General features: G+C 44.1%; 1 protein-coding gene across 1 annotated transcript; it reads left to right on the forward strand.

Annotated features, from left to right (window-relative positions):
- The first annotated feature begins 16625 nt into the window (after positions 1-16625).
- On the forward strand, positions 16626-57872 carry SIAH3 (siah E3 ubiquitin protein ligase family member 3). The gene is made up of 2 exons (XM_062514765.1): positions 16626-16760; positions 57279-57872. The coding sequence occupies exons 1-2, from the start codon at positions 16626-16628 to the stop codon at positions 57870-57872; spliced, it is 729 nt and encodes a 242-aa protein (XP_062370749.1).
- The last annotated feature ends 8252 nt before the right edge of the window (positions 57873-66124 follow it).

Here is a 66124-nt window from a genome sequence, read left to right on the forward strand (position 1 = left end):
TTGCTCCCATTGCTTCTTCTGTGATCAATACCAGGTCCCTCTTTCTGCAGCAGAGGCCAGCTGAGCTGCTGCAATAAGTGCAGGCACCTTCTAGACACACTACCACAAAATTGTCGATGTGTTGTCCTCAGTAAAGTGTCCTTATCAGTGTTATTCTTGCAGAATCTTTTCTGTACAGGAGTTAGATCCCAAGTGAGTGTGAGCTTCAGTGTGGGGGTCTAAGTGACAAGGTCAAAGAGTGCAAAACCTCATCCCCTTCCAGCTTACCGCCACATCCTAACCTGTGATCCTAACCACTGTCAGCTGGGTCTGAACAGTGACAGTGCTTGGGAAGAGAGGAAAGGGAAAATGAAAAGGAAAAACAAGTGACAAGAGTACAAACAAATGTCTGAAAAAAAGAAGTGCAGGAGTTAGAAATTTATAGAGCAGATATTGTGAAATTTCTGTTCATCAGGTAGCAAAAATCTACACAGAAAAATAATTTGCTTTCCAGGACAGACCTAGCTCCCAACAAAGTCATGTTGGATTCAGGGACTTTTAGAAGATTCTTTTTAAGCAAAAAAATGCTGTGTGTTTTTACTGATAAAAATCTGAGCACTGTGATCAGGAGTCCATCTGAGGATAATCTTCAACTCCAGTCATCCTGTTTGTCCAGGACAGGTCTCCCCTTTCCCCCTTTGCTTTCAGACCCTGATATTTCATTTTCTCAGTTGCTCAGGACACTCTTGTTACTCTTGTTTCCAGCCACTGCAACAGTGGTCCTCTGCTCCCTTTTCCCTCTCCCACCACTGCTGTGACCTTCAGAACTGATGTATGAAGCATCCCTGTATAATCCCCTGACAGTAAGAGTGAGGCTGGGCAATAAAATGAGGAATTATCAGGCATTTACATTCTGAAGTTAATGATGAGGACTGTGAGCCTTCCAAACATCTATTTCCCCTGTTTTCAAGGGGGCCTTCAATTTACTCGTGGTTCTCACCCACGCTAATGGCTGTTGCCATTAACCATCAGTCAGCAGTGCCCTGCATCCCCTGGGAAGGGCCGTGGAATGAATTCCCTCTAAATTGTGGTACATCTCAGTTTTGGGGGGATGATTGTAACAGCCATGAGGTTAGGAAACAGCTGGAGACCCTTGTAAGGATGATGAGAGAAGCGTAGGGAGAGCTGTGCTGTCCTCAGGTCTGGAGCCAGACCCAGGGCTGCACAAATAGGAAATTGTTCTCCAAGTGGTTGTGGTCTCTTCTCCAGACTGTCCTGTCTCTTCTGCTGTGTCCCAGGCTGGCAGCTGTTGCCTAGGGAAGAACAAAGATCTGACCTGAATGCGAGAGGAGAACCTTCAGAAATGCCAATTTCCAGAGGAAAAAGGAATAAGCAGGAAAATACAGCAGGACAGAAGCCCCAGGATTGCATGTGTATGGAAAAAGAAGTGAGGAGAGATGGATGAAGGGAAACTTTGGGTAATGACCACTGTTTGGAAATGGGCTTGGTGGGCATAGGAGCAGAATGCTATTCCCCAGTAAAACCCCGGCATGGGTGAAGCTACCAAAGAGCAGCCATCTCCTGATCCCATGAGTGAAGAGGACAAATGGGGAACCCTGGCATATGGTCAGAGTGTCAGAGCAAAATGTAGAATGGACTCTCTATAGAATAAAATGCCTCAGTGGATTGCAAAGGCGAATATAACAACAAATCTTCCTGGTGCCCCTGCCTTTGACTTTCAATGCCTTATGAGGACACGTTGTTCAGCTGTTACACCCGTCCCTGCTTTAGTGGCATTGGAAGTAACCTTCCCCTCCCAGAGTTCCCCACATTATTGCCTTTAATAACCTCATGAAGGGTAATGAAGCATTTTAAGTTTTGTGTCAAGCTGACTGGTGTGGTGGGCGTGGTAAAGGGGGGCTTTGAGACCTTGGGTCAAGGCTTTGAGATGTCTTTGAGCAGGAGCCTGGAGTGGGAATGTGACATCCCAAGGCTCAGCCCTGGGGTCAGGGTGCTGCTGCAGCAGTTTCAGCCAAGAGCCCCCTGCCTCATTCAATGCCAGCTCCTCATCCTTTCCCAAATTGTCCTTAGTACCTCTGTGACTTTCACGTGGAAATTTTGGGCTGAGACAGCACAAGGGTGCAGGATGGAGAGAGGGATCACCTCAGCCTCACACCTGCTGCCCACCCACATGAAGAGCTAGAGGTGAATTTTAACATTCGCTTTTGGCAGAGGAGATCCCCCATGCCAAAATCTAAGAACAATAAGAGCTTTAAAAGTGAGTTTCATTATGCATTGCTCTGCTTGCAGTCATCCAAGTGCTGCAATGCCCGTGCACTCCCAAAATTGGATCTGTGACAGCTGGATTCAGGGTGGAGGTGTGGGAAGTCTCTGTGGTTTACCAAATAACAGGGAGAGACAGGAAAATCAACATGTCACACGGTGTCTGCTGGCAGTCCAATGGATTTAACCAGCTCCACATTTTTTAGCATTTGTGTTGAATTTGCTTGGCTTTAAAAAACATACAGACTTTCAGGCTTGCAGCCATTTTCAGACAAAATACCCCACACTACTCTGTCCTCCCCATCCTATGCTGAGATGCTTTTTTGACCTGCACAGATTGTCTGATGATGATTTGGTTCCAAAATCCTCAACCATTTGGTTCCAATCTGCCTCCAAGCTCCAACAGTGTTGTAGTAAAATGTTTTTCTTTTTGTTTTTTTCAGCTGTTTCCCTTTTAAACAAGGTAACCAAGAACCCCCAATTTGCACCCCAAAATGCTGATTGTATTAAGTAGTTCAGTCCATCAAGTTCCCAGTGACACTTTCTGTCTGCAAGTTTCAGATAAAGACGGCGAACTAAAGTAGCTTAGTGGATTAAAGGAATTGCCTTCCCTACCTAGACACCTTGGCTGGAATCCGATTTTGGTGCTCAAGTGTGATTGCTCATTTGCTTCAGGGAAGGGAGATGGGGTCAGGCCGCCTGAATTTGCGTGGTCATCTGGCAGCCAGGGGTGGGAGCCACTGGGACTGGGGCCATTGTCTCCCAGCGAATTGTCCCCCTGCCAGATACTCTCCCCATTTGGGATTTCCTCACCGCTAAAAAATTTAGTCCCCTTTGGCATGGAATAACTACCACATACAGCAACTGTGGAGAAGCTTTTCCCAGTACGGAATACACTGTGACAAATTCTGCCAAATTCGTGTTGGTAGAGAGTAGTGTTCAGACAGAGGAGGTGCTAAATGGTTAACCTTTCCATCAGACCAGGGAGAGGCTCTGGCTGTGAAAGCATCAGTAATTTACCTTCCTTTAAGATGCTGCAGCTTCTTGCCTATTTGAAGGCTGCAAAAAATTGTTTTCTAAATAATAAGACTTTCTCTGTAAAAAAATATCATAGGTAATGGAAAGATTAAAACAGGGATTGAGACACCACCAATCTATATATTCAATCAATGTCAAGTGCTTTATGCAATTTTTCTCTGCTTCCTGATACATATTACTAGGACCGTACCAGAAAGCTCAGGAGAATTTCCAGGAATTGCCGCTATTTTAACTTTCTTTTTTTATTATTTTTTTTAGTCCAGCTTTGAGGTCTAGAACAGAATAATTGAAAGTTGTCCAAATGACTGAGATCAGTGGAAAATCTTGCAGAGAACCCATAAGTTTTGGTTTACAGTCCTAGGGCCACTTCCAAAGGAGCAACACAGCTCTCAGGGCTGTTCCTTTCACTCTTCAGTGTGGCTGTAATAAAAGTGGACTTTCTTAAGGGATGTTTCTTTCTGTGTGCAGCTGAGGCCCATCCTTCCTTTTATACCAAGACATTCCAGAGCGCCTGAGAAAATATGTCCTGAAGAGCTATCTCTTAATTGTTGTGTTCTCCAAGGTAGAACATCACAATTCTGTCTGCAATCTTCATGAGCAGAATATTTCTCCAAGATAGTCAGATTTTGATTAGGAAGAGCAGAAGCAGCCAAGCTGAATCTGAATAGTCAATATCCCCATTTTACAGACTACTTTTTTTCCATATAGTATCAAGAAAAACAATCCATGAGAACAGTGGGAGGAGGAAACTGCTTTTTACCTCTGCAAACAGAAGCTAGTCCCACTCTGCTGGTTGAGGCACAAGTGAAACACAGTGTTTCATGGGAATGATGAGTCCACACAGCAGAGGAGAGAGACTGAAATACCACTTAATGTCGAATTAATCCAACATGCTTAATAATTAGGCACAAAGGAACATAGTTGTCATTTACCATCGGATTAAAATGCTTTGTGTGTAAGCTGCCCATTTAAACCCTCTTAACATGCTCTCTTGTTAGGATTTGTTACACATCCTAGTTTTATTGCCCCCTTTTTCTGGGCTTTTCCTGGCCCAACTGTCATCGAAATGCGATTCAAGCAGAAAAATGGGTTGAAAGCTGCTGCAAGGGGGGTCCACGTCTCTCCTCTCTCAATATTTTCTGTAAGAGTCTAGAAAAAGGCTGACCTTGACATAGGACATGGTGTCATTTCCTCGTCCCTTTGCTACGTGGTGTAACAGCTACTCCCTCTTGTGAGGATGCAGGAAGAAGCCTGCTCTGCAGCCCTAAACAAGGGAAGAGTTTTCCTTGACCCTGAATTGAGCAAATAGGATGGGAGATTGTTCCTGGGTACTGTCTGCAGCGTTGATTCTAGGCTGCAGCCTGAGTTGATGGGGGTCTTTTTCCCCCACAGAATTAGACACTTTAGTTGTCTGTGCTGATTTTCAAGTTTCTCCGTGAGAAACCCGTAGATTACAAAATGGAAACATTTGGGAGTTTCTTGGCAATCAAAACTTTTCAGACCATGAAAAATCATTAAAAATAATCATGTAGTTGAAAACAGGTATTGAGTGCAAAAGCCGTTTTTCACTGTAAAACACCATGGACAATTTTCTTCACCACTTTGGCAGATCTAGTCATACATAAACCTTAGCTCCCTGTTTCACTTCCATTCATTTTGCCTCTTTCCAAATGCCAATTCCAAAGGCCCTTCTCCCTCTCTGCCGGGCCAGGGGTAGTGCTGTGGTCGAAGGGTCAGCGCTCCCTGGCTCAGCCGCTGCAGAAGGCAATCAGCATCATTTAAATGACTCTAGGAAGGAGGAGAAGGCTGGAGCTGGAAATGCGCATAGAACACCGAAATGTGGGAAACTTCAAGGCCCTGCCCAAGCTTCTGCTGTAGGCAGCAGTGGGTCACTCTGCCCCCCGTGTCCATCCACAGAGGGATGCTCTCATACTCACTGTCACCCACCCCCCTGCCCTGTCCCCTGCACTGTCGCAAAAAGCTGCCCGGGGTCCTCAGCTGAAATATCAGTGTGCAATGGCAATGTCACCAGGATAGGTGCAGACCTGGTTAATTGGGATCCACTAGCTAAAGAAATTGCTATTTACCCCGGTCAGCCACCGAATACAGTTTATTTAACTTACAATCTGCAAACGTCCTGGTAGTCAGAGGGTTAAGAGGGAGCAGTGACTAAGTACTTGCAAATTGATGTAGTGCCCTGAGGGCACCTCTGCCAGTAACAAAGTGCATCTCGAACAGATCTGACTGTGCTACAGCCCAGCAAAGTGAAGTGGAGTGGGTCTGTCCCAGGTTAACAGCAAATGAGACTGACACTCTAACACAAATCAGCACCCATCAGGGCGCCGGTTACATTAATTACAAAGCCTTGGAAGACCATCTGTAAGGACTTTCTCTTCTTCAGGAGAAATTAGCTGATGTGATCTGCAAAAAGTGGAAAAATCGGATGTACAAGAAGCAAAAGCCATTGAAGTTCTTTTCTTTGCTCACCTTTCTCATGGTGGAAATCAGTAATACTAGCAACAGCTGCTAAGTGTGAATTAATCTGGGTGCTGTGTTCCTCCTCCCCCACTTCACTTGCCCTGGCCTTCGAGGTAGAGAAGCCCCTCTCATTCATGGATGTGGTCACAGCCACAGCAACAGGAAGCAAGAAATCACCACTCCACGACTGGCAGTAGGAGATGAACGGGACTGTGGCAGTGAAAAATGCACAGGCTGGGAAAGGTTGGATTTTCCAGGGGGCTTGAGTACTCCCATGTGTGGTCTGAGTGCCCCTGCAGGTGAGATCAGGGTGCATGGGGTGCCTCCCACCCTTGCCTCACCCTGGAGCACCCTGCCTCACTCTATGCCAAAACTTGCCACAGGGATGTGACCGTGCTGTCCCCAAGCCCACACCTCTGCCCTCCTGCTGAAGGGCTTCAGCCCAGGCAGGCTCAGTCAGGCACCAAAGGGCCAAGAGACACAGGGTGGCCAAACCTCCCCCAGTGGTGCTTTGGAGGAACAGAAGTGTGCTTATTTTCTTTGCTAAAAGGAAATGTGTTTGGGAGCCAAGATCACCAGAGGGGTGAAGGTCCTCTCTCATGACTTTGTCCCATTGGTGCTTGTGCATTGGAACATCTCACCCTCAGCAGGCACAGCAGAATGCAGACACGGTGGCAACCCCCGGGCTGCACAATGGATCGGGGACCGAATGATACTGGGATTAAAAAAAAAATTGCAAAACAAAAATTCGAGGGAAAAGAATTCCCAATGTGAAATGTGAGAATGCAATTTGTCCCAGCTCCTCTTTTCCTATGATGGGCCACGGGCCAGCATGGCTGGTAGGTGTTCTGTGAGGCAGGATTCCTCCTCTTGGACTTTGAATCAAAGCCACCATACCAAGAAGATGCTGCTTCATGCCTTATCTTCCAGTTCTGTTACTTTGCATTTCAGATGCAGGGGCATGGTTTATAACCTAATTCCAAAAAAACAAAGGCTTGGCATCTATTTTTTACACTTTGTTAAGTAGCTGTTTGGATTTTTATGGTTCAACTTATATTCATGGGGTTTTTGGTTGTGTGCAGCCATCCAACAGTAACATTAAATAAAAAGTGGAGTCCCTTTATTGATTTGCTTTTGCTTAAAAACAAACATGTCATATATAATTGAGATGTACACTGCTTGTAGATAGTAGAGAAGACATTTATAAAGCCACTGAAAGAAATTATTAAACAGACTATATCGTAGCCAGCTTTCTGAATCGTTCAAACAGGGAAGTTTACACACATAAAAGGCTGATACTTCTTCTGGAAAACTTTTAATACAATCATTTAGTTTGTACTTCAAATGCCTGGCATATTTTAACCTTGGAGATAAATGAATCTCAGTGGGATTGCTGAGTAATTAAGAAAAGTGTGTCTGATGGGCTTGCTTCATACGGAGAGGTGAAATAACACCGTGACAGTCAGCTGATCATTTGATATCTTTATATTAAAAAAAACCACCAAAACAACAAACAAGGCAAACCCTGAGGCATGCCATTGTTATGCTGTGTGACAGGGATTGCTTTCAAACAAGTCATGTTTTCAGTGTTAGCTGTATCATGGTTTTTAAATTGCCATTTAAAATGTAAAGCAATGCTCATTCTGGAAGGAAGCCTCCTGAGACTCCCTGAGCCAGAGGATGGTGGCCTCGAGGTCAAAGGTCAGGGCTCATCTGCTCGCTGGGGCTTTCTTTGATTGGGGGTGACAGCCCAGTGGGAAAGTGGCAGTGGTGGAAGGGCTTGAGGAGGAGAAGTTTGGTGTTTGCTGGCTAATTACTGGCAAGAGACCTGCAGGAGCTGTTTATTTTCTAGTAATAGGTCAAGACATAGTCAGGATAGTCTTGAGAACTTGCTTTAGGGTTTTGTGTTGAACCATCTGGATGCTCAGTTTTACTGAGGGCTTAGACTCCTGGTAGGAAATGTTGAAAAGCAGCTGAAACACTGAGCCCCCAAAGAAAGGAAATCAGGCTTTGAATTACTGCCCGAGGGTGGTGTGCCATGATGATCAACACACACAGTCTTTTCCCAGTGCTACTGCACACAAACCACACTGGGAAGGCTCCCTCAGCTATTACTGCCGGCAGAGGGAAGTTTTCACATCAAGAGGTTTCACTCGAAGGAGTCACTTTGCTGGAAAAACCTTGGAGAGCAGGCTCCAGGAATTCTCCCTCCAGCATAAAGCAGCAGAGTTATATCCCAGGCCAGAAGCTTTCAGCCTGGGTCTCTGCTGGCTGCCCAAGGTCAGGCTCTGCTTACCCCTCGGGAGTTGGCTGTATCACAGCCAGGAACGCGTGGTGTCAGCTGGGATTTGTGCTGACAATATTGCTTTTGGTTTCAATGAACGTCCTCCAGCATGAAAAGCATTCCAGGAAGGAGTTGGCTGTATCCCCAGGGGTGATAACTGAGCTCTTTGTGAAAAACATTAGTTATTCTCTGGAAAACAGAGCCACCATCAAGACATTATGCAATTAGAACCACTGTCCCTTAAAATTATTATTTTCCACTAAAAGATGTTGCTTTTATTGGTGGAGAAGTGGCTGCAGGAGCAGCCCACTTGACAATTGTCTGAGAGCATGGGGCAAAAGCACCTGTTTATTGACTATATAAATCAAATTAATTTAGTTAAATTTACAAACACAGGAAGAAAAGCAATAAGGTCTGTCATACGGCTGTGCCCCAAAACAGGCAACACTGTCAGTATTGAAACTGCTCTCCCCAGGGAAACCAAGAATGCGATGTGGCTGCAAGTATTAATTTGGTTGTTGTCATTTCCAGTGCTACATATTTTAAATTTACTTCAAGCACTCTTGAAATCCTATAATGTTGAGGAATTACCTGCCCAGAGGGATTCTGGGTGACATGCCCACCAGCACAAAGGGAAGTTGTGCTGTCTTGCTCCACAGAAATAGTGAATTAAGGGTTTATAACCAAGGTTAATAACTCCAGATGTATCTCCTGCTACCACACAAGGAAAGTGAATTACTTATATAGGCAGAACTCCTGCCCCCGTAACTCCCACCTTTTGCCCCTCTCCACTGCTTTACCAACATCCTTTGCCCTGTCCACGACTCCAGCCATGCCTAAAGCACAGCACAGCATTGCTCTTCCACCTGGGATGCAGAGAAGTAAAAAGAGGTCATATTTGGAAAACCCTCCCCAGCATTTCTCACTGTGGTATTTGCCACGTTATCCAAGGCCAGATGGGCTGTGTGATGTGGATCCTGGGCACCTCAGCCTGTGTCTGACTTGTGAAATGCTGATCCAGGGGCACAGAGACACACAGTCCCTGCAGAACACAGCCCAGAGGGATCTGGGTGGCTTTCACTGCCCTGGGCACCTGGTGATGTCAGTCATTGGTCTGCTTCATCTTCATTCAGCATAATAACAAGGGTATCTTGAGCTGAAGGACAGCCCCAGAATTTGTTTCAGGGAAGACTGAAACAGAGGGGACCCACCTTGGTTTTTTCCTCCTGAGATTATCCTGAGGGTGAAATAAATAATCTAAGAGTGAAATTTTGCCATCAGATACCTGTCTACAAATGCCACTGGTGTAATAGGAATATGACATGTGAGCACAGGAAGAGGATCTGGTCCTCCAGGTGAGGCCCTTCTTCTTTAGTATCTTTTTTTGTGTGCAGTTTCTGGACAGATGAGTCCCTGCAGCATCTCTGACCTCTGTGGGTTCAGCCTAAGCTATCTGTAGGCTGGAAAAATGCCACCAGCTGCCAGAATGCCTTTGGTACTTGTGCAGATGTAAAAGGACATCATTCCAAGCAAGCTGTTCCTAGGTGCAGCTCGTGCAGGATGGGCGCCTCTGGTGACATGCAGGGACATGGTAATCATCTTAACAGCACTTGGCACTGAATACTGCCTCTCATCCTCATTGCTCCCCAGTCTCTGTGCCATTAGCTAATTGAGCTTTGCAGCAAAGCCTCAGAAACACTGACTTTGGCAGGCACATTTTTCAAATTACTAAATACAGATTTGGAAAGGCTACAAGTGCCTCTTGGCCAGTGGTCATCTGTGGGATCTATGAACCTTTAGGCAGCAGGAGCTGGTGAGACCCTCTGATAGTGAAGGTGGCCCCTGGTCTCACTAGGACCACAAGGGAAGATGCTGTTGTAATCTGTCCCAGAGACTCTCATGAAAAGTGGTTTGAAATTTAGAAAAGGGGTCTGAAATTCAGACACTTGTCCAACCTTTCCCAGCCTGAATAATTTATCATTCTTGTGACCCAGAAGAGCAGGGAACTTAGCATTCTGTCTTGCTGAGCTGTTTGGATACAGGTCTCCACCTTTTTTTCTTTTTGGTGGGGGAGTCGAGAGCAGCAGTATCTGGTTCATCAAGGCTCCTCTTTTTGACATCCCCAAAAATCTTCTCACCCTTTGACACGAGCACAGTGAGTCTGTCTCCATCCTTTTACCCATCTATCCTTTGTGCGTGTGTCCGTGTGTGTGTGTTCTAAAGCAGTCGGACTGGAAGAAGCCCGCTTGGACTCCGGCATCTCCCAGGGAGGTTCCCAGCATCCTGGTTTCACACCAGCCCGGGGGCTCAGAGCACACTGCGGAGATGAAGGGCAGCAGCCTTGCCGACTGCCACTTCCCCGGCTCAGCACGGCTCTGGGAGCAAAGAGAGGGGCACAGACAACCTCTCAGGCCGGCCTCCCAGCCTTGGAAAAGCTCCTCGTCCCTTAAAACCTCCTCAGAGGTAGAGGCTGCCTCTGAACAAGCCACTGCTCGTGCTGTCGGCAGGAGAAGGAGCCCCCTCCATCCATCACTTCTGGCTCCAGGAGCTTTTCCTCTCCAACGCAAGGGGACTGAGGCAGACACGCTGCATCCACCCAGCCGGCACGGCCTGGGGCGGCAGAAGTCTCGGGTGGGCACTGTTAGGCTGGCAATTGAAAGCAATAGGTCTTTATGGTAATGTGGGCACCAGGCAACCACTATGAATAGGAAATGATGGCAGTTACTTTATCTAGGAACAGCGTGAAAATGTGAAGTGCCTTTATGGAGCTGCTGGCTTGCTGGTGAGAGTTAAAGGAGATGCTCTCTCGGGTATAACATTTGCAGAGAAGTGGCATGAGATATTGCCATAAACTCCTCCGTTAATAAGCGAGCAGAGGAAGGCAGAGAATACCTAATGCAGCTGTGTGAAAGGACAAAATTAAGACGGTAGAAGCAGCAACACTTTTCCCTCGGCAGCAGATATACCCCAAGGAGAAATGAAGAATTTCCCTCTTGACCCAACAACTAGAAAACTCATGTAGTGCTAATATTAATATAGGAAGGATGGCTTTGAAATAAATAAAAGAAAAACACATCCTGCTACATCAGTGCTCTCCAATACCAGTGAGAAATTTAAGTCTCTGCGGAAGGGAAGACTACCAGGGAAGAGACCAGCCCAGCAGCTGTGCAGTGATGATGCTCTGCAGGTGGCCAGGGGGTGCAGAAACGACTTTTGCTCTGTGAAAGATGGGGGAGACATGGCCCAAGTGTGTAAAAAACAGCAGCATGCATCCCCAGTTATTCCAGTGATGGTCTTGGATTGCAGTGCTGGAAAGCAGCTCTGAGGGCAATGACCATGCATGGTTGAAGGTAAGCTGCCCAGAGGGAGCAGAAAGGCTCAGGAAACACTGGGAAGAAGCTCAGAATTGAAAAACTGGTTACAGTTCAGCAAATTCTGTTTTCTCCCAAATTTCCTAAGATTGTCTGTGGCACTTATCACTGATATCTTAATTGGCGTGGTATTTAACTGCTTAAAAGGCTGCTTTTGATAGTTCTTGCCCAATGAAAGCTGTTCTTCTGAGAAAATAAAACCTATTGAGACATTTAGGATCCGTTTCTGCTTAAGGTATGTATACCGTTCCAGTGCAGCTATCGCTTATATAAATGAATGGAGTCCAAATATATTCCTGAAAACCTATTTGGCAAAATAATTCACCACAGATAAAGAACTTTGGTAAAGCAAACAATTTCTGACAACACTTTGCTTTTGAAAAAAGACAGATGTTTATTAAATAAAAGGAAAAAAATCTGCTTATATTCTCACCTCCCATCAAGAAGATGAGAGGGGGATTACCTCCCTGCATTTTTCTGGGAGTTCTGTGATTCTCCTCCATGCCCACAGGCAGCTCTGGCTTCCTTGTAGCTGCACTGGTGTCAAATCTGCCCTGCAAGAAAAGTGGACATGTGGAATAGAGACCCAAAGGAGTGGACAGGTCATGCTTGTAACCATGCTGTCTCTTTGCTTCTGTGCTCATTGATGGTGAGAACCAGATCAGGTTCAAGAAAAGAGGAGGAGGAGGAGGTAGAGAAAATGCACAGAGAAGCTGCAAGAGTGACCTGACCTTTGGCAAGAAAGGTGCTTTGCAAAGGAAACGCTTCCTGTCTATTGGGTTTGGTGGAGGAGGTTTTGGGCAAAAAATGAGTCTTCACATGGAGAAAGTCTGTGATGGCAGAGACTGTCCCAGCTCAGTGAGGGAAAGCACAATGACTTTCTGAATTCAGAAGCTCATACAGGAATATATTTCAGAGTGAAAATAGCATAAAGATGCTAGTGGTGAAGATAAATAATCTTTGGAAGAACTTAGCAGAAGATGCCACTGGTCTCCTTTATTGGAATTTTTAAAGCCAGGCTTTTTGGAAAGAATGGGCTCCAATTAGAGCACAAAGCAGTCAGTGTGAAGTGACACATGCTTTACAGGGGCCAGGCTGGAGGGCTGCAACTCTTGTTCCAGTTGTAAAAGTTCTGTAAAAAGCTCTTGTAAAAGCTCTGATTCCCTAGAGATGTGCCCTACAATGTCCCAAGATGACAGCTGTAGGTGCTTAGGGAATGCCAGGAGAATGGACAGCAGGTGGTGATCCTTGTCAACTCAAAATGCCATCTCATGTGGTCACTGCGGAGGACAAGGTGCTGGCCTGGAGGGGTCATTTCAGTGAGCTGTTGAGACTTTTCATATGTTCTTGCCTAAAAGACAGCACAGGAAAATGATAACAGTGCAAACACCTCTCCTCAAAACCTTCTGTGAGAGCCAGGAGAGCACATGAAGCTTTGTACATTGTTTGTATCCAAAGGACTCAGAAAACTGTCTGATGTCCCTGCCAGGTGGCAGGTTAGATTGGCCAGGTTCCTTTCTCAGGGAAATACAATGAGTGGAGCCTGAGGATGTGCTGCATCAGCCAACCTTGCCAGAAATCCTACCAGCACTCAGAAACATGAGCATGCTGGCAAGAGGCCTGAGTGGACACTCGTGATACCCTGAGCAGCATCTGCTCTCCTGTTCTTGGGATAAAGACTAGTGCTGATGTTGTCTATGGCAGGTTAGGTTTCCCCTATGGCTGTTGAAGAGAGAAAGCAGCATGTAGGAAGGTCACTCCCAAAAGTGCCCAGTCAGAAAGACAAACAAATCTACTTGAAACCCAAAATCTCATGTTGGGTTTGGACAGAGCAGTGCATGTCCCAGGCTATCATCCTGCCAAGTCACACGGTGCCAGGACACCTGAGGTTTCCCATGAGCATTCTCCTTTCACCTTGGCAGCTCAGACTGAAAAACTGGAAAGTTATTGCTGCTGCAGTTGGTTTTTGTGTCTGGCTGATCCTATTACTGTGCAAACCTGACACAGCCGCAGCAGCAGCTCAGCACTTAGAACATTATAATCCCATGTGTGTTACAGTGATTCCTCTTGAGCTGCTAATTTGGCAAAATCTGGATCCTAAGCTCATGGATTTCTGCCGCTTCCCACTTGTCTACTACAGAATTAACCATCTTGGAAATAATGGCTGCAGTCACCAGAAATCTGCAACCAGCAGTGAAATGGGATTCACCAAGTGCCCCTCGCAGGTGAACTTGTTTCTCCTCTCTCTGCACGGTTGCATCCATGCAGCTAAATAATGACATTAAGGACTCACTCCATAGTGTGAGGCCAGGTGGGGCAGCAGACCTTGGATTCCCAAGCCCGGAGGAGACCACCATGAACTCAGATTAATGGAGTTATGCTGGTGCAGAACCTCTGTGTGTGAAAGCAGAAGAACTGGATCCACACCCGCATGCCAGACAATGCTGCTGATCCTTTGTTTGCTAGAGAAGTTGTGTGCACAGCCAGCTGCTGTGTTTGGTGGGTCCCTCATCAGGCAGGTGCTAAAAGTCCTGTGTTGAAATGTAGTAATCAGGTGCTGTGTGGGGGTCTCTGAACAAAATATGGGTGGTAAAATATTTTCCAGATGTGCCACCATGAATGTGAGCTCATGCACTGAGTACAAGTTACCTTCAGATGCACTGAATGTTCATTTTCATTCTTCCCCACAGACATTGGTGGCAGACAGATGCTCCTCAGAAGGTCATATGTAGCAAGTATGATGGGCATAGATGCACACAGGGCACTGCAAAGGTCCCTGACCCATCCTCGAATGTGGTCTTTATTTTGGAAAATGACAGCCCTTTTTGTATACCAGCCCAGAGACATGAACACATTTTCAGGTTGAAGATGACCCTATGTGCCTGTGGGATCAGGGATACCTCTCATGCCAACTCTGGAAGGCAGCTGGGTCTCAAAAGGGGGGGTTGGGGGGGGGTGATGTTAGCAGGATTGCAGGGGTTGGGGGGGTTCCATCTCTGCTGCCCATGAATATGGTGGTGCTCCCCAAGTCTAGGTATTTAGCCAACAGACAAACAGAAATGATCTCCAGGGATTCAGGTAGCAATAACCAATGTAAATAGCAAGGACCTTTAGCTCGTTTATGGCTTTGATGGCAGAATACTTGCACAGGTAACTTGCAGACTGAAATTTCCTGGTATCAAGATTTGTGCTGCTACTAACTACAAATCAGGAAAAAAACAAATAATAAACTGCTGGAGGGTCACAGCTACTTTGGGAATGGAGAGAAAAAGAATATGTTTAAGCAAATTGATTCACTCACTTGTCCTCAAGTCTGTCTGAAAATATTCTCAAAGTGTCATTCAGCACTGCAAAAATTATCTGCTGCTGCTCTCACTTGCAACCAAATGTTAGGAACAGAGGGATACATATTCCTCCCATCCTTAATGTTTTTGGGGGGTTGTGTAATCAGCTGTTCCAGCATTCATAATTTTCGCTTATTTATCTACTCAGGCCTTTTTATTTTTTTTTTCCTTTTATGTTTCATGCACAGCCTCTCTGCAGTCTGGCAGAGCCAGGATTGCAGTATTGATTTAGGAAGAGGCAGTTGTGACAATACAGTCCCAGGCTAATTCCCGTGCTGTACAGGGGCTGCTCTGTCCACAGCAGCAGCTTCACCCCCAGCATGGGACTCACTTTTAAAAAGAAGAAAAAAATGAAAGAAAAGCTACTTTTCTCTGTTCTGCTTTGAAGGGAAAAAGGATTACCAAGGCTAAATAAGCCATCTGAGTACTTAGCTAGCAAGCCTAAATAGCACCCTGATAGGAAGTTCTGGCAGAGAGCTAATTAAATTAACTCTCTTTGATTTATTAACAAGCAGAGCAACATATCACACAGGATTGTCCCAAGAAATGAATGTGCTTTCAGATTCCCTCAGCTGTTTCAGCGCAGTCACCCCCCAGAAAACCCAGTTGTGGGGACTCAAGTTTAATGAGACTCAATGGCTCGAGAAGGATCCCTGCCCACCAGCAGAGATACGCACTGGTAACAATACCTAAAATTGTTTTTGTTTTTGTTGCACTTCCCTAATTCCTTTTTAATGCCTAGGACTATCTAATGGCTAATTTGTAATTTCCTGCTCACCGATATGCAGATGAATGACAAGGAAAAGCCTCCTGCATGTTTAATTATTCTGTTGGTTTAAAAGCCACTTTTCCCTCAGTGCAAGTTTCTCTGTCTGCGTGTGCTCTCATGCATCACGTATTTCATTATTTTTAGATGCATGCTCTGTGTCTTTTTATGCTCCCCTAGTTTCAGCATGCAGTAATTGCCATGTTTTGTGTCCAACAGACTCGATCCACCAGCAAGTATAAATCAGAAAAACATCGCTGTCTCCAAATGGAGTTATTCCAAGTTACTCCAGACCTGAGACCTGACCTCTCCTATTTTCAGTGAAGGGGAAAATGTTATTCGTGTGCTGGGACTCTTGTGAAGTAGCAGCATATAAAATTTAGAAAACTTGAGAGCAGTGAAAATCCAAATTGAAGCCTGTGAATGCACAGACGAGAATCTATTTATGTAGCAAGCTCTACTTCTGCTTAACCCCTGCAAGGAGCTGTAACTCTCCTTGCATATTTGATTTTACTCCCTCAGTAAAACATAGTCTGCTTAACCTATTTTTGCTACTTTCCAACAGTTTCACTGGAGGGGTTCTTCCTTACGCCTTACATGTAGCGTTGCTATCTGAGCGCTCCTTTGTTAAATTAAAGCAATTAATAAATGGAGATGTTAAGCAATCAATTTTGCCTGCATATCTCCACAGCCTTACGTATGACTGGCTGTAATCACAAGATAAATGCAATGTGCTGATGTATGGTAATGTTCAATAATACATTCTCCACCAGGCTCAATACATCAGGGAGTTTCTGGAGGGGAGGCATTTGTTATTGGCTGTCTCCGGACCTCAAGGATAACATTCCTGTCCTTTCCATTGGCCGCCCCGCTGCTGCAAGCCTCTTCCCGTCTTATTTTGATGATGAATATGAAGGCATGCTAAGCTGTGCCGGAGAGTAGCTCTCACCGACTACACTCCCTCCCAGGGCTCAAGGACTCCAGAGCTCCCCAGCTGCTTCCCCTGCCCACTGCCACCAGCAGCAGCAGAAGCAGCAGCAGCAGCAGCAGCAGCAGCAGCAGTAGCAACGCCAAAAGTTGTGATGCTTTTCTTCACCCAGTGCTTTGGGGCTGTGTTAGATCTTATTCACCTGCGGTTTCAGCACTACAAGGCAAAGAGGGTTTTCTCAGCTGCCGGGCAACTTGTCTGTGTCGTCAACCCAACACACAGCCTCAAGGTGAGTTAAAAATATATTTTCTCTTCTAACATCTCCTCATCTTCCCCACCACCTCCACCCGTGATTCTCCACAGGGAATGAGATTATGCTCTGGCAGCAAGGGGAGAGCGCTGTTAACATATTGCAGCCCTGGCGGAGAGGATGTTTGCATTGTTTGAATGCATGATTCCCTTTGGGCCGAAGGAGAAGCAACCCATTGCTCCGGGCGATCGTGGGAAGTCGCGGCTCCCCCTGCCCAAAGTTTCCTCACCCTTTTCACCCACATAATGAGCATGCATGTTGCGAGCGTTTAGTAAAAATTATTGGAAAAGTTAGTTGGGTGAATTAACATCCCTTTTTAGTAGAAGGATGCCGTATGGTCTCCCAGGCTGACAACCCAGCACAGAGGGATGCTGCCAGAGAATGGGGAACAGGAAGAGGGGGGTTAGCAGTGGAGGGATCTCCTCTGTTGTCGTTCGCTCTTTCAGGGAATAAAAGGCTGTTTGTGTCTCCTGAGGACATTCCTCTGGCGCTGAAACTGTCCTTAAGCTGTTTGCAAGGTGAATCTATTTTAGGAGGGAGAATACATTTGGTTTAATTCAAAACTATTTATAGTCCCCATAAAAACATTTCTTTTACTTGCACAGTTCTGAATTTTCACTGACAAAGTGTCAACAGCTCCATCTATACCAGAGCCTTCATGTTTGTAGCAGAGAAGGAGCAGCAGGGGGAAAAAGCAATCAGGAGGCTTTAATTACTTTATCACACTAGTGAATGACCAACTTTAATGAAGTGGCTTCTGTTTTGAGAGAAGTCCTTGCTGACCTGACTTGTGAGGTAGCTCCGCTATCCTGGTGCAAGCTTAGAAATTAATTTAATTCAGGACAAGTTATTTTTAGCTCTACAAGGGTCCCTGTGAGGTACTTGGAGGGTTTGCAGGAAGCATCTTTCCTGAGCTCCTGGTCCCCGGGACGTCCATTGATGCGGTAAATCCCTCTTCTGAGCAGCATCACCTCACAGAAAAAGGGCACGTTTCCCACAGTCATCCTTCCCGTCTCAGGCTGTGCTCAGGCAGGGAGAGATTGTTCCTAGCAGGGTGCCGGCTCCGGGAGGATTTTCCCGCAGGGCTGTGCTCTGAGCACTGCTGGCTGGGGCAGGTGCTCCCAGGGGATGAACTGCTTGGGTGCAGGCTCGCCTCTTCTGGCACCAGGCTCCCCACAAGACAAGTTAAAAACACACTGCCATTATCTGAAAGGGACCACTTGTCTGAATGGGTAAAAAAAAATTAGCTGCGTTCCTAAGTGCACGGGGAGATTTTGTAAATGAATTCTTCTGTGCTTAATCCTTTTATGTGACAGCTTCCTGCTACTTTCATCTATAATTTTAGTTATTTTTAAAAAATACCAGAAAAAGTCTGTCAGGGCACAACAGGTCCCAACACAATTTCAGTGCCAGTGGAACTGTTTGATAAGGTCCCATAAGCTCATACTGGGGTCACTATTGCTCCACTGTTACCTAAGACTAGACCCAAGTTTATCATTTCAGGTCCTGCTGAGTTGCAGGTTTGCTATTGCAGGAGTTGCAGCTGTGTTAAACACATAGGGCATTTCATGTTGCTAAAATCCCCCATGGCCAAGCTCTTCACTGCTCAGACCAAAAGCCCTGCTCAGGACAGAAAGACAAACAATCTCAGTACTACCTTGGCAGCATTTGAATGTAGGCATTGGAAGCAAATTCTCTTGGAAACAAACAGGACCGTCCAGGAAAAGATCTGGTGCATCAGTGAAGCCTCAGCAAGGATTGTTGTGACTTGGCTGGGAATTGCTCCCCTGATAGGGCTGCATTGGGAACCCAATGGCACAGGTGTCTCCACAGGAGCCTGTTGAGACACCATTCAGGTGAACAAGATGATGAGAAACCCTCTGCTCTGGAAAACCCCTCTGACTGTAGAGTGAAATGGGCTGTGCAAGAGCACCCAGGTTACCCAGCTCACAACCAGACACATAAATATGGTGGTTTTTAGCTGTGATGTGCTCCCCAGTTGTTCAGCTTCCCTCCAGTTGTGTAAGGAATGCTTCACCACTTCGTGGCAGCATCCAGAGGAGATGTGAGGACCAGGTCCCTTTGTGCCCAGCATGACACAAATAGCTGTTCACCCATAGCAGCCCGTGGGCCAACTGGACCCTGCTGGTTCCTGACAAGCAAGGCACTTTGTCCAAAACCTGGTGTCAGAGTCAAGACAGGTGAACCTGCTTCTCAGGGTGCCCATTTCTCCCCCAGGCATGCACAGGGAGGCTGCTGTTGCTCTCAAAAGATGCCTAAGGGACCATGAAATGTGAAAGGGCCAAACTTACTCCTCTGGTGGTTTACAGTATTATTACTACTTCAATGTTTCTTAGTCTATTATTTCTAGATGGGTCTTTTCACATGTAACATTTTGTTGACAGCCCCCAAATCTATCTTAACAATTGACAAATGTAGTGAAAACTGTATTAAGGTTTGCAGTCAATGATTACAAACCTGTTAAGAAAAAAGGGCTGGGAGCAATGTCATTTCTCTCCCTTTTTTTCCAGGCTTAAATGTTTGTGCTTACTCCAAAATTGTAAGCCCTTTGCAAAGGGATTACTTTATTCTTTATCTCCACAGTGATAGTGCAAAGGGACTCCTGGCTGATTGGTGCAAATGATAAATGACAGGCATCACACTCTGGTGTGATTACGCACGTTGACATCCTTCACACGGGTCAGGTCTTCAATCAGTGCCAACGCACATAACTTCATTAAAGTCAATTGCTGCAGGACCTTCATTTTCACTCCTTCCACCCAAGGGAGTGCTCAGGGATGGTAGTGGGATTCAGCCCACACAGGAGGATCCGTGGCTGGTGTGTGTGTGTCAGAGATGTGGCATCACGGAAAGCACTCAGTGAGCAGCAGAGGACAGGGGAGACCTGGTACCCTCCAGGGAAGGTTGCACCAGCTTCTGCTGTCACAGACCCACAGCCAGACCAAGGGGGCACTCCTGTAAAGTTGTGCCAGAACTCTGTCATCATCAAAGCCTGGACCTCTAACAATGACCAAAGCCTGTCACCTCTTCTTTTAAGAGAGGTACAGAGGTTGGTAGAGAAGCACACACTTAGAGAGAAACCCATGTATTTCTTCTCACTGAAAGACTCATTAATTGGGAAGGCTGATGAACATTTCTGCGTTTTTTAAAGGGCAAGATGGGAAAAGTGTCAGCACACACACCTCTATTAATCTGCTGCTATTTTCCCTGCACTCGACAGGCTGACATGGATGACTCTAAGAAGGAAAGACAATTTTGCAACTGTCCCACTCTGTTTTGTTGGTTTGGCAGGAGTATGAATGGGAGGGGGTGTTTGGTTTGGAGCCTTTGTCTTTCTTGCTGCTTTCTGCTCTTTGTACTCCTACAGAGCTTTCCCAGCCATAGCAGCATCTCACAGCACAGTGCTATACTGGGATCAAAATTCACTTGCCAAGCAGAGAAAACCACTTACTTACCACACTTCTATAGGTCACCTTTGTCCTCAACTATATTATACCCATTACTTTGTAACCTGTCTTCTTTCAAGCATGTGGTCAACCTGACATCTTTCCTTGGAGGGGCATAACCGAGCAACAGAGCTCTCTAGCCAAGTGGCTACTCTTCCAAAACTGTACCAATTAAAGGAGCAACACTTACGCTTCTGGCTGCAAGTCCCAGAGTGCAGGGAAACTTTAAAGGTCCTTCATTTGCACAGAAGAAATGGGCAGGGTTTTCTGATCCTGCAGAAGTGAGGCTCAACGAATTCCTGTAAAATTTTTCCCCCTGTCAATAACAATTCTCCCAAGAACTGCAAACTGGAAAGAAGGTGAAGTTAGAGGGGGTAGCCTCACTCCTTAGCATCAGTCCCTGTCATGACAGCCAGCCTCACATGGCAGGGGACAGCAGTGCAATCACATTGCAGACAGGTCCTGATGCTTTATGAGATGCTGCATATGGCTGGATAAAACAGATCTTCTTTCAAAGAGTTACTAGCTTGTAACATACAATTTTTAACTCTTTGGGGAATGTGAAAACTGTTCCTTTAAATAATAAAAATGTGTGCTTACAATAGTCTTGTAAAAAGCACCAATCTCCACCTCTGTAGGACTTCAAGGATCTTGTTGAATTAAAAAAAAAAAAAGAAGAATATTCAAACAAGGTCATAAAAAAGTTTAGTCTTATATTCTAAAAGAGTCATAATACGGTTTATGTGTCCAAGCTGTCTTTCAGCTAGATTTAAAGCAACAAGCAAATCTACTCTGACTTAGGGAAGGGATTTGAATCCTGTTTTAACAGTTTGGCTCTGCACTCAGTGGCCAGCCAAATAGCATTGTAATCTACTTTTCCTCAGGAGGATTAAAGTGCTAGGGTGCATTACACCCCCATGAGATCTATTTATTTGGTGCAAGGGAGGAGAGTGACTCTGAAACCTGCTGATAACAGCCCCTAGATGCCACTGTCTCAACCCAGATAACCTCAGATGTCCCATGCAGGGCTGTGATTTGGGGACAAAGTGGCATTTGGCCCCAATGTCCAGCAGGATTATGACAGCTGTGGTGAGAGAATCTGTAAAACGCTCTGCTGCCTGCAAATCTGGGCTCCTGGCAAGGTGCCTATTTCCCACGCCAGCTGTGGGCTAGGCCTGTGCGAGCATTGGGCACCTCAGATTTTAAATCCTTCTGTAGGGATGTGGATAGCAGCAGACAGAGTTTTGTCACCCTTCCTTCAGCCCTGCCCCTATTTGAAGGGATTCCAGCTGACCCTGACCTTAAACCTGCAGAACCATTCACCTGCATGACTCTGGACTACAGCAAAAGGCAGCACGAGCTTCACTCCAAATGTGCTGCAAAGCAGGACAGCTCTGAGCTTCTGCATGGTCTCACAGAACAACAACCATGGTGTCTCCTTGGAAGAGGGAGGGAAAGAGCCCCCACCTCCGAAATTTCTGCGTTAATAGGGTTGGGCTTCCTTCTCCTCACCTCCCAGCCCAAACCCACTGCGGAAAGTCAATTACCATTGTTAACTGGTCCTGTGTGTTATGCTACAGCTCTGGAGGTGGGATAGAGCAGACAAGCACTGAGTCCTTTCCTCCCCACATTTGATTTTTGAGAGTGAATTTGAGGCAGTAGCGCAAGGGGTAATGGTTTTAAACTGAAGGAGGATCGATTTAGATTAGATATAACAAAGAAGTATTTTTATGATAAGGGCGGTGAAACACTGGCAGTTTTCCCAGAGAGGTGGTTTATGCTCTGTACCTGGAAACTTTCAAGGTCATGTTGGACAGGGCTCTGAGCAGCCTGATCTCGTTGAAGATGTCCCTGCTCATTGTAGTGAGGCTGAAGCAGATGGCCTTTAAAAGGTGCTTTCCAACTCAAACTCTTCTAGGATTCTCTGGTTCTGTATTAAATCTGACCGGGTTGCAAGACATTTGAAGTCAGATGTTACCAATGGAAGACAGAACTGTTATTTTAATATTAGAGAAATGCCTCTCCCCTTGACAGGGTGTTTGACAGCAGGGTGAGGAGTAGCAGTCAGACATTGCCACGTATCACTTTGTAAACCACCCACTCTGATATGGCTCAGTATATCAGGAATTGCTCAGTGCAGCCCTTCAGGTTAGACATGATAGCCCAGGTAACTCTCTCGGGAGAAATACTGTCCCAAAGGAATTGCTGTGACTAACACAGAGGGTGCAGAGGAAAAAGGAGCATTTTAATACAAGGCTTGATTACATGAAATCAGTGGCAAGGTCTCAGTCTGCTTCCCAGCAGATAAAAGTCACACTGAATAGGGTTCTGAAAGTCCCAGGTGCTAAAATGTCCTCAGTCAGGTTCCCAGACACAATGAATTTTGCCTCAAAGTCAGAATTTACAGAGAGTGTAATTTTTTGTTTAACCATTAAGATTCTTACGTGGTCGCAAAGAAGTCCCAGTGTACATAGCTGGGTGACATTTAAGAGCTTCATTTTTTTCTGAGAAACAGTCTCAGGTTCTTAAGTAATGTAAGAAATTAAGTTTAAAGGTAGTGCATCAAATTCCCAAAAGCTCTGGTAAAATGAGGGAGAGCAGCTGCTGTGTCTGTGCCCTGCCTTCCTAGGACTTCAGTGTTTCCTATGCTGTTTAAAAGCCCATAATTCTTGCTCTGGCTGGCTCACAGTTGAGGCTTCATGTCTCTTTTGGCACTCCCAAAGTCTTTCCCTCACAACAGGAAATTGGCATCCCTCAACTGAGTGCACAAGAGAGAAAAACTGCAATAATTTCACAAGAGAGAATCCTGCAATAACTGCACAGGGTGGGAGTGGGGGAAAGGCAGTCTTTATGTATCTTTACTGGGAACTGAGTGAGGAAGTGAGGAGCAAGGGAGGACACAGCCATGCTCTCCAGGCTGCATGGGGCTGGGCTATTGAGGCATGCTGCTCCCCTGGCATGGTGACCGTGGGAGCCATTACCACGATGGGCTGCCCTTGGCACCTCTTGTGGCATTGGCACTGGCACACAAGGCATGGCACACAATGGCACAGAGCCATGGCTCTCCTGGGAGCCCCTGGAGCCCCGGCAGCACATGAACCACCAAACAGGAGAGAATTCCCTTGGAGAGCTGAACAAGGTTTAGGCAGTACACTGGGCCTTCCTTTGCTGTGATTTTTGCAGCAGAACTGGGCAGAGCTGAGCCAGTTCAACTTTTGATGGAGCTAGGGATAGATGCTTGGGTCTAGCTGAACGTGACAGCAACATCCCAGCCCACCTCTGTATGCACATGGTGTATTTGCAAATAAAAACCACTGATGTCCAGTCATTAGATGCCTTATCAGACTGCAATTTTTTCTTTTTTTCTTTCCATAGCTTGTCTCTTTTTGTTTAGTATCTTTTCTCCTCTGCTTTTGCTCTTTTTCATGCTTCCCATTCCCTGCTGTACCAGTCTTAAAGCAAAAGATTCTCCTCATCTGTCATTCAAAAACCTAATTTGGGGCTTTTCTTGCTCCTGCTGAAAGGAAAGCATCACTAACTTCACTGCAACTTTGGATGTCCTATTTTCCTCCAAGCTGTTTCAGAAGAAATCACAATCATTCAATCCTTGATGCCACCAATTTCTCTCTTGACAGACAAAGTTTCACTTTAACACCATCAGGGGCAAGACCAGAAGAGCTACAAAAAGCAGTGAAACCTTGTGTCACCAGCCCTGGGTACAGCTGGCAGGGGAGCCCAGGGCTTTAGGTGCCTGCAGAATTAATTGCTGCCCTTCCCTGGACTGGAGCTCAAGCAAGCAGGTCCAGCTGAAAGAGCCACAGCCCTTTTTTGTCCACTCAGCATAGTTACACATGGAAATGATCCCACCAGCTCCCAAAAGTGAATATCTGCCCTCTGCTTTGGTGTGGCAAAGCAAATCCACTTTCAGCAGGGATTTAAGCTGGTGGTTTCATGTGCACACCACCACAGCAGACACACGTCTCTTCTGCTTCCACGCTGCAAGGGCAAGCAGCTGGGCAGGGCAGGGGCTCAGCTGTTTTTCAGAACCTCACACAAAGCTCTTACCCCTTGGGATTATTGAGGGCTGTGCTGAATGGAAGAATTTCACTTGTGCTTGGAGACTTCCTGAAAATTGCTCTGGGTGACCTGCTGCTAATAACCACCTGCAATGCTCCTGCTCAGCTCTCCCACAGCATTCTCCAAAGAGAGAAGAGCATCTTGGCACTGCCAATACATTTCCTGACATGTGTGCAGTGTACAATTTGAAGTACTTTTATTTATTTAGAGGCATTTCTGAGCATTTTATGTAACATTAATGGATTTATCTTTAGCTCTCCCCTTTTGTCTCAGCAATACTGTGAAAGCATCACTGGACGACAACAGCAGAGACTTCTGAGTATTTTGTATGTTTATGTTCTTTTTTAAAAAGGCAGAAATGTTTGAAACAACTTTGGGAAGAAATTAACTATCTATTTCTATACCAGATGCAGTGCTTTTGATTCTAGTCTTTTCTTCCAGAGCAATTTCATTCTGAACTGATCCAACTGAAGCCCTTTCTCACTTCCAGATTGGCCTCTGTAAAAAATAAAACATTCAAACAGCTTTAGTATTTCACAATGGAAACATTAGGGTTCAGAGTAGCTGATGAAGTGCCTATCAGCTCCTAGTAAATGCATAGCTGAGAAGAGACACAGATCCTTGTGAATATTCTAAACACAAGATCACACACTCTTTCACATGAAATGTCAGCTGAAATGTAAAGAGAAACAGAGAAATGGAGCATAAATAAGAGAGAAAAATATTAAATTGGTAACATCTTGTGCAGAACACAAATGCTATAGATGAGCAAGGCGGTGGATGCTACAGAGCAGAAAACCACATCAGCAGAGGATGAAAAGGTTCTTCCACTGCTGGGAACCTCCATGTGGGAAATAAGCAAAGTAATAAGTGTAAAACTGGAATAAATGACCACCACACAGGGATTACATAGGACAGCTGGGGTAAGAGGATGGTAACAGTCACCTTCAGGCTTTGTGAAAATGAGAGGCTGAAATGGGAACAGCAGGATTGTGACAAGTGGGGTGATCGTGGCAGTACCCCAGCATCAGCAGGTGCATTCAGGGGCTCAGTGTCAAGCACATGCACAGATGGAAAAATACAGATGTTTTGCAGGATCAGACACTTACTTAGGCATTCTAAAACTTATCAAGCTCGATCCAGCAAAGGACTGTATGAAAAACCTGCTGGAATCCAGCAGACTTACCCACCTCTTTGGAAGGGTGCAGGGCAGACTGAAGACATCCTCCTCCTCAGCAGGGATGTCTGAGTGCTGCATTGCAAGCTCTGCTCAGCTGAGGGCACAGGGATATGCTATCTATGCTGGTTGGACTCCCCTGTATGAAAAGGCACACCACAGTCCAGGGGATTCCAAGCTCGGCTTGTAAAAGGAAGGCAATACTGTGAGTTCCCTGCTTTTTCTGCCTGAGTGCTGAGGTTCTCTCTGTGGTGCAACATCTCTAGGAGTCTAGCATCAGTGAGATTCTTTGTTCTCAAAGAAAGACTTTTTCTAGCCACCAGCAATCAAGGAAACCTGGAAGACTATCTTGGGATGGATATGTCATTTTTGTCTAGCTGAAGTTAAATTAAATAAACACCCTACAGTTCCTTCAACTCTTGCAAAAGAAAAACCAAAAAGGATAGTTGTCTCCTCAAGACAAATCCAGAAGTTTGGGCACAGTAACACCAAATATTATGTTCACTGTTTAACACAGGTTCAGGTAAGACAATTTTTGTCCCACTCAAGAATAGAAAGCTTTTAGGGAGATTTGAGATATAGAAAAAAAAAAAAAAAGGTCTGACAACATAACTGCATGCTGAGAGCTTTCAATTTATTTCTACTAGAAGGAACTCGTTACCAGGAAAAAATAGGGAATTACTTTTTGGACTAGTTGATGACAGAGAATTTCAGGCAAAGTGAGTGAAAAAAGCATTGATTTTATTACCTTTGCCAGGTAAGGCAGAGGGACAAAGGCCCCCTACCTGGTAGATAAGCTGTACATGAGCCAGCAACATATCCTTGGGGCAAAGACCAGCCTCATCCTGAGCTGTAAACCAGCTGCAGTGCAATTTCTGAGATCTCATCCCGAGCTGCCCAGAAGTCCTTTCCCACCTGAACTGTTCTGTCCCTGCAATACTGTAGAAAAACGGAACTTGGTGTGAACAGGGAGGTGCAGCAGTGTAATAGTGTTGAGAGCAATCTTCGAATGTTTGCCTCAACAATGACCAAACCGAAGTAATATCAGAAAAAATGTATCTAAAAAAAATGAAGAAAGCAGACAGAAAGCCATGTGGGATGCACTTGGGAATCCAAGGTTCAGCACGGGAGACTGACACCAGTGAAAAAGTATGGAGCTATGCCAGTTACACAAGTATCTGGTAATTTAAACTCATCAGAAATGCAAAGCCCAGAGACATCACCAGCTAATTAAATCAGTCTGGACTGGAAAGGAGGTCACTGTGGTAGATGAAGGATGGCAAAAGACAGTAAGACATAGTTCAAAATATGCTTTGGGACAAGCACTCTTATTTGTAATTACAAGCAATACTAAATAAACTCTGACACTGTGAAGACAGATAGTTCAACATCTACCAGAAAAGACTTTGCACCGTGGCACAAGTGTAAACATGTTCCTAAAGTGTGCTGAGTGGAGAAAATGATACAGAGCAAGTCACACTGAGAAAATAATCCACTTGCACAAATATTCCTCTCATTCTCCTTACGGGATGGCTTCCAGCAGAAAAAAATTTCCTGGGCTTACTCAATTAACTGCTTCATGATTATTTTCCCCCTATGGCAGAATCCCTGATGCTTCAGACCCACTTTTGGATGTGCAAGCTGTGTTAATTTGCTGTGCAAAGAAGCACAAAGCAGAGAGGTTACTTAGGTAGTGCTGTTTCTGTTCCCTGCCTGGATTCTGGGTCTGCTCACAGGCTCAATGGAGTTTCAGTTTCTGTTTGTCTTTGTCACTGAAAGCCACAGGTGTAGCACAGACTTAGGATGAGATAGCATTGCTAGAGGTGAGGAAATGCTGATTTTCCCAGCCTTTTTAGGCCATGCTTTGCAATATAGAAGTCTGTGGGTGACCTGTGTTTTGTTGGGGGGCTTTGTTGGAGTAAAATACTGCCATTCCCCATGACTTTGTCGGTTCCTTAAAAACTATCATAGCCCTGGTGCAGAGACAGCAGAGGGAGAAACAAAGCTTAGTCCTCAGGCCGCCCCCCACACATTTTACAGCTTTCTGTGGGTTTATTAAAATAGCACGCATTTTTATGTCAGACTAGAGAGATAGCTGAAATGAAGGTACATGTTCTCCTTTGCTGCCTTGTGGCTGTATTGGTCCTGGAATCAGGAATGTCCTAGGCCACCATAGCAAGCTTCATCAAAAGGTATCTGACAGGACCCAAAGACACAAGTCCTTCAAAAATGTTTTGTTTCAGGTTTTTTGGCTTGGGAGACACATTCACATCTTGTTTTCTCTCCTCAGATCCCTACAAAATAGTTGTGATGTGGTCAGGGTATTGTTTGGCTCGTTCAGTTTCCTCTCTGTCATTGTTCTGGCAAATGCTTTTTGGGGATGTCTTTACCCCTGTTGAGCCAAGCAGTGTCCTGTATAAATATTTCCCTCAAGACATCAATTCAGGCTTAGATTTCTCATTATTTGTGCTTCAGGGAGTGTCTGAAAAAGATAAGCTTTTCACAGCCACACACCAACCTCAGCAGAGTGCAAACTCAAGGAAGATAACGAGGCAGGAGCACATTCCTTACAGATAGGTACATGTCTACCTGCAGACAATTCATGGCTATGCCCAGGCCAAGATTTAAACTGTGCCAAGAAAACAGATGTAAATGCTTGCAGTAATTCACCATTGCTTCTTCTGTTTCCCCCCAAACAGCCAAACTTCGAGCTCCGCAGGAAGTCTTTGTTCAAATACTGTTCCTGCCTGGAATCTCAGGGGTCTAAATCACATGGTTAACAATACAGTTTTAAAAAGAAAATTAAACTTTTACTGAGTTTCTTCTGCCATAGGAAATATTTTGAAAAAGAGACTAAAATATATTAAGGTTATGAATGGTTGCACAAACATGACCACTGATTTGTAAATAACTGATTATAATGACTGAATTTTGTTTCAGGCTGTTGGTAAAAGATGAAGGCACTATCAGAAAACAGATCTGAAAGCAGCCTAATCTCCTGAAGCTTCACAAGGCAACTGGAGATAATTTATACTTGCAGCTAAACATGAGCTGGTGAGGTATCTCTTAATAATTTTTAAGCTTGTAATGGTTTTTTAATAATAAACCAGTGATTAGAAAAGAGCATCCCAGTTCACTGATAAATCCAGGCTGTGTCTGGATATTTTGCTTATTTGCTGCTTTAACTAAAGAAACTTCAATTTGCCAGTGGCCAATGAACAGCCAAAAGCAAGAGAACTCAGTCTGATGAAGCAGATGTTGGGAAAGGGAAAACCTTTTCATTACTCAGTCATAGGGAAAATCTGCCAAAAGCAGCCTTTCAGCATTTTTTGTAATGGTAACTTTTGCTTCTTGGCTTTTAGAAGAAACTTGCAGATCAAGTAGCTTCTGAGTTATTTTTTGTGGTAAAGGACCTTGAGGCTCTCTACAGGCAAGTCGCACAGTGGGTTGCAGTCTCCTTCACTCCTGGATGACCCCAGAATTACAGCTCAGGTTCTCCAGGAAGACCTGTGCCACCTAGTACTTGCAAATTTAAAAAGTTAAAAGTTGACCAAAAATCTACCCCTCTGCAGCCAGGAAGTCCTACAACTTAGGTTTGTTTTTTGTGTGTGATTTGTTTCCCTGGTGGGGAACAACCCTACATTTTGGTGGGCATCACCAAGATTTCCCCAAGACCCATCCATCTGTTCCTGAGTTCATGGGCAAAATCAGTCTGAGCTCCATGGAGAGCCCTCAGGGATGACTGACCCAGTCTGGGCTCTGAGCCCAGGTTACAGGGAACAGTGACAGAGAGTTTGCTGTGCTTTCCTCTGTACCCAAAATTTCCTTTCCCCTTCATGTACAAACAGAGCTTTTAGGCACACCAGCAGCCCTGGCAGGCTATCTGTCTCCTGCCCCTCTAGGTCCTGGAGCTGGGTTGTAAGAATAGATGGAGCAGAGATGCAGCAGAGGCTGGATACGAGCCAGGCTGAGCCTAGGGGATAAATAGATGCATCAGGCGGGTGCTGTGCCTGAACTAATAAACCCTGCAGGAGACAGGATCTGTTCAACACTCCAAACTTGACGGGCCTGTCCATGTCCTGCAGCACTCCATTGTGCTGGTGGAGCTGCAGGAGCCATCATCTAGCTGGGATACTCTGCAGGAATCTGGGTCTTTTTTTTGTCTCTCTGTACATTAGTTTTTAGGGACAATATTCCTGACATCAGTTAAGGGGTTTGAGGTGGAGGCCAAAATAGTTAAATCAGCTGGTGTAGCTGGTTAACCTTCTGTGTGTGTGCAAAGGGTCCATCTGCAAAACTGATGCTATTGCCATAAATACTGTGAAGTTGCTAATCTTTTTGGTGTCAGTAAGGCCAAAGGATATGCTCTACTGATGTCACTGCTGTAAATAGGTAACGAACAAAATGAGGATGCCAAAGTTTAATTGTAGCCATCTAAGTTTATAATTTTTTTACCTTAATCCCTTAATGATGATTACAATGTAAGTAGAAAATATAAAGCATTTTCGGAGCATTAAGTAATACTTAGAGAGCTCATTAATCCACAGTTAATATGCAGCCACCACTGAGAAGGAAAGAAGCAATCATGCCACCTCAGCATTGTGCAGTGTGCCATCGTTCAGGAGGGAGGCAGAGGATGCCCCCTCACCTGGCACTGCAGGAGGAGGCAGAGGTGACAGAAAATGAGGGTCTGAAGTAGATGTCACCAGGCACACACAGCTCCCTAACCTCCCCTGTCATTGTGCATTGAGGTCTGGGGGCAGATCTGTGCCAACAGCTTGAATTTTTCCCCAGACAAAAACAGCCAATTTGACACTTTTTTCTTTCAGCTTCCAACCTGAGTAAAATTCCGCCACCTAGACCACAGCTGAAGGTTGTGCTTTGGAAAAGTGTGTGTCAGTGCAGCCTCTGTCTCTGGCAAAAGCAGGACTCTGGGGAGCTCAATCATAAATCATCTAGGCTTCATCACACCAATGACTTGATAAAAAAATAAATATGTGGAAGTATTCACCAGCTTATCTTCACAAATAAATAAAAATTGTCTTCATCACATTGGGTTTTCTTGGTGATTCCCTGTGCACAACAGTGAATTGTCTCATTCAGTCCTAAGTATCATGAGTGCCAGACCTGAAGAAGTCTGTGTCTGCAGTGCAGCCACTCAGTCTCTGGGCTTTAACTATGGGGAATTTATTCTCATATAACATGTCCAAATATATTAAAAAAAAAAACAAAACCAAAAACAAAAACAAACCTTGTCAACTCAGTGATCTTCAGGAAGTTCTTAGCTGGCAAAAATTTCAAGGGTGTACTGTGCACTGCCTTAGGGCAGGGCCAAATGAGAATGGAAGGGGATATCAGGCAATAGTGGATGTAAATGTACTACACAGTCAAAGGCAAGATCTGCCTTTGTCTTGCCAGGGAACTTAATTTTCTTGATATCTATCACCATAGCAAATGAGTAGTGAGGCTGTAGCATTTCCATATGATATTTTTAAAATGTATTATCTTCACTTTCAGTGTGCAAGATAAGGCTAAGGCTGATTGGGATGCAGTACAATATCATGGCCAGATCTCCAAATGGGAGGTGGTTGCCCTAGCTGTGAAGCAAAGAGAGGTGCAAGAGCAGGAAGCCTTTTGTTTTGATGGGCTTACACCCTGTCCTCAAGGTGAAGAAGGAAATAAATTCACGTGCTCAAGGGGTAAATCCTTCTCTGGACAAAACCAGCAGGAGTGCAAGGCCCCCTGATATCTCAAGCCTGTATCTGTTCTCTGTGGCTCACACAGGGGTGCTACCCATGGTGTTAAGTTATCTGTGGTGTTCTGCAGTGTTGGCAACCACCCCAGACATCATGGCCAGGGAACAGAGAGTGTGGACAGGTCACCTACCAAATGAACAGCTTGCTGCAGATCAGACCCCTCCTTCCTGCTCTGTGCTGCTCTTATGGCTAATGTGGGTGTGTCTTCTGTGCCTACACCAATCCAGGAGCAATGCCCAGGAAACAATAAATGCCACACCTTTATTTGATGCTCCTGATTTTCCAGAATTTTTACATAAGCATAATCTACTAGTGTTATTTAATTACCATAAAGCAGCTGCTTTATAGCATCCCAAATACATCTATTTGCCTTCATTTTGCAGTATGGTAATTAACTACCAACAAATGATTTAAAACATATTTACAGAGGGAAATGTCAGAGATGCATTATTTTTTCATGCCCAGTAAATGCACTCACAAGAACCAATTTGGTATTTAATTAACTCGCTTATGAGCTCACCTATGAGAAATATTATTTGAGAGAACATGTTGGCTATGATGCTTAGGCAGGCTCTCAGAGGGAGAATGTACCAGCTGCAGGTCAGCAACAATTTTTTGCTTTATTATGTTGGGGCGTTTTGCTGTTTGTATGCACTTAATGTAGTTATGGCCTTCACATAATTCCAAAGCTAAACTATTAAACATGCAGAAAATCAATATGTAATAGAAGAATGTTCATTAAGAGAACCATAAATCATAAAACCATAAATCTGTAGACAGAGCAGGTACCAAAAGCTTTCATAAAGCTGCTGGCCCATCATGATCAGAGGAGAGAAGATGGTTACCATGAACAACACATTTCTGTGTTTCAGACCCAGGTTAGGTAACACATACACACTAACAAATACTAATCAGGAAGGAAATTCACACCCATCAGGACCTAGCAACAGTGTGGTCCTTCCAGTGTTCCTGCTGCAGTAACTCCCAGATGAGGTGGAAATTGCACAAGTTAAATGGCTCTTCCATTTCTGATCCTATCTGAAATTTCACTGACATAACACAGGGTAAAGCTTTGGTGAGGGTTCAGTGAAATTTTCTTGCCTTGCAGACATAAATTCACATCCTTTAAAGCTAGAAAAAGCTCTTATGGCTACCTAACCAGGCTAGCTGCACAAATCCAAAACCAGATCAGAAACATCCAAGATCCTTCCTCCGGAGCTCAAGGCCACAACTTCAGCTTCCAAATGTCTTTTAGAAAGTTTTCTGGTTTGGACACAATGACTTTAGTCAATAGAGACCACGTGTATATGGGCAAAATATGATATTTTTAGAAATGGTACTGTCAGCAGAATTAAAAAAGCTACGTTTGATTACCTCGGAAGGATTTGGCAAAGCTGGGAAAAGGCAATGTTCAGTGTTTTCTTCTTCCTGGGTGTTAACAATATAGCAGCAAAGTTTTTATCAATTTGGTACAGCTTTGCAGTAGGCTTACATTCCCTCTGTGTTTACTGCATCAGCCTGCTCCCTCCAGAGCCCCTTTTCCCTGCGCTCTTCTCCCTACCAGCTTTTGCAGGTGCAGTTACAGCTCATCTTGACTGCTGGATCAGCACTTTCAGCCCTCTGAGGCTTTGTGAAAGTCACCCCAGCTTGCAAACCTCCCGACTGATGCTTCAGCACTCCGTAAAAGCCAGCGATGTCTGCACACACCACTTACCCCACAGCAGTCCCAGCTCTCCCCACTGCTTTCCCACAGGTAGCTGCAGCTTTCTGCCCCTGCTCCATTTTGCGGGATTGCTCCTTCACTTTTCCCCCAGTCACCTCCTGACCCATCCAGCTGGCTTCCCTATCCAGGAGAGGGCAGAGAGCACTCTCCCTGCAGAACATCTGCTCCTGCAGGTTCCTGAAGCAGCTCTGGTCACCCTATATCATGGGGATACTCCGTGGGTTTTCTGCTCCCTTCTCCCTGGCCTTACCAGCCTGGCAGAACTAAAATGCCTTAATGCTACTTCTGTTCTAATTAAGTATTGAAGCTCCTGCTTCAGGGGACTGGTACTAGATATTCTGTTACTTTTTTTTTTTTTTTTTTTTGCCTGCAGCATGGAATCCGTGGCTCATTGATCTGGAAAATATCGTGCTTGTCTTTGGCAAATAGCTAGGCTTTCATAAAGTGTCCCTCAAGTAGAAACTACCAGTTGGCTTATAAATATTGTCACCTGCATTTTAAAGCTGGAAAAACCAAGGCCTTACTGAGGTTAATGCAGGATCTGCGACACCGATAAGAGAAAACTCCAGTCTCTTTTCATTAAGATGTTCTCAGTAATTTTGTGGAATGAGAGATGAAACCTCTTCTGAAGTCAGGGAAAGTCTCACGGGCTCAGCACTTAGAGGTTTACACCTCCCATTAGCTGAAGGAAGGGGTTTTCTTAGAGTCTGATCAAAATACATTTGATGTTGGAGTTACAGAAAGCCATTAATTATTCTGGTTTTGGAGATAATCAGTCCAGGCACCTGTTACATACAACAAACAGCCATAAAGTGCTAAAAAAAAAAAAAAAAAAAAGAAGAAAAGTAAATGTAAGCTGATAGCATTTATAGTAAGGAAAAAGTGTCCTTTGAAGGACAAACACTGTTCCTTATCTCACCCCGAAGTCCATGGGCTTTATGAGAACATCCCAGCTCTTGTCAGGGCTGTTTTGCTACAGCCCAAACAATCTAGAAAACAAATTAAGAAAGTTACTTTCAAGTCTGTGCTACATCATCTCAAGATTGTACTAAACTTGTTATACAAAATAGAAAAAAATGAAGACACTGTTGAGTGCCTGAGGGATAAAGTGCAAATTTCATGCAAGATGCCTCTGTTTGTCCCCAAGGGCAGTGCTTGGGCAGTGCCTATGGGATGCTGCCTTCCAACAGTGCCTCTGCTGCTCTTGGTTGTGCAGGAGAAATATACAGCAAATGCCTTCTGTTGATTATTTAAGAGGAAGAGAGAAGTTTTGATTGAATTAAATCTGCGGTAGAATTTATTTAGGATTAAATTGCAGCTAAGTTTAATGTTCCTTTTGAACGACTGGGAGAATGTTGTTCTCTTTTCCTAGAGGTTTTATCCGTCTTTGAATCAGAGCTGGAGAATGAACAGTCTGAGTGGAAGATGGTTTCAATGCCAAAATGTAGGGAGTGAGTTTTGTTCTCTCCCCTGTGTATGGGCAGGTAACAATCCCGAGGCATGAGAGGTGCATGGCAGCAGCTCTGGAGCTCAGCCTGGCTCTTTGGCCATTCTGCAAACTGAGCTCCCTGGAGAGTAACAGGGTAATTGTCCTGGAAGTAGACAAATCTGCATTTCTCTCATCACCCAAATTCACAGAAAAGTTGATGATAGTGCAAACCTTGTACTTTTCTCCTGTCTTTTTCTTGCTCTTACTATAGCCAAGTGATGTGCTGTTAATGGACATGCACCAAACTGCTTGAGACAGCATGTTCAGCACTGAGAGCAGGAAATAATCATTTCAGGGACACTGCTAAGAAAACCTGTCGAAGTGTCTTGGGGCAGAGTGAATATCTAGTACTTGGGGATTAATTATCTGGAATTTAATGAGGCCAAAAGCTAGGTAGCAATTAAATGTCTGTAGATAGAGAGAGTAGTTTCATAAATGACTTCAGTGTTGAGGCTGGCTTAAAAAGATTTTACTCTCCCATCTCAGGCTGTTGCCAGTATCACTGGCTTTAGGGATGTGCCGTGAACCAGATTGCTGAAGGGATCTGCATTGCAAACCCTTTTGGAGGATTATATGTGAGGTGTGACATTTCAAAATTAGACTTAGGTTTCTGCCAAATTGGAGGAAAGGAGGTGTGTGTGTGTGTGTGTGTGTGTGTGCAGCACATATGCTTTTACACACATGAACATAAATGTGTTGCAGAAATGATGTTTGCACAGTATCAACATCTAAGACTGTGGGTTGTGTATAAATGAAAGAGGGGCGGGAAGTAACCTCTTTCCTGAATTTAAATGCAAATTACTTCTTGAGCTGGTTAGGGTTAGCTCTTGGCACAGCAATTTTGCCTTGAGTAGATGTAGCTAGGGTGGTGCAAAGAGAACCAGGCAGTGAGCTTATTGTTCAGGTGTGCGATGATCAGGAGTTTTATTTTCATATGTACATATATGCATAAAAGGATGGTGGTTTTTAACAGTAAATTATACTTTGATAAGTCAACAGGTTAAGCCATGATGATACCCCTGCACTCAGCACTGGTGAGGCCACACCTTGAATCCTGTGTTCAGTTCTGGGCCCCTCACTATAAGAAGGACATTGAGGGGCTGGAGTGAGTCCAGAGAAGGGCAACAGAGCTGGGCAAGGGTCTGGAGCACAAGGCTTATGAACAGTGTCTGAGGGAGCTGGCACAGTTCAGCCTTGAGAAAAGGAGGCTCAGGAGGGACCTGATCACTCTACTGCACCCTGAAAGGAGGGGGCAGCTGGGGGGGAGTCAGTCTCTTCTCCCAGGTAACAAGAGAACAAGAAAAAGTGCCTTCAAGTTGTGTCAGGGTTTAGATTGAATAGCAGGAAGAATTTCTGCCCTAAAAAGGCAGTCAAGCATTGGAACAGGCTGCCCAGAGAAATGGTTGGGTCACCATCTCTGGAGGTGTTTAAAAGAGATGTAGATGTGGTGTTTATTGGCGTGTTTTCTTGGCAGTGCTGGGTCAATGGTTGGACTCGATCTTAAAAGTCTTTTCCAATTTAAACAATCCTGTGATTCTGAGGAATATGTGAACAGTTCCCATCTACTCTTTTTAAGCAAAAACATGTTAGATAGTAAGACTCCTGACCACTGTTTGACCTGCCATACAGGTGTCTATATGACATTAGCCAAAATCCAGTCCTCTTCTCTGTTTCTTCCAGTCCAGTTTTTCTGCAGAGTTCATGCTTCCCTCTGAGTACAATAACAATATCACTTCAGTTATTACTGTTGTAGCAAGCAGATCAGACATGCTCCCTGGCATCACCATACAACATATTAATCCTGATTATGTAAAATATTACAACAATTATTGCATCAAACAAGATGCAGACAACACGATTAAAGCACTGTGGCATGACACATAAAATATGAAATTGCAGGCACGTTATTTGACTAGGTATTATACTATTTTGCATATGGGACCTAAGAAAAGACTTGCAGCATCAAAGATAATTTTATTTTTTAAATCAAGAATCAGAATATAACCATTCTGGGCTTCAGCCAAACCCTTTCTTGCCACTTATAAAAAGACTGATGGTTTTCTTACAGCCATGAACCAGCCCTCCATCACATATTTTGTTTTTTAAAGCTGTAATGAGATCACACATAGCTCAGCTTTCCTTAACTCTCCGTGGGCTTGTATCAACGCAGATGTTCATTAAGAAGAGATAATGGTTTAAAAGCTCTAATTTTGTTACCCTCTCTGCCATCTAAACTGATCCTAATGTGATTAGGAAAGTCCTTTCTTACTTAGGCAGGGTCAATTTGTCTCCGAGGAGGTAAGGAAAGGAGACATTGAGGGTGCCAGTGCGGGCTCCGTGCTCAGAAATGTTATCGTGGCGGCGAGCAGACTTGTTAATGCCGTGTCCTTCATCACATCCTAAGGCAGGGGAGGGCAACCCACTTCAGTCTTTCCTTATTTATCTGCATTTATCTGGAAGCAGTGGGCTGCCATATTTCCACAAGTGCACTTTATACAAAAAGAGGCTCCAGAACCTGGTCACTGAGGCTGCACCCATCACATCTGATTTATCACAGCTTCACCTCAGTGCTATGGAGGACCACAAGAAATTCAGTGGACTGAGACCAGGCTGCAGAAGTGTTGGCACAACAGGTTTGGTTGCCAGAGCTCCTAAGCATTTTGTGCCACACAGAACCAGATGAGAGAAAGCAGTCATAAGGAAGTTTAGCCTAAGGTCAGAAAACACCAGGGTGCTCCCACACCATGAGGAGCCTGTGTGAAATAATAATAGCAACTGAAAAAGGGAGAAAGTTCTAAAGGTATGTTGGTGCAGCATTGGCCATGGGCCAAGATTTAGCTGCAAGTACAGGGAACATCATGGGCAGCAAGTTGCAGGCTGGAGTGTCACTGTGGGCTATGGGGTCATGAGAGTTTCAGAGCCACAGAGTGGAGAGGGAACAGCAGGGAGGAAGGGAGAGCTGTAGGATGAAGCCCATCAGAGGAGATACACATCATATAAGGGATGCTGAACGTGCCTGTGGTCAGGCCACATCTGATCTCCTTTGGGACAGCCTCACACCAGGGATGTATATGGAAAGGTTAAAGAGCTGATCACTTCTCTCCTGCTGCATTCACCTACAGCAGGTCTGGGTGGAGAGGCACACCACTAAGCTTTCATAGGGACACTCTCATCTGGCCCTGGGGTGTAAATTGCCACTTCCCTCCTCTGTAGCTCCCTATCAGATGTCACAAGCAAACTAGTTTTCAAAAGACAGTGTTACTCTATTCCTACTGCAGTTGGTCCACCTCTGTTTTTTTTGCCATAGTTGTAAATTAACCCTGTCCAGCAACTAAGTACCTGCAATCTGCTTGCTCACTCCTCACCAGCAGGATGGAGGAAAGAAACAGAGTGAGAAAAACTCACTCAGATCTTAAGATAAAGATAAACTAATAGGAGAAAAAAAGAGAGAACACAAAGAACATGTGATGTAAATACAGTCACTTGCCACTTCCCACCAGCAGACTGGTGTCCAACCAGTCTCCAAGCAAAGACTGCTTTGAAAAGAATACCCTCTGCCCAATTTACTGATGACTATGACATTCTGGAATATACATTTGATCAGCTGGGGTCATCTGTCCTGGCTGTGTACCTTCCAAAGTTCTCGACAAACCCAAATAAACTTGTTGGTGAGAACCAGAGTGATAAACAGAGTGTTGTGCAAGAACTTCTAGGCAATAACTAAAATCTTTGTGTTTGGCCAACAGTTTGATTTGTGTTCAAATCACAGATTTTTTTTGTCAAGTCAAAAATCCAGCACCTTAAGGGCCTCTGTGAAGAAAGTTGATTCCACCCAAGCTGGACCCAGTACTCCTTATTTGCTTTCACTCCACATCCTCAGTGACTTCTCCCTTCTTGCACATTGCTCTTTTCTGGTGCCAAATGTAAAGGAATGCCTGACTAAATGGAGAGCCCCATTTTACACAGTGGAGGAAAATAGGCATGCCTAGAGCAAATGCAAAAGCAGATCACAAGGTGAGTCCATGCCATTTACTCTGACTTTTGGGAGATCCTGTAGTGACTAGGTAATGAGCAGATGTCTGTGAACCTCAGATGTTAGGTAAGGTGAATCAAACATGTCTTTGAACCCTTCCAGTGATCTCAAAACTCTGAGACACAGAACACAAAACTTTAACCAGATTTCTCTTTTTGATATCATAGACACTCTAGCCTAGTAGACTTACTTTCCACTTACCAGAATGGTTCATATCTTCAAAGGCTATTTTGCTGTGGCTCTTGCTAAAATCTGAATTGTTGCCCTTAAAGAGAGTCCACACCATGATATATTAACTACATCACTTTCCACTCATGTACAGGTGAAATACAACTTTGGCTATGTGTTTTACCCATATGCCTTTGTGGTAACACCAGCAAATAACCATGAAAGTGTTTCATTCTCCTTAGCTGGAGAGATGATGACAATTCAGAGGGAGAACAAGAACAAAGAAAGCGGATTTCCTTCTATTGCCCTTGCTGGCTTTATGTACTGGAGAGAGGAAACAGAACCCTCCTTTTCTAGGTCACTTTGTTTGGGTGCCTTTTGCTATGCACAAAGAGATTCTGTAAGCAGGATATCCACAACTTTGAAGTATAGCACAGTTATTTATTGGTTGAAACAGACAAGGGATATCTGGGATTTAATGTGCTGCCAGACTAAGCATTAGGATGCTCAGTGCCTCCATCAGACACCTGAAGAGTCCTTGCTAGGCAAGTAGTCAGCTGCCAGGCCAGGAAGGTTTACACTTGTGGCATGTTCTCAGTGCTGCTGAGTTTCCAGTTTCCAAATCTCTTTGTTGCCATCTGGGATTTTGTCTTTCCAAGCTGGTGTTTTATTTCTTGAATCCTGTAGTGACTACCTCTCTACCAGTCCCTATAGAGCAGAGTAATTCTCTGTAGTAAATACACTGAGATACCCCAGGTTTTCAGTGGTACCCCAGTAAACAGGGGGTGCATAAGTTCCCGTGAGGGATGCTGGCTTAGCCAGTGTGGGAGCAAATTTTGCTATTTCCTTTACCTGTTCATGAACATGACCTGCTGGGGACTCAGGGCAGGATCCAGCCCCTAAAATACAATTAGATGCTATTTGGTCTCTGACTCCAAAGGACTCACCTGATCACTTAGAATCCATAAGAGTCCCTGTACACCAAAGCTGCCACTGAAGATATGTAAATTTACCCAGTGTGCCTCTTTGCTCAGGGCTGATGTCCTCAGACCATCTTGCTCAGCTCTGCATCTCCCACTTGTACCTCCTTGGGTGCAAAATCAGATAGTCCCCTGCTCCCCAATGGACTAGATCCTGTATTTGTGGGTGTACCCAACACAGACTGGTGGGCTAGAGGACAGGAAAAGACACAACCCCCCAGCAGCAGCTTTCAGTCTATGTTTCATCCATTGCTTACAGAGCAACTTTACAAGTAAGAAGTCTCTTCCAAAAGGGAGGGAGCTGCAATCTGCACTTCCCATAGGGGTGCCCTAGTGGTGGAACAGATTGAAGCAGGGATCTCCTTCCACTCTTCCTGTTGAAGCAAGGTCATCATGCAGGCAAAAACATAAGCATCTTGGGATAGAAATAATATTATTAAATACCTATGTCTCTTATGGAAACAGTGAACCACAGCCTGTTTTTTTCTCTCTCCTGTGAAACACAGTCCAGAGAAACTAGGGCTCAATCCTAAATTTATCTTCCTTCATGTCAGCACACAAACTGTGAAAGCTTCTTCTGTCCCTCTCTTCCTGCTCCTAGCAGCTCAGCTCTGTGGAATGGCTACAGTGGAGCTGTCCTGGCTTGGTTCAGCTAAGAATTTGGGTTTACAATGGTTCACCCTTTCTGTACAGTGCTTTTTCAAGGTACCTGTTATGTATGCTCAGTGCAGGAGAAAAAGCAATAGCAGAAATAATGAGGGTGGCACAAAATAAAGCAGCCAAGTGAGAAATGTACCACTCCAGCATAAATGAGACTCATTCTGGCCACTCAGCACCTGCTCTTCTCCCTGGAGCTGCAGCTCTGCTACCAGTGGTGTCTACAAAACCTTGAGGTGCCTCCACTGAATCATGATGTCACCTGCCCACAGCTGAGCATGTTCAACTGAATGTGACCCCTCACCAGGTGTCCGTAATTGTGTGGATGGAATTGGGAGAATTATATAATTGGGAGAATAAATAATGAGAAGCCAAGTTTACTTGAGATACCCTTGCTCCAGAGTGCCAATATCAGGAAACAAATGACATGGAAGAAAATAATGCACTCCTATGACTATGGTATACACATAGAATTAATTCCCTGTAACTGAAACTGATTTTCACTTAAATCTCACCCTGCTTTTAAGCTAGGACATAACCTCTGCTTAATTGATATTCGTGCCTGAAGACGAAGAAATCAATTTGGCATGTCTAAGGAGACTTTAGGTTTTTTGCATAGTATGTCTTTCCCTGGTAAAGGTGTTTGTCTTATTATAGGCTTTGGTTTGTGAAACAGAAGATAAACCTTTAATAGTTACATGCATAAATGGAGCCTTTCTTGGTAGGTTTGGAAAGCAAAACACTTTGATGCATCCTTTCCATGGTCAAATGCCTGCGCGTATGTAAACTTGCACAGTTAGTTCCCATTCTTTCCTCAATGTCTCACTACCCTAGGCAAGCTGTCCCTTTGTAATTGCTTATCACTGTGCACACAATCAAGTCCTGTGGAGGCATCTGCTGAAATGGGGGTATGACACATCCATTCTTGTTTTATTGCTCTTTTACCATTGCCCACCCAGTAGCAACCTCAGATTCAGGTGAAAGTGAACAAATTAGGTGGGAACACTCATTTTACCATCAAGCCTGTAGTGTGGGAATATCAGCATTAAGAAATACAATGTGTGAGAAAGCTCAGCCCCATTTCTGGCTGACTGGAGTTGGGATGTGGTTAGCAATGCATGCTCACAAGGATGCCCTTCCTTAAAGCTCTGAATCAAGTGAGTGGAAGAGCAAGGAGTCAGTGCTAGATTTTGAAATGAGCTTGTACAGCAGGTTTGATGCATGGTTATCATGCCTAGTTGCACGCACTGCCTCATGTCGTACAATTTATGTGCTAAGTATTTCTACTACAGCAACTGCATTGATTTCAAGGGCAGTTTGCAAAATGGTGTGACTCTGCAGCTGACAGGGAAGGTAAAACCTGAATGCCCTCTTCTAGACAGAATGGCTGCAGTACAGCTGAGGAGTTGAAATCAGTCCAAAAGCTGCTGACAAAATGTGAACTTGAAGGAAGAGAGGCTTTTTACATAGTGCTTTATGAAAATAAACACGTATCTGACATGCAGCGGCATCTTGACATAAGATGCCAAAAGAAAAAAGCCTTTCACAGGAAAGTGCTTATTATTTTCACTTTCAAATGACCAAGCACTTAGGAAAGGTGTCAGAAGAAGTCCCTGAAGGCTGTCAGTCTCTGTGCAGCCATTAACCTTCAAGGGCTTGGGAAGCAGGACACAAACTCCCCTGATGTTGGTTTTTACCTCTCGCCTGCACGTGTTGAGCCACCTCTGGGTGTGGGAAATTCAGATGTGTCTCTGTCTACCAAACCACAGCAGGCCAAGGCCACAACACCAACTTGCAATTATCCATGAAATGTGATGGGCAGCATTCTCCCCAGATTTGTCACAAATTTTACCAGCAAGTATTCTCCTTATTTGCCTTGGAGAGATCAGGAACTGTTTCCACCAGACATAATGCAGAGGCCACTCTGTGTGAGAGGTAAATTAAACCACGTGGACAAAAGACATTCCACTTGATCTCAGGGCCAGGAAATAGCCCCTGATTTGTTTTATTCACCTGGCTAGAGGTAGCCTCTGCTGATAAATTAGGGATGAGCCAGTATAGGTGGATCAGGGAGAAGAAGACTCAAAGGGCTCGAAGGTTACCGGAAAGCTCAGAGGATTGAGCAAAGTGGGATTCATCTCACCTTAGTGCAAGAACTGAAAACCTGATGTCTGCATCTGAGCTTAGTCACCCTTGACTCCCCTTACAGGCAGTGGAGAGAAATAGCCAAGTGAAACCAGAATCAGGGCAATGCCAGACCAAAATGGGAAGTAAGTTTAACTGGAACTCTGCCACTCTTTTGCTACAGATGATTTAGCTCAATCCTGATGCTATTTTATGCAGTCTTTTCTAAATTTTCCACCTGCATTCCTTTAACTGCAGTCTCCTGTGTATGGTCAGCAGCAATGTACTCCAGCAAAAGGGCATTTGCAAGTCAGATTAGGTTGATAACACTGTCACTGATGTTCATTTTCACATGTGATTATTATGAAAGAGTTGTAGATTACCTTGCTCCCTACTTTAATGCAAATAATTCTTCTGAACACTCTTTTTAACCTCCATTTCTCATCCTGAAACATTCACTCTCCTCTTGTCTTCTGCCCGTGTCACCTTAATGTCCACTACCTGGAATTGTGGCTATGCCTCCCCTTTGCTGTTCTCTCTGGTACTGTCCTTTCTACTTCACTGCCTGAGGTACATGACTTGAAAAATACTAGTCAGCCATCACTGTCAAAGGAAAGTTCAAAGGAAGTTAAATACTGAGGAGTAATAAGTGAAAATGAAGCATGGATCAGTATGGCAGACCATGAGAATGCTGAGGTGCCTTGAATTACAAGGGTTTTTTCCTTAAACCATTCTAATTCCACAAAACCATCTATGTGCTCTGTACCTAGGGGTACAACCAAGCCCACAGCACTTAATACAGCACTGAGTCTTCTCTACAGTCTATTAATTTAGATGATCTCTGGCTGGTTCAAGCCACAGCTGTTGCAGACCCTGTACAGTTCTGCTGCTGCTGATTGCCATTCTGGTAAAAGGAAGAAAGCAGCATGGGCCTGCTTCTCCATTTACTTAATGTATCCTCACTAGCATTGCCCTGTAATATATCTGTTAGCAATCAATACTTGATATAATTTTAGCAAATGGTGCTGGAGCAAGCCCAAAAGCTAAAGCAGATCTTCATGTAAAACAGGCAGCAGAAATAAATGGGGAGAAATCTCATGCAGAAAGCAAAGTAGAGATGGAACTTTCTGTGTCTGCAGACTTACTCCGTGACAGAGCATGGACAGACCTCTAAGAGTAAAAGACAGTGGGACAGTTTTCCATCTTAGGACTGGAACAAAAAAAGAACAAGAAGTCAACTAAAGAGTAACTACTAGTTAATAAAATGGCAGCCAATTATTAAGAATTTTCTTTCCTTCAGTACATGAGATGAGGCCAAGGCACTGTGTCATGCAATTGGGAAAGGCTGGAGAGTCAGGGTAGGTTTCAGGATGGAGAGTGATGTTGCTGGAACAGGGAAGGCTGACCCAGGGTGCAGCTGGAGCACAGGCTCAGACCAGGATTGGTGCTGTAGTGCTGAGCCACTAGGCTGTGATGGCCCCACAGTTTGTCTAGGGGAAGGAGAAGAAGCCAAACATGTGTGTCCTGAGTTTGAGACTGTGCAGAATTCTAGAGTTTAATTTTGCCTTCCAGCAACTCAAAGTCAGGTTATCCATGACATTCTTCAACACTTCCCCTAAAACTTGGAAGCTATTGATTTCCCTGCACTGGGGATGCCTTTGAAGGAGACCAGCTTTGTTACCTGACAGCAGACTGGTCTTCAATCAGTGTCAGACTAAGAACACAGGAAACTGTCATGATGGCTGCTGTTGGGAGCAAACTGTCCTATGCACATACCTCCTTGTTGATTCCAAACCTCTTTGTTGGGCAGTGTAGCTGCAGGCAATGACAGAGGGAAAAGAGCCAAGTAAGTACATGGCTAGCTGCTCCTTTGTCTCTATGAACTCCAGCATGTGGCAGCTGGATTGCACCTTTGGGTTGCAGTGGGAGGAAGCATACGAAATTGGAAAGTCCTGCTAGGCTCAATAAATTTGGGCCCACAGCTCAAGGTTCTGATGTCACTGAACTTTTCCTACATATAATTCTAGAAAGAGCCTCTGGTAAAGGCAGTGTTCATCTCATTATCAATTCCATTTTTGTCATAGCCCTGCTAGAGTCTTAATTTCTTGAGTTAAAACAACAAATGAGATGACCCAACTGCAATCTCTAATAGGTATCATGGGTCAGTAATCATTCATTTGTTATAGTGCTTCTCACCCGAAGGACAGAGATGAAAATTTGTCCTCCTAATGGCAAGAGCTGTAAATTAGTTTTATTTCACTGTTAAATCTAGATGCCCGAAAATTAGGATGACCAGCCCTTCGCTGGGAAGAAAATGTGTCAGCTCAAGGGATTTTCTGCATTAGGCAAACAGGCAGCTCATAATCACCCATTAAAAAGTCACAGTGGCTGTGTCCTGTCACCCTTGCTACTCAGAGTCTGAGTGACTCTGCTGATATACTGAACATGGTGAAACATTGCAAGCCTGATGCCCACTTCTGGCCAATGACCCCAGCTCCACTTTTAGCTTAGGAAGAGAAATGAACATGTCCTGCAAGTGCTCATGGTAGTTTCATCTTTCATGAAGATGGACATGTTCAAGATAGGGATGACGAGTTTCTCTGTGAAGGTACATCTTATCTCAGTTATTAAGGGAGCTTCAGATGAGCAGGTCAGATTTGAACATACTGATCTTTTAGACATATACATTTAGATGAGACAAATGCCACCCAAAATTTAGCCATTTCTTTGTCACATGTGTTTCCTCAGCTGAATATTGTTATCTTTATCCTTGAAGTCTTTACAAAAAAAAAAAAGTGGGTCTAAAAAGTGTTATTCTGAATTAGCATGGGCTCACCGTGGATTTGGAAATTACAGGGTAAGCCATCACTGCACACTTATAGGGTGCAAAAGAGGGAAATGAAGGGGTTTAAAAACAGATGGAAGCTCTGTTGGCAGGGGCATGAAGATGCCTAACAGCCTTCACTGAACAAGTAGCTGCTGGTGAAGTTGTAGAAACGCTTGAGTGGTTCCTCTTGGGAGTGTGGGTGTCCCTCTAGCAGTCACTACACACATTATTCATGCTTTTGGCAAGACAGACTGCACAAAACACCACACAGCCATTCCTGCTTGTTAAGCCTGATCCCAGAGGGCTGCCAGGAGCTCTCCCAGCCCCACGTGAAACCAGCAGGGGATATATTGCTCACCGAGACTGATGTAGTTCCTAGCAGGAAAGCCATGCTGTTCACTGCTGGGTCACATCCCAACAGGCAGCAGGGCTTGCAGCAGGCATCTCAGTGGCCTGAGGGCAACAGCAGTGAGGCTGTTGACCTCTCTCGAATAGCGGCCAGTAGGCAGCACTGAACTGTGAAAGATGGGGAGATGTTCCCTCCATAACATACCTGAAAAACCAGGCGTCCCCTGTGCAGCCCTTTGGGAAGAAGGAGACACGTTTGTCCTGGGAAAGAAAAGCTGAAACACCTTCAATGTGATGAAATGAGTGGTCTGTCATCTTGCTCAATAACATGTCACACAGAAAGGTCTCCAAAAAGCTCTCTATAGAAAGCTGAATATAAATTTTAAAAACCTACCCCACTGTCAAATCCTCAAAACCTGGAAGTGTATCAGAATAGTTGTAAAATCATTTACTTATATGATGTGCAAGTTGCAGTGCTTTGTACAGCCAGACAAGTTTATAAGAACATGTATTAAGCTGCCAGCATGGGGGGGACCTGGCTGAAGTTAAAACATAAAATCTTTTCACAACACAAGTGAGGGTATGCGGAGGCACATTAAAGAGTGAGAATGGTTTTGAATAAGAAATGTGGTCCTCTACACCCTTTTCCTGGTGCTCAACTTGCACTGAAATAGAAAATTTTAGAATGGAGAACCAGATAGACCAGAGCTGATAGAAAGAGTCTGTGGTGCTGCAGCCAGAGCTGCATACTCTATGCTAATGGATTTCTGACTTTAAAAATAACTAGACTCTAGGGACTGCAGCACTTCTGGGTAATGGGTCTCTCATCTCTGATTTTGCCTGTTTTTCCCATGAATATCCTATTTATTCCCTGCTGATATTCAAGCAGTCAGCCTCACCTTGGTGCCTGGTAAAATCATGGAGCAGGTCCTCCTGGAAGATGTCAAAACATGTGGAAGGCAGGGATGTGATTAGAGACTGCCCACATGGCTTCACCAAAGACAAATCATGACTGACTATTTTAGTAGCTTTCTTCAGTGGAATGACTGGATCAGCAGACAAGGGAAGAGCTACGGTTACCTTCAACTTCTCTAAGTGTTTTGGTACAATCCCTTCAATATCCTTACCTCTGAGTTGGACACAGGTATGGGTTTGATGGATGGACTGTTAGATAAGGAACTGACTGGATGGCAGCATCCAAAGATGAACAGCCAATGGCACAATACCCAAGGAAAACCAGTGACGACAGGTGTGCTCCACAAGGGTCCCATACTGGGGCAAATACTATTTAATATCTTCATCAGTGACATAGGCAGTGGGATCAGTGCACCCTCAGCAAGTCTGTAGGTGACATCAAGCTGAGTGCTGCAGTTGATTCACTTGAGGGAAGGGATGTTATCCAAAGGGACCTTGACAGGCTTGAGGAGCAGGGCCTTGTGAATCTCATGAAGTTCAAGTACAAGGCCCTGCACCTGGGTCAGGTCAGTCCCAGGTATCAATACAGGCTGAGTGATGGATGGGTTTGGAGAAGTCCTGTGGAAAAGGACTTGTGGGTACCTGACCACATAAAATCAGATATGGCTCTGCAGTATGCACTTGCAGTCTGGAAAGTGACCATATCCTGGTCTGTATAAACATAAATGTGACCAGCATGTCAGATCAGGTGATTCTGCCTGTCTACTCGATTCTGGTGAGACCCTACCCAGAATACTGCATCCAGCTCTAGGGGTTCCCAGCACTAGAAGAATGTGAACCTGTAAGAGCAGACCCAAAGAAAGGCCATTAAGGTGGTCAGAGGGCTTCATTCTCCTATGAAGACAGACTGAAGGAGATGGGGTTGGAGAAGAGAATGCTTCAAGGAGATCTGATTGCAGCTTTTCAGTTTATAAAGGGGGGTGATAAAAGAGATGGAGAGACATTTTTAACCAGGGCCTGTAGTAAAAGGACAATAAGTAACAGTTTTAAACTGAAGAAGGGCAAGTTTAGATTACACATAATGAAGAAAATCTTTACTGTGAGGATAGTGAGACAGGGGAAGAGGTTGCCCAGAGAGGTTGCGGGTGCCCCATCCCTGGAATTATTGATGGCCAGTTTGGATGGGACTTTGAGAAACCTGGTCTAGTGATACATGGTACTGTCCATGGCAGGGCATTGGGACTAGATGATCTTCAAAGGTCCCTTCTGCCTCAAACCTTCTGTACTCAGTGGCCCTACACTCCCTCTTGCTGTTGGCACATGAGGTCAGAAGGCAGGTGCCAGCAGGCTAGGGACTGCCAGGGGATTCTCCCCCAAAAATCCAGCAGAGCTGCAGGAGGCACAGTATGGAGACTGACTGACTCAGCCTCTCCTGGACAGGATAGACAGTAGCTTTCTGTAAGCAGGAGTGTTAACTTAGAAGATTCTTGTGGATTTTGGTTTTCGTTCTTTTTTTGTTGGTGTTTTTTTCTGGTTTTTTTTGTTTGTTTCTTGGGTTTTCTTTGTTTGTTTGTTTTTGTTTGTTTTTTACAAAACCTTTTAAATTTTCAGTCTATTAATAGCAATGGAACATTGTCTTCTCAGGCTAAGACAAGCCTCCCTTTCTGTTTTTTCTTTCTACCTGCATCCACCCCACATGAAGAAAACTTCTAGAAGAACTATTCTTTGAGAATTTGAGGGGGAGGAAGAAGGAGCAGGCTATGATTTGCACAAAATGAAAAGAATATTTGAGACACAAGACAAATGTTCCCAGAGAAATGTCCCTTTCCTTACTGCAAAGAATGCGTCAATGAAGCATTTGCATACATTACACAAACTAAATTAATTTACCCAGACTTACTGTTTGTTTTTCATGCCAAAAAACTAACATCTCACATGGATTTACTGGGCTGTTTTGTGGGGGTTTTTTCCCCTTTCTTAAGCCTGACTACACAAACTCAAGGCACACTTGCATCTGACAGCAGAATAAGAGTGAATTTTGGGTTGTCTTGTAACAGGGTGACTTCTTTCAGTGCAACACTTAACATTGCAAGGTACCCAAAGCAAGAGCAAGCTGAAAGGCACACAAAGACACAACTGAAAGGAGAAGGGGCAGAGATGTGCAGGGGAATGGAGAGTTACTCTGAGCTAGAAACAATTTATTTTCCTCTCTTCTATAACCTGAGCATGACCCCCACCACATCAGGCCATCGTGGGTGGGTTTGGGATGCCCATTGCGTGCTGGTAGCTCAGCAAGAGGGAGACAGGCATGACTTTAAAGACAGTCTTGCATTTCCTCAGAAACAGATCTCAGGAGAAAGTCTTAACTGAAAATGTGGAGCATTTTATGGCTCATACACTTCTCCGTGACTCCTACAGAGGTGTAGGCACAGGCAGAGCCTATGAGACAGGACAGGGAGGCAGGGTTGGCAGCACTGCTGGAGCTCTGTGCTCCTTCCTCACTACACCTACCTGGCTTCAGCCTACTGTCTGCACTCTACTGTGACCAGTCTGGCACAGGCTCAGCTGCACACTGCCCTGTGACAGTTGTCAGAGCAATGTGACATAGACCACAGAGCAAATTCTTGGTCAGGAGGAGAGCATAAATGGGATTGGAGATGCTGGTCACACCAAGAGAGGCTGCAGGCTTGTTCAACAACCACCACCTCATCCCTTCTTTCCTTCCAGCAGACCAGTAATGTTTGTGCCATCCTTTGGCACTCCTGGGGTGCATCTCTGAAAGAGCAGTTAATGGATTTACATGTCATATAATTGTAATAGCTGGAGATTGTCTGATGGAAGGGGGGAAATTCAATTGTCTCAGGGTGGATTTGGTCTAATTATCTCAGATGACACCAGCAAATCTGCTTCTCTTGGAGACATGCTGTTACTGTAGTAACTTGTAAATGAATATCAGGTGATGGGTTATTTAGAGGCAGTCTGAACTGCTAAGTTTATGAGCACAGTGGGCAATCACTTATTTTTCTTTTTTTTAATTCTTTACCATATTAATTTATTTTTCAGTGTGAATGTAAACCACAAAATCAACAGGTCATATATAGGGCTCTATGTGAGAGTCTTTCCTATCAGACTGAGCAGATGCAGCTTGGAAGTGCTTTATCACTTTGCTTTTAATTAAAACCTATAATGGTTTTGCATTTTGTGAGCAGGCATTATCCAAAATACAAAGTGATAAAGGATGAAGCAAATCTTCAGATAAGTCTGCATTTTTGATTATCTCTATTGTACATATGCAAGCTGCTCACTCCCTTGCCCAGAGCCAGGATCAGCAGTGTCTCTTAAGCAAGCTGCTGATAAACAGTGATTGCAACCTGCCCTCGTGGAGAAAGAGCTGATAGGGTGTGCCTGGCTTCTGATACTTGCCTTGTGTGGCCAAAAGGGATGGTATTCAGAGGCATTACCCTTGCTTAAACCATCTCAAAAAACCTTCTAGTCCAAAGAGAAGATGGTAAATGTCTGCAGGCCCCAGTGAATCAGCAGTTGCAATGCAGCATCATATACGCTATGCTAGGGCATGCTGTCACTGCACTGCGCCCAGTCCTAAAATGCAGCACAGAGAATACCGGTTGCAAATCAGGTCCCAAGGGCATGTCCCGCCCTCCAGCCTAGCTTTTAATTTTGATTGGCAAATAGCTGCCAGATGCTCCACAAGAACTACCCATGCACATGGTTTTACTTGTGTCTAATCAGTGTATTTTGTTTTTCAAAGAGAGAACAGAAAGTGATCTCAGGTGAGATCCATCAAACACAGCAGCTAAATCAGGATTGTTTTCCCGGGTGTCCATGACCCTGCTGCAGCTTTGGCTGAGGGTCAGCAAGGTGTTGCATCTCCCTTCATTTTGAAACATGGGAAGTTTTGGTGTCCATCTGGGCTTGGAGGGATTGATCAAACTTAGGGTTGAAGTAGAGGAGCTGGAGACCGTGACCTTGCTCCATTCTACCAGTGTCCACATGGGTCTCTCTCAGAAAGCATATATGGATGGAAATGTTCTAGTGTGGATCTTGTTTATATTTCATTATAATTACACCGTTTTCAATATATTGAAGAAGGTTGAATTTCTTGAAGTTTTTTGCTTGCACTTCAAGAATGCATGACAGTTAATGCTGAAAAAAGTGATTTTTGAAAAGAAAGCAAGGGAATTTAATTTGAGAATAGCATCTCTCTTTTCACCTGGGATACATTTAAAATAACAAATCATAGAATTGCTAGATCTGCCACAATACCAATGTTGTTTGTTTTTTTTTTTCCAAAATGCCTCTCTATATATGTATATCCATCTAAAATTTGGGGCTGTCTGATGGAAGTGTGTAGTACGGCATGGACATGTACTAAAGCTGCATTTTCTCTGTATAGTCAGAGGTGTGTAATTAGCCTGAGGACAGACATTAACACATTCGTGTGCTGTGTCACTAAATCAAGCCTGCTTATGTTGCAAAGTGAGATTAGTAAAATGAGCTTGAAGTTATCCTCTCACTGCCATTTGATAGTGGGGAAAACAAATCCTTCCACTGCCAAAGCCGCAACTAATATTCAGTAGTTAAGAAATTCAACTGATGCATTCATAATGAACAGGATTTTGTATAATTAAAATTTTAAATAAATCCCTAACATGAGCCCTGGTTTGGATTTCTTAATTTCAGATATGAAAGTACAGGTTTTGACAAAATAGGTTGAGGGGGTTGGTTTTTTTTTTTTCTTCTCTTTTCTTTCATCTGAAAGACTTAAAAAATCTCATTAGCATATTAAAAAAGAGCAGAAGATAAATTAAATGAAGAACGGGATTAAAAGGCTCACTACTTTCTTCATGTCACCTTTATCGTTCTTTTGAGCTTCTGTCCCTGTGAGGTGGGTGTAAGTAATGTGGAGGTGGATGTTAGTGGGTGGCAAAGCTTTTGTGAGGCAGAAAGAAGCTGAGGATTAGAAAATTATTGGAGGCAGTTTCCATGCAGATGAGAAGAAGCAGTCAGATCCTGAGAAGCCAAGAAATAGGAGGAAGACAGTAAGAAAACTGAAAAAATGGCACATTCCACTGGCAAAGAAAATGACGATTTGTTTCAGCAGAAACCCTAAAAGTTGCCATGGTTGCTGAAAGTTGCTGAAAACCCTGGAAGTTGCTCACTCAAAGCAGTCTCACAGCAGCAGGCCCAGGTCCCTCTTTGTCTGAAGAAATCTTTAGCTCAACATCAAAAATCCACCAAGTGTTCAGAGCTCATTTTCAGTTGCTTACCCAACTACAGGGTGACTGCATCTCCTGTTCCTTGTCGCAGGCAGGTCGGTGGCTTTGTAGCTGTGCTCACAGCCCCTCTCAATCCCTGGCTCACACCAAAGGTTGCAGCTGCCATGAATGTTTCCAGCTCCAACCAGCTCTCCCATAATCCAGCCAAGAAAGATGCAGATGAAGAGGAAAGAGTTTGGGTGCATGGAAGGAGTAGTTTTCTTTTGGGAGTTTGCAATGTCTCAGGGTGTTCTAATGTTGGACTGGGGCAGAGAGGGAGCACTGTCTTCTGTTTTGGGCTGACTGGCATGTCTGGTGGCTTTGTTTTCATCCTTACAGTCCTCAGTGTGACCCTGCCCAGAAGCCCTACCATGGTGGCCTTCACACAGACTGCCCCAAGCACAGAGCCCAGGGAATGGGTGAATTGATGAGTGTTTGCAAGGTGTGTGTGACCACTGGAGAAAACGCAGTTGCAGGGGTGTGAAGTGTCTGCAAAAGGATGATTATTTGCAGCACCTGCTTTCCAGTCATAAACACTTATTTGCTGGGCAGTGAACCTGTCCTTGTCCCGCCTCCTTGGGATGTTCTCAGAACACACTGGCAGGGATGAGAAAGACTGATTTTTGCACACTGTGCATTACAGGAAGTAAAAGTATGCATGAGGCATCCAGGTTGTCAGTATAACACTGAGGAAAGTGCTGAAAGGTGACACTTAACCTTTACTCTGAAGACCTGAGCAGTGTTTATTCCTCTACAATGTGGTGGTGCTACTCACTCTTCTTATACTCCAGGTCATCAGTGTCTTGGCCCTCTCCCATAAGATGGGAGCACTGCTTTCAGCTCTCCCTCACACTGTGGGGTTTATCTTGAGCAAATTCACCATTTTTAAGTCAGAACTTCAATGGCAGGATATTTAGCTGCTCAGGGCAGCAGTTGCACTTGCTCTTCCTGCTGAAGCTGTGCCAATGTGCAGCAGAGAAGCAAGACTTGAGGGACAGTGGTGTACCCAGTGCCTGCACCCCACAGTGCCATGAGCTCAGTCAGCAGGGGTGCAGTGTGGCTTGCTGCCTCTGTTTCCACTATTTTCACTATAGCTGATCTAAAGACTTCACTAATTCGAATACAAAAGGTCCCTCAGAGCATGAGGAGCAATTGCAAAGCCAGTTCTCCAGCATGCGTGCCTCAGCTTTGCAGCTGCAGATTTAGAGGTGTGTTTGTGTATTCTTTACCTTTTGGAGGTCTTTAGCTCTTGGATCTATCCTTCATCCTTCCCCTGAATTTTCCGTCAAGTCATTGGTGTTGTAATGATGGTAGGGAGCCACAGATTTACACCCTCATGTGAACAGGCATCCATTTCTCTCTCCATGGGCTCTTTTGTCTCCAGCACAGCAGGAGAAGCCCATAGTGGTACTGCTCTTTCCCGACTAAAATAAGGTTGTCCTTCTGTTTCTTGTCTAGAAACCAGTAAAACTTCTTTGTGTCTGTGCGGAGGATGGGTTTGGTCCTGTCTGCATGTAGAGAGGGTGTCCAGGGAATGTTCCTTCAGCACCTCTTAGAATCAAGAGAATTGTTCTTCAGGGCTTTTCATGGGCTGCAAAAGAAGCTGACAGTCTTCAGAGTTAGGGACCTACCCCTCAGACATCAAAGGTAGAACAAATGTGTCACATCAAAAGCAGTTTGCTGCATTTTTAGCAGAAAATCTGTGTCCCAATCCAAATCTAGTCATGGTTTGGCTGGGGGGGGAGGTTTCCATAAGCAAAGCACCGTGTATTTATAAATTGCTCTTTGCCAAATTGCTTGTTCTTGAAAAGAACTGCTCTGTAATAAGCTGCATCATTAAAAAGAAATTTTTCTGTGAGCAGCAGAATCTGGTTTCCTGCGGTTTGGTGCCTCATGGTGGGATTATGTTGCATCTAATGAGGAGCACTCTGGCTGAATCCTTTTCTCCTGTTCATAAAGACACTCTCTCGTGTGAGTTCTCTGGTGTCTATAATCCATTTGGGATCAAACTGCCATTGTTTAGGTTTTCTCCTATCTGTCAATGCAATACTGCCCACGTGGCCAGCTGTTCCTCTCTGGAGACATAAAAGGGTCATGCTGCTCTACCCTGATGCCTCTTCTCTCAGAAATGGTTGAAAATTAAAGCATTTGAGAATTCCATCCCACAGTTGAATTTGACTGACACTGGCCAACAGGCTAAAAGATAATTAAGAATAACACTGGACTGACACAACACTATAATAAACCTAATTTTATTAGGTAATTGGGCAATAAATGGTAGAAAGTAAATACTGGAGCAGATTAAACATGGGAAAAGTGATTATAAATATTTATTCGAGCATTTAAATACACTCAAGGTGACCATTTTTTGCCTGTTTTGCATTTCAATTTTAGCATTTCAATTCACAGCCATATGAATGACCAACAAGAGCACAAACACCCTGGTAGTTACACTCGTACTTCAAAAGTAAATGTGAAATTATATTTTACTCTGAGACTTTTTTTTTAAAAGTGTCAGGGAATTATTTAACATTTCTTTCAAAATACTAAAAATTTAGAATTTTGAAAGAGGAGTGTCAAACTATTCAGAAGCCAGATTTTGAAGATCGTTCTTACCAAGCCAAAGAATAAAAATAGATCACATGGTTTGTGATTTGTGCTGAATTTCCAGAATTTTCAATAAACCTGAAATGAATAAAGCTAGATCAGAAATCCTTTGTTGAAGTGATTAATAGAAATTTTTCAGAAATATGAGTTCTGAAGGGGAATACATAATTATGCACACACACACAAAAATTCACAAGTTTAAGAAAGAAGAAAGACATATTGTATAAGTCGCTCATTGTAATTTTTTTTCAGTTCCCGAGCCCTAGAAACATATTTATCTTAAAATGATATTTGAAGACATTTGTATTTACTTACTTTGAATGCAGTTTAGATGGATGAGTTACCATTGTTCTCCACGTGTCTCAAATTAGGAGAATGCATTTCTAAATTCAATTTCATCCTCAGTGGAAATGGTTTCCTGACTCTGGTAATCTTTGGAGAAGAATTATACACAGTCTATAAAGCTTCAAATTTCAAAACCTAATTTCAAATGTTAGTCAAGAGGTTAATTTAAGATTCATCTTTCAAAAGGGGAGTTAAATAAAACTGATAGAAGGCTGAAACTTGTCGAGTGGTTGAGAGGTTTATCAGCATGTGAGTACGAGTACATTAGTTTTAATTGGTATAATCACTAATGTTGCATTAACAGTTTGGTGAGAGAAAATAATTGCTCACACCCACTGTATTAGATTGGGAGATTAGAATTCATTTTATGAGGCAATTAGCATTTCAGGGATTTTTTTTTTTAAAGGCTTTTACGATCTGCCATTACAGTAGCTTCCTTCACCAAAAAGAGTTTAAATTAACCATAACTTTCATCCTAATGGGATGCAAAAATTAATATAGAATTAAGTGTGGACCTGTAATCCCACTGCGATAAGCAGGCAGCTAAAGCCACAAACCTTGATTAGTTTATAATGACCTGTTTTATTTCCCAGACAATGATAGTCATTTATCTGTCCTCAATTCATTATCTTCTCAGAAAGTTTATATTCTTGAATTTTATACAGAAAAACAAATAAAATACAAGGAAGGGAATAATAGAACAGTACTACTGAAGTAATAACTGTCAAAAGAAAAAGCTGCCAGTTTCAATAGTAAAGCTTAACATGTCAATTATTCTTCATATCAAATGCCAGAGGAAGAAGAAACAGCTCCCTTTGACATCCAGTGCCTTGGGAAGAGCTATGAATTTCACAGCAACAGCAATCACAGCCCTGCTCTATCCATCACAACCTTTGGCAGCTACTGACACAATGAGAACAGATGGAATTGTCATCCTGGTTGGCAAGGAAGCCCTGGTCATCTGAGACTTAGGACAGTTTACCCAAGAGATTGCCTTCCAAAACATCCTGTAAAAAATGTGCAGGGTCTGGTGGGAAAAACTGCTTACAACAAGGCTGTACCAAAAGCTTTCACAGTATCCATAACAAGCCAAGACAATGCACCCTTTGCAGCAAATCTACCGCCCATTATATGGGATTATGCTTGTCCCTGGATAAAAAAAATCTCTGCTCAAAAATCCCAAATCTGAGTTGGATGAGTTGGATGTGGCATTGAGGAGAACAACTGTTAAATGTTAAAACTGTAATGTAGTTCATGTCATTTTTGGGTACTTATATTGAAATAAGGTGATGTGGGGCGCTGTTTAGGAAATTACATTAATCTTCCTAGGACATATGTTAAAGCAAAATATACATATTAGGTACATACTGCTATAAGGGACATTAATGGATGTAAGACATGTACCTTTACAAGAGGAGTTCAGAGAAAAAAAAATATTTAAACAGCAAAAATTTAGGCACAACTAGGCAGACTGGATCTCAGTCTCTCTGCCAGAAGCTGGTGTCACCTCTAGGAGCTGAATTGCTCCAGCTAAGATCTGAGTCCTGCACTCTAAGGGCTGCCTCACTCTACAGGCTGCAGAGGTAGTCCCAGGTAACCAGGTTTCCGTCTTGGGTGGGTGAAGTAAATGCTTAAAATTGGGTAAGATGAATCATGACCAGCATGCCTGTGCCTTAGGGTTTGTCTATGCACACAGTTACTGTGGAGAGACACTATTCTTCCTGAATAACGTTACATATGAATACACTTTTGGCTGAGTAAGACTTACTTCTCTTCAACAGCATCCACTTGAGAGAGGCAGAGCAGTTTGCTTTTTAGTCCTCACATGGAACTCTTCTGCAAGAGCTGCTGCCTTTTTAGCAAGCTGCCCTACCTTAATCCAAATTTACTTTAGTATAAAAATGCCCTAAATCTGCCATCCTATCACCTTTGAGAGCAATTTAAGATTTATGGTGGTAAGGGCATCAATTAGGCACAAATACATTGATCAAAAAAAATAGTGACAGTATCATATACAATAAAAACTGACATTTATTTCACAAATTATGGGTGTAATAAAGCCTGTTGTTTCAGGAAAAATGCCTGTATTTGCCCGTATGTTTCATTAAAGAATAATAATACCATACATATTTCATTCCCTTGTTCTGAGCAGCAAGGGTCTTAACTATATAAAATGGCCCATGCTGTCCTTGCTTTGTTGGGTTCTTTTTTTCCTTTTAATCAGATTTTCCCCCCTGAACTAATGAAATTGCTCTTTAAACACATATATCATTTTCATTTGAGGTGACTTATCATGACTCAAACAGTTTGTCTGCTCTCCTGGAGAACAAGGCAACTGCCATCTCCTTGTGCTGTGCAGATCCAGGTCAGGATTGCCTCTGATCCCCAGTGTGCTGGGTTCTCTGCACCCCCACCAGTGCTGCTTTAGGTGGAGTACAAGTGACTGATGTCTGTGGGGTCTTCACCTTGCATATCTGCACTGGTTTCTGGTCCACTTGCTCTCACATCTAATTTCTCTCTTCCCGTAGTATGCACCGACCCGCTGTGCAGCTGCACAGGCGTCCACAGAGCAAGGCATCCTTCCTCCCTGCCATCACCACGAAGCGGTGCACGATCCCCAGCTGGTCCCCTGCACGTGCCCACTCTTCTCCTGCCCGTGGGAAGGGCACCTGGAGGTGGTGGTGTCCCACCTGAGGCAGACCCACCGCATCAACATCCTTCAGGGCGCGGAGATTGTCTTCCTGGCCACGGACATGCACCTGCCCGCACCCACGGACTGGATCATCATGCACTCTTGCCTTGGCCACCAGTTTTTGCTGGTCCTCAGGAAGCAGGAGAAGTATGAGGGCCACCCCCAGTTCTTTGCCACGATGATGCTGATCGGCACGCCCACCCAAGCCAACAACTTCACCTACCGGCTGGAGCTCAACAGGAACCAGAGGCGCCTCAAGTGGGAGGCGACCCCCAGGTCGATACTGGAGTGTGTTGACTCTGTCATTTCGGACGGGGATTGCCTTGTGCTGAACACTTCCCTGGCTCAACTCTTTTCTGACAACGGAAGCCTAGCGATAGGAATTGTGATAACCACCAGCAAAGTTCACAGCTCCGAAGCCGAAATGTGAGGGGAAGGAGGAAGAGGAGGAGGAACAACAGCAACAACAATGGTGCTCTAGCTGCCTTCTCAGACCCAGAACTTGTGGACATTTTCTTTTGGGGGGGGTGGGGGGTGTCTCAGGTCTTTTATGGTATTTAGTACTCGTCCACAGCGGGCATTATGTAAACATCCCGTGGTTACGGTCCCCATGTCATGTATTTACCGTTTTGCTAATACAATTTTATGAGAAATTTTAAAGAGGCTAATCAATTTATTGTCGCCCTCCAGCAGCTCTGGAAACAACACTTGTTAATGAAAAGTGCACTCAGGGTGACTTGCAGAAGCCTTTGGTCTGACCATGCTATGCAAATACATTTCCTTCATTGCCTGCCTAATGGACCAGAGCCCCCATGCCCGATGAAAGGTCAAGTATTCCACTACAAGACAAGAGCACCCAGGTTTCCATATTAGCAATAGTGATTTAATTCCTCTGTTTTGGGCACAGCCAAGCCCTGAGGGAGCTAGCAATTTCAGAGCTCCCTTCAGCTTCTGAGGAAACAACTTTCTCACACAAACAGTGAAAGCTTAGAAGAAAAAGTCACCCCCTCTGTTGAAAAGAAGGCTGGAAGCCTCATCCTGCATCAAATTGGGAAGGACAGCTAGTGGGTGGCCACTGTGAGCATGGTTAAATCTCACTCTTGTATCACAAACAGCAGGGAGAGGTTGCTAGATGGTCTGGCCTTAGGATGGATATAACCATACCCAGCCATTGGGGCATTCATCTTTTTAGCTGCTGTTTCCTTAAGAATTCAAAAAGAGATTTCCAGAAAATAAAGCAAAAGATGGGTCATAAGTTGGGTACTGATCTTGCTACTGAATTCTGTGCCAGTTAGACCCTCAGTTTGCTGCTCAGTATTGATTTACAGCAATATAGATCGGACACCCTTTTGCAAATTGGCTTTGAGATTTGAGATACACTCCTTTGAAAAAAAAATTGCAAAGTTTGCTCCCTTGCATGCATTTTGTGGGGCAGTCGTGATGAGTGACTGTCAATTCCTTCTCCTGAGGGTGTTTTACAAACAGTGATGGTCATGAAAATACACAGGCTTCTCTAAGAGCTTCTCCCTTGGATGGTTCCTTGGGGAAGAGTTGGAGGCAGGTGCTGGCCATCTCCTGTAACTCATTCCCATCTGCACTCAGGCCTGTTTCCTCCATAGCCAACAGCAGCAGTGAAATCCCACTGCAGTAGGTGTCGTGTTGAAGGAGGGGGCTCAACAGATAGTGTGACACATAAGAAGCATGGGAAACTGTCTTTTCCTGTTTTCCCTTCTGCCCTGTGTGTGGCTGTGGTCTGGCTTCTCCCAAATGGATTTTCAAGAAACATCTGGTGGGATGGGCCAGTTAGTAGCTAGAGAGACTGAGGGCCATGGCTTGGGCCCCTTGGAAATACAGGGAAGGGGGAGAAATAAACTAAGAACAGTGTTTCAATGTTTCAAAATGCATCTCACTCTAGCTTTGGGTAGGCAAAACCACTGATGCTGATCTCTCCCACCCGTTGCTCTCCTGAGGATTATTATAAATGATGCATGAAGTAAAATGAATTGCAGTTTTCCTGAGATGAATGCCATGCAGGTAAATGTCTTTTGAGGCATAGATGCAGCTCGCCTCCTTACCTGGACTTCCATAGAAGTTCTGAGAAGGGTGAGGATCTCTTCAATGGGCTGCTTATGAGCACAGAAGATGAGGTCTGAGGAAGTGTCAGTCCCTGTAAGAAGGCACTGGAGCATAGCTTCCCAGCTTTCCCATCTCTGAATTTAGGGGCCCAAGGGTGGCATACTGATTTGCAGTGTCTCACTGGAATAGGCAGGCTTCAGAGTGGCTGGCTTTTTCCCTGCAATGTTAAATATTCAGGAGCAGCAAATGCTGCCCTTTCCCTAAATGATAGCAATAAATAAATCATTGGTGTTTTTGTGGACTGAAACTGGCTTCTCCAGCTCCTCTAACAATTATTCTGCTGCTGAATTAAAACAAAGCAAAAGCAATAAAATCTCAATAAAACCAGTGCCTCTAGTTTAAACTTCCTGAGCTCTTTGTACGCTGGGATACAGACCAAATGTAATTATGCTTTTGTTACCTGACTACAAGTTCTAAGGAGAGGTATATTACTTAATTATTCATTTTTTCAGTCTACTTGCTTCTTGGTAAATAGTTGGTACTACTTCTTAGTTGGTACCTTTTGTTCTTGAAATATCTACTGAAATGTAGGTATTTTGGGGCGTGGTCCTTGCCAAAGGACCACTGTATTTCTGGCAGGATGAGTGTGACAGTATCACTCTCAGGAATGGGTATCTCCATCTCTTGCCAGTGCCCTAGTTTTGAAGAAGGCAGAGTGGAAATGTGACCTCCCCAGCACAACCTTCCACACACCCCGTGTATTCTTTTCCCAGATTTTCCATTTTGTTTCCAGTCTTCTCCCCTCATCTTATAGCTGTCTTTCTCAGCCCATTCTCAAGCCCTCAGTTGTGGTTTCACCCTTTGACTTGAAGAACCCATGGTGCTTCTTGTCTTCTCACATATGTACCTTTTGGATGACTTGTTTAAATCCTTCTCACTGCTTTCTGAAGCCAACCAAGTAACCTCCTTTATCAGTTTTCTCCACATCTGCAAAGACCCAGCTCTGGCAGGGATTTCAGAAATTCGGATACACTGGACTACGGATGAAAATTTGTTCAGTAAGACTCCCAGTAAAGAAAAGGAAGACATATTTTTGGGGAGAAATGAGATATGGTTTCCTAAATCCAGCTTTCATAAGCATCTCAACATGAAGTGCAAACGTTTTAAGGCCTATTTAATGACTTTCTACCATAGAAGATATTCCAATTCTGTCATAATTCAAAATTTATGAACAACCTTATACTGCCATAAAGCAAAGGTGAAGCAAATATTCAGCATGGTAGGACATCAATCCTAAAATACTGGCAAGTAAGATCAACAGTGATATTCAGTTTGCAAGCATTCTTTCAGTGTTTGTAGTATAACCCTTTCTACAGCTCTGCTTATGGTTCAAAGGCAGCTTAAGCTTGGCCTCCTAAATTTAATCTGAAAGCAGGGATTCTAAAACTTGTTTTGTACTCTAATATTTTGGATCTTTATAATGTATTCAATCTGAATTCCTGCCTTCCCATAAAGAACACAGCCTTACATCTCTTTGAAGTAAGGAAGTATCCTTCATATGGTGCAGGAGAAAATGAGGATTTCAAAATTGTTATGCAGCTGTTGCAAAAAATCTGTTTTCCTACCTACCTGAGTGCGATGTTCCCTCTTTGTTTTGGTGGGGTTTCAGTTGTTCTTAGGTTTTTGACATAGACAAAATATTGGCTTTGGGTTTGTAGTTTTATTTTTAGGATTTTTATATATCTCTGTTCACAGATGGATTTTCTTGTGCTTAGTTTAGTAAATTGCAACAATAATTTCATCAGGCTGAGATAGATGGATTGCTACCAGACCCACTAGAAAACCTACTTTGGTTCTTCTGCACTATCCATCAGACACTGCGTGAATGTAAATGTCAGATTTGCAGTAAAACAGCATTAGTGCTTTCAGCTCAATTCTATTATGAATTAAGCTCACATCATATATCCATGACTCCTTATAAATCAGCTGCAGCATCCTGAGCCTCGTAACCTTAAAGATGCAAAAGATCTTGCTGTGCCAGTGCTGGCTTAGGACTTGTTGAGAAAGAGGGCACTAGTCCTCTTCTCACTGGACTTGATATCTCACCCTCTGTTTCATACCATCCTTATGAATACAGGCCAGTGAACTACTGAAGGAGCTAGAAGTGGTAAATTCTAGACAAGTTAGGGTTATAGCAAAATGAGTCACAATGAATTGCTGGATGCTACTGCATGGCTCTCTCTTTTGTGCATCCAAGGAACTAAATCCAATTGACAGTAGTAGTATATTGTAGTATAGGTGATTTGTCTGGGTTTTTTTTAGCCCAACACACACCAGAAAAGCACTTTGATTGGGGAAGAGTCTGTCAGAACAGAGTCAGATGTGCTTCTTCTGCAATTGAGTCAGAAACACCTTCTCACATGGAAAAGCTGCAGATTTTGAACTGTTCAGACACTAGCATAAGTTTTTTGGGGTTTTTTTGGTGTTGTGTTGTTTTGGTTTTGTTTTTTTTGGTTTTTTGGTTTTTTATTTTGTGAGTGTGTTTTTGTTTGTTTTGGTTTTGTTTTGGTTTGGGGGTTTTTTGGGTTTTTTTTTTAGTTCAATACACTCTGCCTGCTGCTAACACCATCAAACTGAAGGGTGGAAAACAAAGAATGCTATGTGTCACCACCAGAACTCTTCACACACAAATATGATTCCTCTACTGCAGAGATGAGCCTGCAGAAACAGAGATCGTTTCACAGCAGGGTAGCACAGGGCAGCACCTGCGGGCTCCAGAGGCGTGCACATAGAGCTGAGGACAGAAACTACTCATCCTCCAGACAGAAACTACTCAACAGGAAACCCTTAGGGTGTGGTTACAGCAGGGCTGTAAGGAAAGCAGTCGGACCTCCTGGGAGTAGCAAACAGCAGGAGTTAAGGCTCTGTGTAGAGACATTTCTCATCAGCACCTTCCACCTGGCTACAGGGTCTCTCCTCTCCTGGGAACCTTGTCTCTGGAGCAGTGCAGGTGATCAGATCCACTGGGTCTGCATGTGAATGGTCCTGCACAAGGATGCTGCATTGTGACTGCAAACACCGAGCCCCAGTCCTGCCCATCTCCTTTGGGTTTGGTGGGTACCCAGCCACCTGCAGCTGCTAATGATTCCTCCAGGTCCTGGCACCTGACAGTTTTGCTGTCACTCACCTGCATACTGTCCACCAGGACAGTAAAGTACTTGCTGAAAACCACAAAAAAAAACTTTGGCAGAACATCACATTAAACCTCTACCTCATACCCCTGGCTAGGACTGCAAGCATTCATTCTTTTTCTCTCTCTCCACAGAGGCAATAGATTAATGCATAGCCTTCTTCTCTTACTTTGGGCTCTGCCACTCCAGAAAATACATGTGAAAGATTAGGAGGCAGTGATCATCTTCAAGGGAAGAATTTAATTGCAAAGATGGCTCTTCTCACAGTACTTTCACAAAAGGATGCCAGGCTCCAAAAAAAGAAGCTAACAAACTATAGTGGAAGGCAAATGGGAAACACCAATTGCAAAGCCTGCTATCCTTCAACTAGAGTGAGAGCTTTATGTCTTCCAGGTAGGGAAAATCCTCCTGAGACATTGCCTATCTGAATACATCACTTAATCTTGTAGAAAGCTCCAGGACAGAGAGGTTCTTCCTGTTAGAAATTGCGTCAAGTAACCGTATTGAAGATAAATGGCTTTGAACTTTCATAGCAACAGTGATGAAGTGCTTCAACATCCATGCTGTCCAGACTGAAAAATCAGAGCTTTTAGACAAAGAAATAAACTTATTCAAATGCAAATGTGAGATTTAGGGCAGAGTTTCCAGGTGTTCTTAAAAGCACTTTTCTTATTGCTGAGACTGGGTGTCTGCATAGCACGAGATATTTCACTGCCAGCCAGATCCTATTGGCTTTAGTTCAGGAAAAACTCAGATCTTCTTTGTTTCTCTGCTACGTGAGACCACTTAAAATAGTAAAGCAAACACAGTAATGCAAGAAACAAGTCTGGAAAGGATCTTTGTTTTCAGATCAGACTGCCTGGTGAGCAGAATGTGGGGAAAGCACTACATTTCCCACCTGTTCAAGGTGAATCCAGACTGGCAAGCACAGTCTATGTAGAAATTTTCTTCAAGTTGCAATCTCTGCTTCAGACACTGAAGAAAACAGCTGCCAAGTAGCTGGCTTGAAGACTTTGATGTCTCTGAAACTGTTCTCTAAATATCTACTAATATCGACTTTTAGTCTGAGATGGTTTCAGAGCATGAGACAGCAAGGCTCCACAGAGGCTCTGCAAGGCTCCTCAGTGTGAGTGCATGGATGGGATGCAGGCAAGCCTTACATCTCTGCCTTTTTCAGCAGGACCACTAGATACACCCACAGGGATCAGCCTGGGTCTTTCCTAACAAACCGTAGCAAATAGCTGGGTCACACAACTGGATGATACCATTCTAGAGTGGTCCAGTTTAACAGCAGCCAAAATCAATGAGTTCCTGCCTTAACTTTGAGAATTAAAACAGGATCTGGCACATCAGAAACATTAGGCCCATTCTAATCACCATTAGATATTTCCTATTTCAGGATACAGGTTCCTCTCTGGCCTCTGACAGTAGACTACAAAACATGGGTGCTAGTGCAACTTCCATGGTGAGGTTCTGATCCAGAGACAGATCTCTGGGAATTGCAGTAACACAAGTGAATAATTGTATAATATACTAACAGGAAATAATAACACAGTGAGGGCTGGTAACATCTTTAAAAGTACCAGCTGATACCAAAAGGGGTCATTACTTAAAGTGAGCTTCAGGAGAGGCCTGTGTTTTTGCCTAATTGAGATGTGGAGAGAGATATCCAGAAGAGTGACAGTCTCAGGACTATCTTGATTACTCAAAGAAATGCTGAACCAAAATAAATCAGCTACGAGAGTCCTGAGTGAAACAGAAATATAGTGCTGTTGCCTCTGGGCAGCAATTTCTTGCGGCAAGTGTCCTTGGAAAAGGAATTCCATTAGGTAGACAGAGTTGAACTTCAGCATGTCACAGCTGCTGCACTGTCACTTCCAGAGTTTTTGCTAAAAAATACCTAATGAGGACTTCAAAAAAAGGAGTATAAATATTGACTGGATGGTGTGACCAGTGTGAGAGCTGCCAAGGAGATTTATCCAGCTTCCTCTGGGAAAGCCTCCACACAGCTCCTCTGCTGGATTGGCAGAAGACAGGGACAGCCCCAGGTATGAGGAGGACAGGCTGGATTCCTGGCAGACTGTAAATTGTTGTAGCAATTGTATGGTGACTGTGTATGATAAATTCCCACGCTGAAAACCAGTGAAGATTAAACCTGGGCCCTCCAGCAGTGTGTGTCTGCACGGGCTGATGCTGACAACCAGGCTGTGGATTATGGAAAACTCATTTGCCTTACAGCCTATATGCAGGACTGGCACGTGTTGGAGGTTGTGTATACACTGAGAAGTCATGTTGAAGAAGTATTTCAGCATGAGATATGTCCTTAGTGTACGTAATTATACTGTCTGTGCTGGATCACACCTCACCCATGCCTCCTGATTGCTCTCCTCTCTTCTGGAAACCTGGAAGAACCAGAGAGGAATCATCAGCCGTGGAGATCTCCAGGCACTGAGAAGAACCACAGGGGTGTTCACCCTGGAGGGCCTATGGCTGTGCACAGAGAGAAACACCAAAGAGTACTGACTCAAATATGGAGAAATCATTGTATATAAGCCATAACGTCATGTTCGCACATATCAGAGGATTTATTTCTCCAAAACACACCCATCTTCACTCAAATTGCAACCTAAGTGAAAGCCCTGCCGTGATTTGTGAAGTTTCCATGTGCAGTGGTGGTTGCACTTCCCATTCAGCCTTGAAGCCTGGCAGGTGAGACGGGCTCTCCGTTCCTCGGTGACATTAATTTCCTCTATAGGCACAGTGTAGCTCTGCTCCAGACTTTGTGATACTCCCCCAGGTGTAGACTTGCTGCAGAAACTCCTTCTGCACCATCTGGCCACGAGATCAGAATGATCTTTCCAAGCCCCAGACCTGTAAAGCTGTTACATTTACACTGCACTTACTGTGAGGTCTGTGGTCTGACTACAGCACGAGCCAGCACAAGCACCAGAAGCCATCCTGCCATAAGAGTCACACTGCTTTGTCAAGTTAAGACACTTGCTCAGCCATAGTGGGTCAGCTGCCCATCCTGGAGCTAAATTAACCCGACACATTACACCCCTCTACAAGGCTGATATATTGTCTAACAAAACAAATCCCGTTCTCCTCTCCTGTTTGCCTTGAGCAGACACAACAGCCAGTTCTAGAGACAGGTCTGAATTATCACAGTTAAGTTAGAAGCTAATATGCAGGTGAAAATTGAAGGTGGGACAAATGACAGCAACATTTAATTCGGGTGCAAGGACTAGTGGACTTGATCAGCAGCTCAAAACAAGAATGGGAAATGCTGATACTGGTTATGGTAAATGGAGATTATGGTAACGTGTCCAAACGCAAAGGCCACAGGAAAAAGACACTCCTAGGTCAAGAAGTTTTTCTGGAACAACCTCTGATTTTGGTGTTAATGCCCTGGCAG

This window comes from Cinclus cinclus, chromosome 2 (genome assembly GCF_963662255.1).
Source record: "Cinclus cinclus chromosome 2, bCinCin1.1, whole genome shotgun sequence".
NCBI classification, from domain to species: Eukaryota; Metazoa; Chordata; class Aves; order Passeriformes; family Cinclidae; genus Cinclus; species Cinclus cinclus.

Excerpts from the sequence above, each read along its gene's own strand:
- SIAH3 (XM_062514765.1), top strand. The coding sequence starts at position 16,626 with ATGCTTTTCTTCACCCAGTGCTTTGGGGCTGTGTTAGATCTTATTCAC. Across the intron at positions 16,761-57,278 it reads ACCCAACACACAGCCTCAAG|TATGCACCGACCCGCTGTGC; the intron begins GTGAGTTAAAAA and ends CTCTTCCCGTAG.